Here is a 72,089-nt window from a genome sequence, read left to right as displayed (position 1 = left end):
CCTGATAAAAAGAGGATAACTAATGCGACACTGCAATACCAGGGTATAAAATATTTTGAACTGACAGGACCGATCAAATTGGGAGCAGATTGGCGCTAGATGCTAGGGACGATATAGAGACAAATAGAATAGAAGTTCACAAGAAACACATGGTTAGAGATTCCATGTGAGACGGGGAAGGGTATAGCAGTAGGGGTACACTATTGTCTGCTGACGAGGATGATGAAACATACTGGGAAATGCTAACAGAGTTTAGACAGGCTCATGATTTTGGCAATAGAATCATAACGGGAGATTTCAATTACCTCTGTATTGATTGAGTGGACGTCTCATCAGGGCATATGAGGCAAATAACATTTTTAGTTGCCACAAATGACTGCTTCAATGTGCAGCTGGTCCTGGAATTGATGGGAGGGGGAACTACTATAGATTTTGCTCTTAGTGAGTTAGAAGACCTGGTGTAAGGGGTAACATTATTGTGCCCACTTGGCAACAATGCAGGAGGACCTTGTGAGGCTGGAAGATTGGGTATCCAAATGGCAGATGAAATTTAATGTGGATAAGTGCAAGGTGATGCATACAGGGAAAAATAACCCATGCTGTAGTTACACAATGTTAGGTTCCATATTAGGAGCTACCACCCAGGAAAGAGATCTAGGCATCATAGTGGATAACACATTGAAATCGTCGGTACAGTGTGCTGCAGCAGTCAAAAAAGCAAACAGAATGTTGGGAATTATTAGGAAGGGAATGGTGAATAAAATGGAAAATGTCATAATGCCTCTGTATCGCTCCATGGTGAGACCGCACCTTGAATACTGTGTACAATTCTGGTCGCCGCATCTCAAAAAAGATATAATTGTGATGGAGAAGATACAGAGAAGGGCAACCAAAATGATAAAGGGGATGGAACAGCTCCCCTATAAGGAAAGACTAAAGAGGTTAGGACTTTTCAGGTTGGAGAAGAGATGGCTGAGGGGGGATATGATAGAGCAGCTCAACCCTTTGAACACAGCCTGAACTCCCCCAGTAAGGACCGTAACTTTAAAACAAGTGCGCAGCTGCTCACAAACGCGTGTTAATGGGCACAAGTCCACATACGCCAGAATTTGAAATAGTCCGCGCACTGTGTGTTATCTTAATTTTAAGTGGTTACACAAGCAAACATCTTCTGTAGGAATTTGTCGGCTTTAACTCGCACAGGTGATTTTAAAACATTCGTGCGTGAAGGAAATAGCCAGTTTGCCTACTTAGTCCCCCAGTTAGCCCAGTGTAGGCCTAAGTCATCCAGACCCCTCTGGTCGTTCAGCCTGCACTCCCCCCTGTTTACCCAGACCCCCTCGCCCAGTCAGTTTTACCCTAAAATGAGTTTTTTACAGACTTACAGTGCATGAAGAGCAGAAGTAAATATGCACGGTTAACAGCCTGACGCACTCTGCAGTCGCTGGATTTAAAATCGGTTAGTAAAACAAACCTAAAATAGGTTAGTAAAACAAATAGGTTAGTAAAACAAACCTAAAAAAAAAAAAAAAAAAATGCCCCCCTACACATGCTGCTGTCCTTTTCCATACCAACAGAGATACCCCTCATATATCTCCCCTTTCAAACCCTACCCTCCTATACACATTCAAAGGAGACTCACACCCATCTTGATTTCCCCCCTTACTCAACTTCTTGGCCTTTTTTTGATATCTATACTCCTCCTCAATGCCCAATCCCTCCAGAAGAAAACACATTTACTCAACGACCTCCTTACTGATCACAACCCCGAAATCTGCGCCATAACAGAAACATGGTTTAAGCTCCATGACACCCCCCTCATTAACCAGCTCCCTACCGAAACATACGACTTTTTCTCTATACCCCGGAAAAAGAAGAGAGGTGGGGGTCTACTCCTGGCTGTAAAGAAAGAATATAAACTCTCCTCCATAAAATGTAACCTCCCCAAACAATATGAAATTGGATTTCTCAGATCCAGCGTCCTCCAAATCTGTCTCATCTACACCCCCCCAGGACTGCTAGAAAATGACTCCTCCCCTCTCATCGAATTCTTTGCAGACTCTCTCTCCCCAGACCTTCCTACCATAATTCTTGGTGATTTTAATCTTCATGTCGATGCCACTCCTCTTTCCCCTGCCTGTGATGCTTTCCTCTCCTCCCTTGAAACCATGGGTTTTAAACAACTCATACACTCCCCTACTCATAAGGCCGGCCACACTCTAGACCTTATCTTCGTCAATAGCCCCCTCACTGTCATCAACTCACCATACTGCACCCCCATCCCATGGTCCGACCACTCTATCATCCAAACCACCCTGGCTGTCCAACAGTCCTCCCCCCCTGCCCCCACCCAGGCGCAATCCTTCAAATACCGTAAATCATGCTCCCTCGACACCCTCACTATGGCCTGCTCGGACGTTTCCAACCAACTTGATATTTCCTCAGCCGACAAGGCCTTCACCTCATGGCACGACATCACCCTCAACATAGCAAACAAGCTCTGCCCCATTACTACAAAAACCATTAAACCTGCCCATCCAAACAGGAAACCATGGTATTCCGCAGAGCTCAAGAACCTCAAAACTCGTCTCAGAACCTTAGAAAGGCAATGGCGCAAACACCCCTCTGCAGCATCCAAAACTGCCTATTACCAGCTTATGCACCAATACAGGAATACTACTCTCTCAACTAAACGTGAATACTATGCCAAAAAGATTCACAGTTTCCAATACAATCCCAAAGCACTCTTCACCATGATCTCAAATCTGACCAGCTCAAACCCCACTCAACCTCCTACTCCCACCACAAAAAAACATTGCAATGAACTTGCTCACTTCTTCCAAACCAAAGTGTCCTCTCTCACTGCACGCTTTGCAGCCAACCCTAACACCGTGAAACTGCCTTCTTTCAACCTTACCTCTACCATCTCATCTTTCGACCTATCCTCTTCCCTTGAAATTGAAAACATCTTAAAAAAATGAGACCCTCCTCTCACCCCTCTGAAACCATTCCTACTAAACTTCTCCTATCTATTCCCAAAGCTATTGCCAAACCTCTCTCATCCATCTGCAACTGTTCCCTGGAGCAAGGTATAGTCCCTACACTCCTAAAACAGGCAGTGGTGAAACCAATCCTTAAAAAACCCAGCCTTGACCCTTCTACTCTAGCTAACTTCAGACCTATCTCTAATCTCCCTTTCCTATCTAAAATCTTGGAAAAATTAGTCAACTCTCGCCTATCTGATCACCTAGAACAACACAACATCCTTCCTCCCACACAATACGGCTTCCGGAAAAACCTGAGCACTGAAAAACTGCTGCTATCCCTGACGGATACCATCACTAAAGGATTCGACACTGGGAACTCATTTCTCCTTGCTATGTTAGACATATCTGCAGCTTTTGATACTGTTAACCACATCATATTAATCAACATTCTCAGTAACATAGGAATCTCCGGCACTGCCCTCTCTTGGATCAAATCATACTTACAAGACCGTCATTATACAGTATCCACTGGCAACAATGAATCCGACCCAGTTAGCCTTAACCAAGGCGTCCCCCAGGGTTCCTCTCTCTCCTCTACTCTATTTAACATTTATATGCTCCCCCTCACCACCCTCCTTACTAATCTTGGCATCAAACACTTTATCTACGCAGATGATGTCCAAATCCTTTTCCCCTTCACTGACTCCCTCCAAACTGCTCTTCAAAAATGGGAATCCTGCCTGATGGTTATCAACCAGCTACTCACTGACATGCACCTTGCCATTAACCCGCAAAAAACTGAACTCCTCATCATCTCCAACAAACATTCCTCTCTCTCCATTCCCACTGCGTACTCCTCCACGCTCTTCCCCTCCCACACCCGTAGCCTGGGCGTCCTCATTGACAACCAGCTCTCTTTCAAACCCTTCATTAAATCTATCCTAACTGACTGCTACTTCAAACTTCAAACTATCAAAAAACTCCAGCCCCTCTTATTCTTCACTGACTTTCGCACAGTACTACAGTCTATTATCTTTTCCAAAATAGACTACTGTAATGCACTCTTCCTTGGTCTCCCTGCAACACATACTAAGCCTGTGCAACTCCTACAGAACGCCTCAGCACGCATCCTCACCAATTCCAGGAAACGTGACCACATTACTCCTACCCTTATCGAACTCCACTGGCTCCCAATACAGTCTCGCATCCTGTTCAAAGTTCTCTCCCTCATTCATAAAAGCATCACCAATGAAAATACTGACTGGATCAACCCCCCACTGCTTTCTCGCACATCCACTAGACCGACTCGCACTGCCCTCCCAAGGGACACTCCGTACCCCCTCTATCAAATCCACCAATCTTATTTCCACAATGAACAGAGCCTTTTCCCTGGCCGGCCCCACCCTGTGGAACTCTATGCCCCCAGACTTGCGCACTGAAACATCCACTCCCAAATTCAAAAAAAACCTAAAGACCTGGCTATTCTTACAGGCCTACCCCTCCCTCAGCAATCATCCTCCTGATAACCCCCTAAGCTGTGTATAATGCATTCCCTGTATCACCTTTTACAATGTGCTTCTGCTGTCTTTATCTCTCAATTACCTTCTCCCCTATGACCTCTTGATTTGATTACAATGCTTTCCACGTACTACCGTCACTATGTGCTCTTGTTAATTTTCCCTCATCTGCTTCCAATTGAGGAACCTTCGTTCCCTGTAAATAGTTACCCAGTTACTGTTTGTCGATGTTTATTTCTTGTATGCAAAGTTTACTGTTCTATGTAATGGCAGTGCCAAAAGTTCTGTATAATGACACTGTCAAAAAGTTTTAGTTATCTGTAAACCGATACGATGTGCAAACGGCTATCGGTATATAAAAACCTATAAATAAATAAATAAATAATAAATAAATGTTGGCCCTGTCCCAGAACGCCCCCAACATGCTCTCTCTCCTCCCCATTTTTCCTCCTGTTTGGTTGCTGGTGCATGTCCATATAAGCACATAACTGGGCCATTTTAAAATACAAGTTCTCCGCGCTGAGCCCAGATACTCGTGTGTATGAACCTTTTAAGGTGAGCAACTCTTTTAAAATTCACCCCAAAGCTGGATCCTCTGTAGCACAGCTTGTCCCAGGAAACACATCCTGAGCCTCCATAACACAGTCTGACCCAATCTAGCACATTCTGATCTCCCCAACACAATCCCATCCCCCCCAACATAGTTCATCCCTCATAACATAGCCCAACCTGTCCTGGTAGATCCCAAATCCCACTGACACAGCCTGATCCTCACAGTCCATTCCCTGCAATACTGCACAATCTAGCCTAGCACAGCCTGAAACTCAATAACTTGGCCCAATCTCCCCGAACGTAGCCCAACCTGTCTTTGTACAGCCTGAAACTCAGTAACATGGCCCAGTCCTCCCTAACATAGTCCAATGCCCTCCTTCACCCCCCCATCACAAGGCCCAACCTGTCTTCGTACAGCCTGAAACTCAGTAACATGGCCCAGTCCTCCCTAACATAGTCCAATGCCCTCCTTCACCCCCCATCACAAGGCCCAACCTGAAACTCAGTAACATGGCCCAGTCCTCCCTAACATAGTCCAACGCCCTCCTTCACCCCCCATCACAAGGCCCAACCTGAAACTCAGTAACATGGCCCAGTCCTCCCTAACATAGTCCAACGCCCTCCTTCACCCCCCCATCACAAGGCCCAACCTGTCTTTGTACAGCCTGAAACTCAGTAACATGGCCCAGTCCTCCCTAACATAGTCCAACGCCCTCCTTCACCCCCCATCACAAGGCCCAACCTGAAACTCAGTAACATGGCCCAGTCCTCCCTAACATAGTCCAATGCCCTCCTTCACCCCCCATCACAAGGCCCAACCTGAAACTCAGTAACATGGCCCAGTCCTCCCTAACATAGTCCAACGCCCTTCTCCCCCCCATCACAAGGCCCAACCTGAAACTCAGTAACATGGCCCAGTCCTCCCTAACATAGTCCAACGCCCTTCTCCCCCCCATCACAAGGCCCAACCTGAAACTCAGTAACATGGCCCAGTCCTCCCTAACATAGTCCAACGCCCTCCTTCCCCCCCATCACAAGGCCCAACCTGAAACTCAGTAACATGGCCCAGTCCTCCCTAACATAGTCCAACGCCCTCCTTCCCCCCCATCACAAGGCCCAACCTGAAACTCAGTAACATGGCCCAGTCCTCCCTAACATAGTCCAATGCCCTCCTTCACCCCCCATCACAAGGCCAACCTGAAACTCAGTAACATGGCCCAGTCCTCCCTAACACAGCCCACTATCCATGTTTTTGGCAATTTTTTTCTTTTGTAACACGTAAGGCATTGTTGAGCATGACCCCCATGGATCCCAGATCTTTTCTCTCCCCGTGCTCTACATCTTGAAGTGTTATTTTTTTTTTTAAATTACTTCATCAACATCAGTTGTGCGTAAAAAGTCACTGAGCATTCACCGTTGAAGAGATGGCATCTCTCCAACCGGCTCTTCTAAGAAGCTCTTATCAGTGCTCCCGTCTTCAGAAACGCAGGTGTTTGCCCATGTAAGAAGCTTTGATGATTGTCCTCTGACTGTCTAGATATGTGCACCTTCCGGAGCTACAGGCAGCCCTCCATTGATTCTCTCTCTCCCATACCCTGAACAGTTTGTAAGGCCCTGGCTGGGATCCCCCATCCAAGTCTCGTTTTGGGAAGAGAAGACAAATTGTGAGCGGATAGATTTAGCAGGATATCTACCTACAACATTTGGAGGGTAAAGGTGCCGGATAGCTGGCTAAAGAGAACCCAGGTAAATTTTCCAAGTTTTCAGTGTTAACACCCCCTCCATTTCAAAGGGGCTTCAGTGGCAAGGATAGGGAGGAACAGGGCCACAGATGGAGTAGGGCTCAGGAACAGACAGGAAATACCTTTTCACAGAAAGCTGCTGGATGCCCAGATAAGCACAAATACTCCAGTTTGGAAGGAGATTGAGGTTGAGTGGGGGGTGGATGTAGGACAGTCTAAAATGTTCCTTATCTTATTCACCCCTTTCCCCCACACCGTACACGACATTCAAGTACACAATAAAGCTTCCATTTCCAATCTCTAGAAAGACACCGCAGTATATGCCGGGACCCCCTAGGTTCACTAACTAAGCTTCAGTGCCCTTTAACAAAAGAGTGCAGTCACTGGCGCACTCCATTTCTAAGTGCACCCCCATGGAAGGTGCCAGGATGGCCTGTGCCAGGGTCATTGAGCGTTCTAGAGTTTTCCGTCAGAGGAGACGGAACCACTTTCTCTCTCTCCCCTGCACGGGAGCCGCAGCAGAGACACAGACAGCGTGCGACTGGTGGTGGGTCCTGAGAGAAGCTGTCTGCCAACAGGAAGGAATAGGCAAGTTATCGGGAGACAAGATCTGGAAGGGAAATATACATGGAAACTTTCTGTCCCCCGGTTGTGTCTCTTGGTCCTGCGAGAAAGGACTGGTGAGAGCTTAGAGGTTCCCCCAGCTGTTGGAGGATAGCTTATACCCTACTGGGGGGATTTTAGAAGCCCAAACCGGAAGATACGCGCAGAGGTCGGGCTGGCGGGACGTTAAAAGGCGCCCACGTATGCGCGCATTTTCTGCTATGCACCCAAAAATAGTTTTGAAAAAGGGGCGGGGCGTGGGTGTGAGGTGGGCACTGCACGGGCGTTCCTGGATTTATGGAGCAAGCCAGCACATATATACTTATTGCGCACACTCACACAGTGGGATCCCCTGTCGTGCAACTTTACTTCCACTCTGGATGGCGTGTAAGTAATAAAATAAAAAAATCTAGGCTAGTCAGCGGGTTTTAAGGGTGGGTGCTAACGGGGTAAAAGGGAGGCTTTTTACTAAGTGGGTTAGGAAGTCCTATCCTTTATCTGGGTAAACTGAGAATGAACTGGGGGAAACTGGTAATTGTTTTGGTGCACTTGTCTACCAAAATTGCCCCACTTACAGTAAAAATGCGCACACATGTACGCGCCTGTACCCTATTTAATACTTTGTGCGCCTATACGCTCTTATGTTACGAAATGGTGGCATCCACTGGCGTGAGCTTGCATACACATCTACAAGTAAAAATGCGCACACATGTACGCGCCTGTACCCTATTTAATACTTTGTGCGCCTATACGCTCTTATGTTACGAAATGGTGGCATTTACTGGCGTGAGCTTGCATACACATCTACAAGTAAAAATGCGCACACATGTATGCGCCTGTACCCTATTTAATACTTTGTGCGCCTATATTCTCGTATGTTACGAAATGGTGGCATCCACTGGCATGAGCTTGCATACACATCTACATCTGGAATGATGCCAGTCACCTGCCCACTGCCATCATTAGAGAAAAGATTTCACACCCTGATTCCTCCAATCTGCATGTGCCAGTGCCAGTCAGGGAGAAAGGAGAGCGTGCCCAACTAATCTGGCACCTGGAGAACGAAAGGCCTTGTGCGATTAGAAATCTTCATGACAGACCCATTCATGTCTTGGGCAAGGTGGCAGGAACAATCAGGAGGTGGACAAATATGGAGAGACATTCCTCAGGAGCCAGCTGACCTAGATTGGATGACTCTGGAACTAGATGGTTGACGATCGACCACGGTTTAAGATTCCATGGGATGCCTGGAGGCATCACACCCCTTGCTCAGAAAAAAAGCAGCACCGTAAGGCTCACAATTGGAATGATGGCAAGGAGGTGTACCTCAATTGCTCAGCATTGGGGCAGGATGGGGATATGATCCAAGTCATAGTAAGGGGTGATGGTGTTCAGCGAGAGAAGGGCTTAGATAAAAGAAATATCCCACCAATAGAATAGAAGATTCGGCTCTTATTCATTCATTTATAGGGGAAATGGTGCAAGATCTTTCTAGAAAGAACAAACCCAAGCAGTCATTTCTATACCTACATTCAAGGAACCCAACCTTATTAAACAAAGAAGATACAGTGGATACTGCTCCTCCCGTGTCATGGACTGACCTGATAAATACTCAAAAGCGCCTGACTCGGGCAGAACTGCATTCGGCTACACTTATTGAGTATTGCAGGGTTCGTCGCATTCCGCGAGGGCTCCGAGTTCAGAAAGAGCCTAGATTGCACGCGGACAATACAGCTTTTGTGAATCGATGGAACCAGATTTTAAATAAGTGTTCGCTGGACCTTATGGTCCTGATTATTGAGACGAATCGAGATTTGCTTGACTCACTGTGTGATGAAGTAACACAGAAACTTGATTCGATTAAAAATTCTTGTCCGATAGAAGTGTTTGACCAACAACTGGAGGAGTTCCAGGATAATTTGCAAAAATTCAGGTCGGACCTAAAAGCTGTTAAGTATAGCAAGTTCCAACGGGACACGACTGATTACAGCACAGGATACGTATACAAATGGATGGCACAAAAGCCTTCAAAAAAAGTCACTTTTGCAGACAGCTCCTCCTCCGGCGAATCATCCGGAGAAGAATCTCGGGCACCTCGGACACGGGGTCAGTCCCGCCGGGGCCGTACTGCTGTTGCCTCTACGGATCCTGGACACTCGGCTCGCTCTCACGGCTCAGACGACTCGGCATTGAATTCTGGACCATCTGCCTCTTCACGCTATTCTTCTATAGCGTCTACTTTTTTAGACTCGGGGCACCCGCAGCCGAAATCAGACACCCGACAACTTCGACCGCGAGGGATGGTGCCTTCTCAGAACAGTTCACAGACACGGGTAGTCCGACCACCACGGTCTCAGGCGGACCTCTGGCAATGAAGGAAGAAACTGTTTTTAACCTTTCTTCACGTCAGCTCTCTCCGCTGGAATTACAATTACTTCATAGGGGGCTCTCATTTGTCCCTACTAGTAGAGGAGATACTTTTGATCTTCTAGTTCATGTCCATAGATTTCTTCGGAGATTGAAACTTAAATTATTTTTTGAGGACTCCTTACCAACATTAGATATGTCTGTGGTTCATCCGAGATCAAAATGGACCCCTCCGGGGGTTGATGTATCTTTAGGGGCATTTGAGCGCCTAGTATGTAGAGATGTGAACCTGATTTGCTCACAAAAACCATACATTAGGTATAACCTGTCAAAAGATGAGGCCCGAGCCATTGGGGATTTATCTGAAGATCATTCCATTGTGATTAAACCAGCAGATAAGGGGGGTGGTATAGTGGTGTTAAATAGATTTGACTACGAAGCTGAAGTTCTGAGACAACTGGGAGACATGTCTTTTTACACCCCACTATCTGCGGACCCCACGGAGGCTTTGCTCCTGGAGATTAAATCCACAGTACAAATGGCTTTAGACGCACGTATTATCACAAACAAAGAGGCTAAATTTTTAGTAGCATCCCATCCAGTTATGCCACTGTTTTACACCCTTCCAAAGGTTCATAAATCCTTGACAAATCCTCCGGGTCGCCTGATAGTTTCTGGCATAGGCTCCTTATTAGAGCCGTTGTCCCAGTTTGTAGACGTTTTCCTAAAACCACTTGTACCTTGTATTAAGTCATATGTGAGGGATTCCTCTCACTTTATGTCTATGTTGGAACAGTTAGAGATTACCCAATCTACTTTGTTTCTTATTACCCTCGATGTGGTTTCTCTCTATTCCAACATACCACAATCTGAGGCACTGACAGTGATTGAGAGGGCATTGAACACTCGCCCAGTCCCACACCGGGTCACTACTGCTTTTTTGGTACAATTGGCAGAGATAGCGTTGACAAAATTTTTTTTTCAATTTAAGGATCAAATTTACCAACAAAATAAGGGGACCGCGATGGGGGTGACGATGGCTCCGAGTTTGGCGTGCCTGTACATGGACGACTATGAAACATCTAAGATTTATACGTCGGAATGGTCTTCTTTCATTAATACCTGGTTACGTTATATTGACGATATTTTCATTATATGGAAGGGCACTGATATACAGTTTTATGTATTTTTTGACTGGGTTAATTCCTTGAACCCCCATATTCAATTTAATTTCACTATTCATCCCACACATATCTCTTTTTTGGACGTCTCCATTTTTTGGATGGGGGACCATTTTCAGACCTCACTGTACCGTAAAGATACTGATCGGAACACGTTACTGGCATACAACAGCTGCCATCCTCGGGCTCTTCGTGAGAATATCCCGACGGGGCAATTTCTAAGATTGCGTCGCCTTTGCTCAAACCGTATGGACTTTCTCTCACAAGCTCAAATTCTATCGGCCCGGTTCAAGGAAAGGGGCTATCCTCCTCGGGTCATCAAAAAAGCGTTTAAACGGGCACTATACACGCACCGGGAATGGCTCTTTATATCCCCTACGGTCACTGAGGATACATCGTTGAACTGCATCCTTCCATTTTCTATAGTTGGGAGGACCGTAGTTAACATGATTAAGAGACATTGGGCAGCCCTTTCCCTTAACACTCTGATGCACGGATCACTTCGGTTCACGTTTAAGAGAGGGACTAACTTACGGGACCGACTGGTTCATACAGCAAGTCGCCCTAGTGATCCGAGATCTGATAGGAGGGGTCAGCATTCCCCTTGTGGACATTGCGCTATGTGCCGACATACAGAACCACTTAGGGAATTTGTACACCCCAAAACTGGACGGGTATTTAAGCTGTTTTCCAATACTGACTGTACAACTAGAGGGGTGGTTTACGTGGTTAAATGTCCTTGTCCTTTGTTATACGTGGGTAAAACCTCGCGCATGATAAAAACAAGGATTATAGAGCATTGCAGTAATATCAGATCCTCCAGGATTGACGAGCCTCTTGTATCACACTGGCTCCAGGCCGGCCATTCCATCGATGCTCTCTCCTTCCTGGTCCTGGAGGTGGTCGCATGTCCCCAACGAGGGGGTGACTTTTCCGGGATGCTAGGACGGAGAGAGCAGCGCTGGATTTTCACATTGGATTCAGTTTTCCCCAATGGCTTAAACAAGGAGATCGAATGGTACCAATTTTATTAATTGTCTATTAATTCGACATGTGTGTTGCTGTGCGCTCCGGCGTTTTTCAGTTTCTCGCGAGAGGTACTCCTTTCGCGCCTTTTTCCTTTTAAATGGTTGTCATTGCTATAGGGCGCTTGCGCTCCTGTGATCTCTGTAAAGGTATGTACTTGTCATGTTATATTTGTATATATATTTTTTGCAGCCCATTTTGTTCCATTCTTGATATGTATTGCTTTATTGTAGATCATAATATACTGCGGTCCCTCCTGATGCAGTTCACACGAAACACGGACCGTGTCGGGGGACAAGTCTTTAAAATATTCTCTGTTTACCTGAAGGAGTTGCCGTATTGAATGAACTATGAAAATTTAGCTATATAATAAATACACGTTTGAATTTTGAATGGAACTTCATTTTCTGTCCTGCACCTGTCTAGATGAATACTTGCTTATGTGCAAGGTTGGCTTCTGTTGATTGTTAGATTTCAATTACCCCAATATTGACTGGGTAAATGTAACATCAGGACTTGCTAGAGACATAAAGTTCCTGGATGTAATAAATGACTGCTTCATGGAGCAATTGGTTCAGGAACCAAATAGAGGGAGCTATTTTAGATTTAATTCTTAGTGGAACGCAGGATTTGGTGAGAGGGGTAACGATGGTGGGGCCACTTGGCAACAGTGATCATAACATGATCAAATTTAAACTAATAACTGGAAGGGGCACAATAAGTAAATCTGCAGCTCTAACACTAAATTTAAAAAAGGGAAACTTTGATAAAATGAGGAAAATAGTTTCCTCATTTTAACCTTTTAACCTCATAGTTTCCTCATTTTAACACTTTTAACCTTTGCAGCTGCAAAGGTTAAAAGTGTTCAACAGGCTTGGACATTGTTTAAAAATACAATCATAGAGGCGCAGTCCATATGTATTCCACCCATTAAGAAAGGTGGAAGGAAGGCAAAACGATTACCGTCATGGTTAAAAGGTGAGGTGAAAGAGGTTATTTTAGCCAAAAAAACATCCTTCAAAAACTGGAAGAAGGATCCATCTGAAGAAAATAGGATAAAACATAAGCATTGTCAAGTTAAGTGTAAAACATTGATAAGACAGGCGAAGAGAGAATTTGAAATGAAGTTGGCCATAGAGACAAAAACTCATAATAAAAACTTTAAAAAATATATCCAAAGCAAGAAACCTGTGAGGGAGTCGGTTGGACCATTAGATGACAGAGGGGTTAAAGGGGCTCTTAGGGAAGATAAGGCCATTGCAGAAAGACTAAATGAATTCTTTGCTTCAGTGTTTACTAATGAGGATGTTGGGGAGATACCAGTTCCAGAGATGGTTTTCAGGGGTGATGACTCAGACGAACTGAACGAAATCACTGTGAACCTGGAAGATGTAGTAGGCCAGATTGACAAACTAAAGAGTAGCAAATCACCTGGACTGGATAGTTTGCATCCTAGGGTACTGAAGGAACTAAAAAATGAAATTTCTGATCTATTAGTTAAAATTTGTAACTTATCATTAAAATCATCCATTGTACCTGAAGACTGGAGGGTGGCCAATGTAACCCCAATATTTAAAAAGGGCTCCAGGGGCGATCCAGGAAACTATAGACCAGTGAGCCTGACGTCAGTGCTGGGAAAAATAGTGGAAACTATTCTCAAGATCAAAATCGTAGAGCATATAGAAAGACATGGTTTAATGGGACACAGTCAACATGGATTTACCCAAGGGAAGTCTTGCCTATAGCAGAAGTAAAGTTATGCAATAGGGGACCCAGGCGTGCACTTGTGCTCATAAATAGGTTATGCGCAGAGAACATGCCTCTGTCCCGGCCTGCCCATGCCCCACTCAGACCACACTCACGCCCCATCTCTTTTGGCAAAAACGATTTTGTGTGCGTACCCGCGCGGGTTTTAAAATCCGCGCACCCTGGATTCACGAGCGTATCTCCCGGCATCGGCACGCATAGGGCTTTTAAAATCGACCAGTAAGAGGGGAAGGAGCTGACCACCGGATCATGAATGAGATGTTAAAACACAAAACCTAAAAAGTTCTATGTGGAAAAACACAAAAGCCACCATGGGAGGTACCAGAGATAGAAAAATGGATATCCTTCCTTATTTGCAAATAGAAACATAAAGTGTACTGCACCACAGGGGAAACTGGAATGAACTAGACCACCCCCACACACGTGGTTCTCCCCCCCCTACCATCATGGCAGGAAAGCCAACAGAAAGGTAACAGATTTAACCCCTTCCCCTTAGGAGAAATTAATAAAATCAACCCAACCCCATCTAGAAAGCAAATGGTTAGAAGCTGGGCAGGAGAAAAGGCTCAGAAGTTGAGTAGTGACCATCATATGATTCGGAGGGTCAAAAGAGAAGACCTTCAGCAAAGGTACTATCCTCTAGACCTACACCTCAGTCACTGGATACTTCACTTCCCATAATTTCTCAGTGATGGGGCATCAGAAAGCAGGGGCATTGCTACACCGAAGAGTTGCCGAGGCTGTAGGACACTGCTCTATTTCAACCACCATCTCCGTGATTACCAGTACCGCTATCCTGAGGAGATCGCCGCATGGCGCCAAGTCAGGACTGAAAAACAGAAGAGCCAGGCTTTAAATAAAAAAATACTCTTTAACTTGTAGAAAATTCCCAGTTATTCGCAATTACACAAAGTCATACCTAGGATCTTTTGAATTGTGCTGAATCTGAGATTGGGTGTTTATTATCATTATTATTATTAATATAGAGTTTGTATGTATACAAAGTACATCTCTTGGCACAACAATAGAAATTTGAGCTATGGGCTCTGAAACTAATACCCGGGTTCAACCATCTCAGGGGTTACAATTTGTACCCTTTGGATTTCTTTTCCTACCAGAAAAAGAGTCCTGTTTTGGAGATTATGCTGCTGTGGTTTATTAGTTGCATATCTGGAACTCAGTCACCTGCCCACTGGCATCATTAGAGAAAAGGATTTCACACCCTGATTCCTCCAATCTGCTTGTGCCAGTATCACTCAGATATTATTCCAAAGGGAGAAAGCAGAGTGTGCCCAATAAGTCTGGCACCTGAGGAAAGAAAGGCCTCATCACACTGCATAATAGACCCATTCATATCTTGAGCAAGGTGGCAGGAACAATCAGGAGGTAGACAAATATGGGGAGAAATTCTACAGGAACCAGCTATCATAGATTGGATGACTGGAACAAGATGGCTGACGGGTGTCACCTGCTTGTTAACAGAGCATGCCAAGATGATCAGAAACCGAGATGGCCCCCGTTTTTCAGAGAAAACGGTAGCAACAAGGTCTACCACAATTGCTCAGCATTGGACAGGATGGGGATAGGATCAAATTCATGGTGAGAGGTGATGGTGAGTCCAGCAAGAGGAGGGCTTAGGTAATAGAGAAATCCCACCAACAGAATAGAAGATTCAGCTCTTATTCATCATTTATAAAGGACATGGTGCAAGATCTTTCTAGAAAGAACACATCCCAGCAGTCATTTCTATGCTTTCAGCCCAGGAACCCAACTTTCCTTGTAGATTTCAAAATATCCAAAATAACAAAATCTATAGCTAACACTCTTTGCCCTCTGACAACCAAAATACAGACTTCAAATGCATCCAAAAGACAACCCTGGTTTAATGAGGAGCTGTGAAAACTCAAACAACTACTTCGGCAGAAAGAAAGAAAATGGCGCAAAGCCCCTTCACCGGCCTCACTCTCTGATTATAAACGCTCACTCCATCTACGCTGAAAACGCTCACTCCATCTACGCTGAAAACCAAAAGAGACTACTATGCCCTTAAGGTTCACCACCTCATCTTTGACTCAAAAGCTCTATTCACCTTCATTTCCAGTCTCACCAAACCTATCATTCCAGATATCCCACCCGAACTAGCTCAGACTAAAGCAGATGAACTGGCTCTTCATTTCAACAAAAAAATATCTGACCTCCTCAATCAGCTGATACCAAACAATGCCTCTCCAGATAACTCATATCTCCCCCAAAACAAAGACATTCAGTTCAACGCGTTCAAACTCATTACAATCACAGAAATACAATCGGTGCTGAAGAGAATGAAACCATCATCACATCCATTTGATCAAATCCCTTCCAAAATGCTTCTTCTCATCCCTGACACTATAGCAAAAACACTAGCAGACATCATAAACTGTTCCCTGTCACATGGTATCTACCCAGATGACCTAAAAACTGCCTCAATCAAACCACTCCTAAAAAAACCAAATCTAAATGCTTGTGATCCTAACAACTTCCGCCCCATTTCCAACCTCCCATTCATAGCCAAAATTATGGAAAAATTGGTAAACACTCAACTATCCAACTACTTAGAGGACCACAGTATTCTGTCTCCAAACCAATATGGCTTTCGCAAAGCCGCAAGCACCGAAACGCTACTCCTCTCACTCATGGACTTCCTCCTCTCTGGAATTGATAAAGGCCAAGCATTTTTACTAATCCTCCTTGACTTCTCGGCGGCCTTCGACACCGTCAACCATGTCCTTCTTCTAAAACAACTGGCAAACATTGGATTGACAGGTGCTACACTAAACTGGTTTAAAACATTTCTAGAAAACAGAGGATATAGAGTCAAAATTCACAATACAGAATCCCAATATCACCCTTCCAACCGAGGGGTGCCACAAGGTTCATCACTTTCACCTACACTCTTTAATGTCTACCTGCTTCCCCTATTTCAACTTCTCTCAAAACTAAGCCTGAAGCACTTCCTTTTCACAGACGACGTACAGATCGTGATCCCCATAAAAGAATCAATCTCAAAAACAATGGAATACTGGGATAGTTGCTTATTAGATATCAAACATCTCCTCACCAGCCTAAACCTCGTCCTCAAAGCTTCGAAAACGGAATACCTGCTCATATCACCGGAAAACAACAACACACATCCAAACCCACCAGCCCCCCTTCAAACAACCCACGTAAGAGACCTAGGAGCCTGCTTAGACAACCGGCTTAACCTCAAACCATTCATTAACCAGACCACCAAAGATTGCTTCCACAAATTACATATTCTGAAAAGAATTAAACCACTTTTCCACGCTCAGGACTTTAGAACAATCTTGCAAACAATAATCTTTTCCAAACTAGATTATTGCAACTCACTACTACTAGGCCTCTCAGCTTCTTACACCAAGCCTCTACAAATGGTTCAGAACACAGCAGCCAGAGTCCTTACAAACTCCAGGAAAATCAACCACATCTCACCTATCCTCAAAGACCTTCATTGGTTACCGATCCACTACAGAATCATGTACAAATCTATCAATATCATCCACAAGGCTATCAACCAACACACTCAACTCGACCTACAAATACCAATTAAAAAACACACATCCGCCAGACCCATCAGGGAATACTACAAAGAGTCACTCCAAATTCCAAATTCCACATGCCAAAACCCACCAACATAAATCATTGAGTCTCAGAGCCTTTTCTTCAGCAGGTCCAACACTATGGAGCTCTATCCCACCTGACTTGAGACAAGAACCATGCACTCTAACATTTAGGAAAAGACTAAAAACTTGGCTTTTCAAAAAAGCATTCCCAGGCCCTGATTAAAACCTCCATCCTTCAGCACAAATGTATTCAAAAATTGGATCAAAATAAGAATCCACCAACCACAAACTTATACTCAGCACAATATTATCATCACTCACAACTGTGTCATATTTATTCACTTGGTTATATTTATTTACTGCGTCATATCTATCCACAGTCATATTTACTCACGTTGTCTCATTTACTCACAACTATGTTACTTGATGCAACTGGCTGATATTTACTCACTTTGCTATACAATTATGTTACTTGATGCAACTGGCTGATTTGTAAATATCTCTTTGTACAATTTCTCCCCCCCCTTTCCTGATCCTAGTTAATTTTCCCTGTTTTATTGTAACTTTCTCACATCCTTATTATTGTTTTACTGTATTTAAAGTTTCAATTGGGAAACGTGTTTATTATGTTACGCTTTACCCTACACACATTGTTAGCTGTAAACCGGGTTGATGTGATATTAGTCATGAAACTCGGTATAACAAAAATAATACATAAATAAATAAATAAATAGATTTCCACAGCAAGTTACCTTTTAAATGCATTAAACAAAGTAAGAAGGGAGAAGCTCGAACAGATAATAGAACAAGCACAGACAGCCACTCCATCCCACAAAGGGGCAGCAGGAAATGGGGTAGAATCACTGTTGCTCCTTGTGACCTTGGGCAAGTCACAAAGTTAGATTGTAAACCCTGTGGGGATAGGGAAATACCTATAGCACCTGAATGTAATGCACACAAAAATCTAAATAATTCAATAAATACATCTGACAGCTCAGAGTCCCAAGTAGAATGGGGGGAGATGGTGAGTAGGGTTCCAGGGAAGGTAGGATTAGGAGCCCGATAGAGGGAATCTAAATGGGAGGATGACATACAGGGGGAAGGTAATTATGGCTAGAGAGATTGTTTGGGAGATAAAGATGGATATTAATCATAGTTTCACTCTGGTGCCCTGATGGTTGTCCTCAACAAGAATCCTGGCCTTTATTTTTGTTGATAAATCAGGATCCAACTCTGCTGCCACTTTTGCTCTGTGGACTATCATCACAGCCCTGTTGTCTTTTTTCCAACTTTTAATTACACTCCGTGGCCTATCACCTCTCTCTCTTCCCCAATAACTTCCTCTTTACAATCCATCTTCACTCATCCACTTTAGCTCTCTCCCTAGGTCTTCACCTCTCTATGAACTTGTGAAATTAACAACCTCATTTTCCATCCCATCCTGTTTTAGTTCTGTTCTTCCTCTGATCATGATATAAATCAGCCCAAGAAAAGCAGGTCATGTTGGTCGCCCCCATCTTCAGATAACTCAAAGATAACAAGAAAGAAAATGCAAATCCTTGTGACAAGTAAGGCATTGTTGACCATGACCCCACATATCCCATGATCTTTTCTCTTCACATGTTCTACTGTTCCTTCTATATCTTGAAGTGTTATATTTTTTCAGATTACTTCATCAACATCAGCTGTGCGTGAAAAGTCACTGAGCATTCTCCTTTGGAAGGGATGGCATCTCTCCAGCTGGCTCTTCTCTTGAGAAACATTGGACGGCATCGCTGCCTCCCACAGGAGATGACCGAGTATAATCCAATTACAGAGCAAAGTTGCTTCCCCATCCTGTAATAGGCCCATTGTAGTGCGGGGAAGCAGTCTGGCAGATAAATAGGTCCTCCTGCTCCTGACTTCCACCACACAGAGGTGGTGTTCCTCGTCCTGACGGTTTCTGCCCGTGGGAGCGCAGGAGACGAGATCCACCATGCTGAAGCTTCTTGTCCTCTCAGCCCTGCTGGCTTTGGCCGTTTTCAGGAATGGAGTAGAAGGTGAGCTCTCTCTCTCTTTCCTTCTTGCACTGTTTCCCTCTTTCTCTGTCGTTTCCCTTTTCTATTATCTCCCTTTCTGTTCAGTGTCACATTCTCTCTTGTTTCACTTGCTTTATTTCATTCTTTTCCCCTGTCTTTCTCACTCTATTTTCCCCCCTCGCATTTTCTCTTCATCTCCCAATTAAATTATGAACATAAAATGGAGGAGGTATGGTACCAAGGGACTACAGATTAGGGCATTAAAATGTTTCTCTTTTTCATTCCATCTCTCTCTCTCTCTCTCATACACTCTTTCCTGTTCTCTCCATCTAGCTGTTGTCCTTCCCTCTTCCCCCTCTTTAAGGGCTGGACATACTAAAGAGCTTTTCCAGTTTTGGGTGACTGGGAACATCTGGCCCTAGCTGCAGTAAATTTTGCATAAGTAAATCATATCCTCTGCTATTGTGTTGATAAGTAAATTGTACCCACCCCTCCTATAAAGCCCTAAATGGGACCAGGTTTAAGGTCTTTTAAGGAAAACAGCACCATGTGTTGTGCACTGATCATTGGCTTCAATAAGATAGCAGAAGGTAGCATTTTCCAAGGCACGAGAAGTGCAAAGACAAGGGGTCATCACAGGAACCTGGAGGGAGGGAAGCCAGCTGAAAAGGAAATCTGACAACACTCGTTCTCTTTGAGAGCAGGGTAGATGCCTGCAACAGACTTCTAATTGAGGAGGGAAGAGCCAAAACAATGACAAAAATTAAGGCAGGCATGGGGCAGACACAAAGAACTAGTCTAGTCTATCAGCAGAGGTGGCAGAGGCTCAGTATGGTGGAAGAATCGTACATGCTTGGGACAGAGACAGGAGACTATGGCAGGAACAAGGCTGAGAGGGTGATGTTGATTTAAGGAGGAGAATTTAATATGTTCTACTCAAAGTGGTATGGAACCCGCAGATGCTCCTTGTGACCTTGCATAAGTCCCTTCACCCTCCAAACTTGGACCATAAGCCTTCTAGGGACAGGGCAGTAACCTACAATGCCTGAATGTAATCAGCTTTGAAATATCAGAAAAGGCAAAATATAGATAATAAACACATACTATTAAAACCAGAGAGGAACCCATTTCAATCGCGTAGACGGTAAGGACCAGGTGGTCTTTTTTTGCCGTCATTTATTAAGTTATTTATAGAACTCAATATGAGAGTACTACTAATGTTTGCACTTATCTTGTTCCACCGCTCAGCGGCACAAATCGCGGCAAGGCTGTACATCTTCAGTACACCAATTACAGCGAATGTTTTTCATCGTTTTGAATGACCACAACCTCTATTTCACAAATTCTCACACCAGCATACTACCTCCCTGAAGTTCCCTGAGGAAGGAGTTGAACACTCCGAAACACTGTTGTGTTGGAGCATGCACTTCAGGATTTGAAAACAATTACCTGCTGCCTGGTGGAACAAGATAAGTGCAAACATTAGTAGTACTTACACAGTGTTTGCTCTGTCTATTTTCAGCAACCTATGATTAGACAAGCCCAGTGCTTCACGGGCTTGATTCCATAAGCCATTAGCAACTTGAGGCTACTTATGACAGTTGCTAGAAAATATCTCATATTGAATTCTATAAATAGCTGGATTTTGCATATTTTGAAAGTTTCTGATTTTCAGCTACCTTGAGTGGTTATAAATGTCATTTATTAAGTTACAGGGAACTTGGTGGTGGGGATAAGGAGGGAGAAGTCCATTAATTAAGACCCACATCAGCAGAACTACAAGTACAAATAGATGGAGCAAGCAGTTCTCGGTTCTGTCATCAGTGTGTACTTATTTTGGTTATTTATCTCTATCCCCCACATCCTATTATACACCCCTGAGACAGATCTTTGAGGGTTGAATCTTTGAGGGGTTGGAATGTTTTTTTCTGTTACGTGCCTATTGCAAGCATCTTATGTGGATTAGTTTTGCAAACAGCACATACATAATATCTGTTTTAATGCTTTGATTTTGTGTGATGCCAAAATTGCAGGGTTTATCTTATTGCTGTCCTCATTATTTAGTTATATATTTATATTCACATTTGTAAATAGTATAAACACAAATACATTTATATTTATTTACCTTACGTGAAGAGATTTCATTTGAGACCTCCCCCCCTTTGTTGGTTTCCTCTTCTGTAAGTACCATCCAATTTATTCCCTTTAGGTAGTTCCAATGAGGAACCTGAAGAGGATTCACCCAGCAACCAAAATGAAGACCTGGAGCAAAGCGATGGAGAAAGCCAAGGAAAAGACAATGGAAAAGGACAAGGTGGTGACCGAGAAAAACGCCAAACATGTAGTCAAGGACGTGACCGGTCAAAAGGGCAAAGAGGTAGCCAGAGAGGAAGACAAGGAGGCAGCCAAAGAGCTGGCCAGGGAAGTGACCAAGGAAGGAGCCAAAGAAAAAGCTATGGAGGCAGTCATGGAGGTGGCAGGGGAAAAGGTGGTCAAGGAGTTAGCTATGGAGGCCAAGGAAGAGGCCTAGGAGATGGCCATGGTGCTAACCATAACAGTGGCCAAGGAAGAGGCCACAGCGTTAGCCAAAAAGGTGACCAAGGAAGAAGCAAAGGAGTCCATCATGGAGCCCAAGATGGTGGACGAGGTTGTGGCAAAAGAGGCCATGGTGGTAACCATAACAGTGGCCAAGGAAGAAACCATAGTGTTGGCCAAGATGGTGGCCAAGAAAGAGCCCTAAATGTTAGCAATGGAAGCCAAGAAAAAGCCCTAAACATTAGCCTTGTAAGAGAAAAAGGAGGCCAAGGAAGAGACCTAAATGTTAACATTAGCAGCCTACAAAATGACCAAGGAATTGACGTAAACACTAGACTTGGAAACCAAGAAGGTGGCCAACCAAAGGTCCTAAATGTTAGCCATGAAAGCCAAAAAGGTGGCCAAGAAACAGCCCTAAACATTAGCCATGGAAGAGAAGAAGGGGGCCAAGGAAGAGACCTAAATGTTAACATTAGCAGCCTACAAAATGACCAAGGAATTGACGTAAACACTAGACTTGGAAACCACAAAGATGGCCAACCAAAGGTCCTAAATGTTAGCCATGAAAGCCAAAAAGGTGGCCAAGAAACAGACCTAAACATTAGCCTTGTAAGAGAAAAAGGAGGCCAAGGAAGAGACCTAAATGTTAACATTAGCAGCCTACAAAATGACCAAGGAATTGACGTAAACACTAGACTTGGAAACCACGAAGATGGCCAACCAAAGGTCCTAAATGTTAGCCATGAAAGCCAAAAAGGTGGCCAAGAAACAGACCTAAACATTAGCCTTGTAAGAGAAAAAGGAGGCCAAGGAAGAGACCTAAATGTTAACATTAGCAGCCTACAAAATGACCAAGGAATTGACCTAAACATTAGCCTTGGAAAATTAGAAAAGGGCCAAGGAAGAGATTTAAATGTTAATGTTAGCAGCCAAAAAAATGGCCATGGAAGTACCCTAAACACTATTCATGGAAATAAAGAAGATGGCAAAGAAATAAACCTAGGCATTAACCTTGGAAACAAAAATGGAAGCCACCCAAGACATGTAGGTGACCGAGGAAATGATCCTACTGTTAACCAAAGAGGCCATGGAAAAAACCAAGGAGGCCAAGACAGAGGCCCAAGATTTATCCGTGAAGACCAAGGACGAGGCCAAAGAGAAGGCCATGGAGGCCAAGGAGTTGGCCAAAGAGTCAGTCATGCAGGCCAAGATGGTTCCCAAGATAAAGGCCAAAGAGTTAGAAATGGAGAAAAAGAAGGCAGCCAGGGCAGTGGCCAAGCAGTCGCTTCTGGTTCCCAATGAGATCATAAGTCTTGTCAGATTCCCAGCAAACTCAGGTAAGCGTACACTGCTGATTATTTTACAAATAGGAATCCTACTCTAAAGCAAGAGCACAATGAGAAAGAAATCACGGGGGAGGGGGTGTCACATTTATTTTATCCTTGGTTAACTAAAGCCAGAGGTCAAAGTTGAACATCAATTTAACGGAAAGGGAATCCTTTTGGGCTGTGCGTAATTGAGGCACAGGGGTAGAAGCAGCAGTACCAGGTGAACCAGGTGGGAGGGACGAGGCCGTAGGAGGGAAAGATGTACCTGAGGAAACAGGTACATGAGCTGCTTGGGCTGCTTGGGCAGCAACAAACGGAAGTCCTGGAATCTAGTGCATTCTATTTCTGAATGGGAAAACCAGCGTCCATTTGTCACCAGCAATCATTTCTTAGTCTGTATCGGGACAGCACATGTGGGTACTCAAGAAATAGTGTGTCACTCTAGCCAATAGCTTGCTTCCAACACCCGGAGCAGAGCTGGGAAAGCCCCCCACCATTGTTCCTGAAGATGAATAGTGCAGAAAAAGTGGTCCTTTAGATTGTCACTGTAAAGTTTCCATAGTAAGACCACTCCAGTGTATTTGGGGTCACCAGATGGCTCCAGGTGATTAGTAAAGTTACTCAAAAAAGAGAGTAAAAAAAATATGTGAACTGCACTCACATGAATGTAAATCTCTAAAGCACCACATTTATATCTTACACATCCTTGGACCTTGGAATTAAAACAATGTGTAAGATATAAATGTGGATGCTTTAGAGATTTATATCCAGGCTGAGTCTCTTTGGGATTTTCCCCGGTGTATCTCTGGACTTGTTTCTCTAAGAAGAGTTGAAAACCACAAGTACAGAGCTGCGACGAGGCTAAAACCCCAGACCAGCTCAGTCTCACCCCTTATCACATGATATTGTTGGGTAAATCCTAGTCTTCAATAATGCTCATCACATGAGCTTAGATTTCAGCTCTGCAAATAATGGCAACTTTCTTCTCTCTGTAACCTCCTCATAATCCACTTTTTCCTTTATTTTGGGTTTTAGATGTTGAAGTGGCAAATGGACGCCAGTACACACTGAGCACTGTCCTCCCTGATCTCCCCTTCATCAGCAAAGAATTGCAATTGTCAGAAAATGATAAAATGCTTGATTAATGAACCATGTGAGTCACAGTCCCTTTCTAGCATGGAAGAGAACAAGGGAACCTAATTAAAACACTATGGGGAAGTGGGGAGGAGCTCATTGTTCAACTGCTGATAATCTCTCTACTTCAAACAGGAAATAGCTCCAAAATATTTAGGCAGTATAAGGTCAAAGGGTAAGGAACTCTACTATATTGTTAGTTAAAAGACCAGTAAGGTGTCATTGTTCCTTAACTAACCAATACCTGCATTTTAACAGACATAAGGCAACTCCCCGTTGCTTCTCCCTTCCCTACAAAGAAGAGCTTTCTGAATATGTAAGGCCCAATTTATGGAAGGGAGAGTTTTAACCCAATTCCTGGTTTTTGAACTTACAGGAATGGGACATCTGGAAGGTGGTGAAGATTAGGGTGCTGGTGTAGGCATTACTACACCAGTGTCGCCGGCACACTACTTTTTATTTCTCCTACAGTCTCTGTGCTTACTGGTGTTGGCGCCTTGAAGAGATCCATATCAGAATGGAAAGAGAAGAGCCAGACTCGACACTTGGCACATTCAATTTTAAAAAAAGTAAACTTTAATTTACAGAAGAATTCACAGTTATTTGCAGGTGCACAAAGTCCATCCTTAGAAGGGAATTGAGGTTGACTGAGGAGAGGAAAGCTGGACATATCATCCAGCAGTCCCTACTGTATATGTCAGATAGGTTAAAACATTACGTCTTATCTTAAATACTGGCAAAATTATCCAACTCTCCCACAGTACAAGACATTCAAGTACAAAACAATAAAAATCTGTCTCTTAATGTCTGAAAATACATAGATGTGTGACCTTTGATCACCCATTCCTTCCCAAATGGTGGTGAGAGATGCCTCAGGGTCATGCATCCCTTTAGCCTGGCCTCAGCGGATGACCATTGGATAAATTCTGTTATTCTTGCATGCAATTTCAGAAGCCCCAAAGCTTTATGCAAATCCTGGTGTCCACCATTTCTTGTCACACAGTTCGTGTGTAACATGGGAGAAGACAGGGAACTGAGAGAGTGAGGCAGGACTGTGGATTCACTTCTCCCCCACCTCCCTATTCCTTATCTCCTCACTTCTCGACTCCCTGTGGATGGGGCTAGATTCCCATGTGACAAGGTGCAGGGAACCCCTCTCCTCCCGAAAACTCAGCTTCATGTCTCGAGGATGGCCTTTTCCACAAGTTATCGCTATGGGCCATCGAGGGGCTGACACGATCAAAAAATAACCTAATGTCTTTGGTTTTGTGATTGTCTCACTGAAGGAGTGTGAACAAAGGCCTATCTTGTGTACATAAACAGACAATAGCAACCAAAAGAAGTTGATCGGTAAAAGAGATTCTTTATTGACGCAATGTGTGGTAACCAGTAAAGCCCGACTCTGGCCGCGTTTCGCTCATGTGACCGAGCTGCTTCAGGGGCTTAATAATCAGACAGTGACCGGGCTCAGGCAGAAGGTGCACTACTTCAGTACCAATGTGATCAGACCAGCATCGCAGCTGGTCTGATCACATTGGTACTGAAGTAGTGCACCTTCTGCCTGTACATTGGTACTGAAGTAGTGCATCAGACCAGCCTCCAATACAGGTATACGGACTGGAAGGTTGCTATGCTACTGCCCTCAACTTTGCAGCCTCAGAGCAGAGGAAACTGGAGCAGATGGAGAAGGAGGCTCAACAGAGTATTGAGTACAGTAGAGTAAGATGTTCTGTGGCACTTAGATCATAAAAACATTTCCGGTTTGACGGCGCACCGACCCGTGCACGACCACCGCCAAATAAATTCTCAAAATCCCATTGAGACAATGTGTCTGGAATGTGATCTTTGAAACACCACTGAGAAAGCCTGTCTGATTATTAAGCCCCTGAAGCAGCTCGGTCACATGAGCGAAACGTGGCCAGAGTCGGGTTTTACTGGTTACCACACATTGAATTAATATAGAATCCCTTTTGCCGATCATCTTCTTTTGGTTGTTACTTCGCATTGTTGCATCGGCTTCCGTTTTGTTTTCTGGGACCATTATCAGACAATATCCTGGAAACGAACCAGTAGATAGCACCCCAGTTAATGAGCCCTTACTGATGCTAAGCACATCGCTCACTCTGAAGGAGGCAGAGAGAGCAATCAGGATGCTCCAGCAATTAGTAATTCTTGGGGAGAAATTCCATAGGAACCAACTAGTATGGATAGGATGACTCAGGAGTTAAATGGCTGACACTGCTCGTTAAAGGTCCAGAGGATGCTTGGGGGAGCCACAGACTATGCCTAAGTGACCAGGGACAGGGATGGTTTTCAGTTTCCCAGAAAAAAGCAGCGGCAGAAAGTTCAGAACTGGTGCAGTGGTAGGGTGGTCTGGCTCAATTGCACAGCACTGGGGACATGGCGGGGGGAGAAGAGCACAGGGGTAGGAAGTGATAGTGATGTGCTCAACAAAAGGGGAGATTATATCTTATTCACTGTTTATAGGGAAAAAGGGAAAGTATCTTTCTACAGAGAATAATATACTCCAGGGGTCATTTCTGTACCTACTATTGCACATTGTTATACCAAAAACACAGCCTGCAAATACCTCTGCACCTTGAAGATTAAGCCACAATCCACATCAAACTACCATTAAAGTGCATTGAATGAGGGAAGAAGGGAAGAAGTTGGGGAACACATAAAACATCTGATGAGGCTATCGCAGACCTCAGCTACTTCATCCCACAAATGGACAGTAGGAAGAAGGGTGGGACATGACAGCTAGGAGGGTCTCAAGGAGGGTGGGAGAAACTGGTGCGAGGGGAGTGAATGGATAGAAAGATCCCAAGGTCTGTGGCAGCAGGAGCCAGGAAAAAGGGATCTGGATGGCAGGCGCTGGTAACACAGGAATGACAGACAATTGGAGGGGAGGGATCTTGACTAGAGGAGGCACAATGGTGATGATGAGGATGACAGGGGAAGGGAGAAAGCCTGTTTTTTTTTTTACACAGCAAGAAGCCTGACATATATATATCCAGATGCAATTTGTACAATAGCAAAATTTTGCTAAAAGCCACCACTACCCCACCCCATACATCTGAGGCAAGGTTGAGAAGGTGATGCTCTACAAATGCTCAGTTGGCCTCTGCACACTTCAGACCAACCTTACATTGACAGTACAAGGTTTGTTCTCAGACAAATTCCTCTGCAGTTAAAAGTACAAGATATTATGGATAAATCTCAAATGATAAAACCCCTCTCCCAAGTCTGATCATTGGTGGCATCATAATCTGTTCATACTGGAGCAAAGAATGTCCTGATGGATAAAGGATCTGTCTGTGTGAGGACTCTTCCAATGGATATGGGGGAGAGACAGCTTATCAACTGTCTAATGCCAGAGGAAGGAGTGTGCCACTGGGGGGAGGAGAATACAGTTGCATAATCTGTCCATGTTGGTGGAAGGAATGTTCCAAAAGGTTAAGGAAGAGAGAGGGAGAGTATGCTAGGAGGCTTCTGTGGCTATGGGATTTGTCCATAATACAGTCATTTTTGTAAAAAATGGATTCCCTTCACATGGATTACTGCTACCACACATTTTGGAATTCATGCCACTGGAAAGAATAATCCATTGAGTAAAGAGGTGGTGGGGAGAGATTACCACAGGCAAGAGTTTTCACATAACCTACATGGGCTGTTCCAGACTTTTTTGGTCAAGGATTATTCCATCAACAATGGAAAGGGTTGTGCCAGAGTAAGACATGTTCCATTGTGTGTGAAAGGTTAAAGATGTTGCTCAGGACACAAACATGACATCCCTTTCTCCTTGATGCCACTTGACTTCCATAATGTCTGGTAGACTTCTCCTCTACCCCCACAGACCAGCACAGTGGACCTTAAACTTGGTAGATTTTCTCTTCACCCTCCATGGCATAGTTGACTTTGCCTTGAAGATGGTTGATGGCTGTGTGCCTCAAGATCTTCCAGCCCCGGCTGGACCTGTTCAAGGAGGTGTTTCGAGAAAGCAGCGGCAGCGGTGGTGGCAAAATCTCAATGGGCTCAGATTCGTCTTTGCTATCCAGTTGGCATGGGCAGTCTGTCTTCTCTTCAAATTCAGGGGTCAGAAAGGCATCTACATACTTTTGGATCTTCTGTTTGGCATGATCTTTACGGTCTTCTACCCTGCCATAAATAAGAACATAAGAACATAAGAAATTGCCATGCTGGGTCAGACCAAGGGTCCATCAAGCTCAGCATCCTGTTTCCAACAGAGGCCAAAACCAGGCCACAAGAACCTGGCAATTACCCAAACACTAAGAAGATCCCATGCTATTGATGCAATTAATAGCAGTGGCTATTCCCTAAGTAAAATTGATTAATAGCCATTAATGGACTTCTCCAAGAACTTATCCAAACCTTTTTTGAACCCAGCTACACTAACTGCACTAACCACATCCTCTGGCAACAAATTCCAGAGCTTTATTGTGCGTTGAGTGAAAAAGAATTTTCTCCGATTAGTCTTAAATGTGCTACTTGCTAACTTCATGGAATGCCCCCTAGTCATTCTATTATTCGAAAGTGAAAATAACCGAGTCACATCTACTCGGAGGAACAGGAAAATTAATTGATTTAACAGTGGTAACACTGGCAAGAGAGACCCTCTCCTGCTTAGGGTTCAATTATCCAGTCATTTGGACACAACACAACCCATCACAAAGATCCGCATGTCACTCCTGTCTACAAAATTATGTCGATTCAAAATTAATAAAATAATCTCAGAAGATCCCAAATTTTTATGGAATATGCAGATAAAACGGTACATGTCTCTCATTCTCATACTTTGGTTCCAAGGACACAGTTGAGTCTGATCTCCTAGACTGGACAAGAATGGGGCATTCTTTCACTGTACATGTCTTTCTGAGCACACCTAGACCCACAGCTGCTGGACTTACCTGAGATACCACCTGTCACCTAAGCCATAGTCCTTCCCGCAAATCCCCAAGCGAGGCCACAGGCATCGTGGGAGTTTCCTCTCCAGCATGACCGTGGTTGCGACCACCTGTAAAATAAGGAAGAGTCATCTATTTGACTTTGTTTAGTGTCTCCAAATGGGTTTATTCTTTGCATACTGCAGCAGGAATGAATCTTACTCTCAAATCAAGATATGCTGAGTACAATCTCAATTTTTCAAAATTTACTGCTTGCTGCCAAAGAGAGCTTTCTTCTGGATCTCACAGGATGTAATATATCCAGTTAACATAGCAAGGTATGTTTGGAAGTTTTTAAAAATCTGGCCAGTGGTACAAAGGCAATTTAAACTGTTTCTATATCTTTCTACTATATTTTCTTCGTCTCTGATTGCATCTCTTTGAGGATCTTCTCGCTTTCCATACATTATACAAAATAGTTGTGTTTTTATCTTTTACCACTATGTCCAGCTTTTAGGCCTCAACCTTGTTATCTGATGGTGTGGAGATGTCACAGGTGACTCTAGTTCATTCAACTGTGATTATTTTGCATTAAGTACAAAGAGACAGAAGATCAATAAGTATCAGAGGATGCAAATTAACAGGGAGAGGACCATGGCGTCCAACCAGAGAAGCCCCAGCATTGTAAGAATATAAGTGCCATACTGGGTCAGACCAAGGCTTCATCAAGCTCAGCATCCTGTCTCCAACAGTGGCCAATCAGGAATCACTTGGAAGTTCCCAGCGAAAGCTAATGGGGAGATCATTGCTCATTTCCAGAAATGGTGATCTCCAAGTCTGCCTGGGTAATAACTGCTAATGGACTGGTTCACCAGAACTAGACCAATTCCTTTTATACCCATCTATGCTACTGGATTTGAATACATTAGCTGGCTGTATAAACCAAAAGATATCGCAAGAACTATGACATGACTCAATAATCTGCCATGGCCCATATTGGTCCCGGTGAATACGGCACAAATGCCCAGAGTTATTGTGGCAAATTGTGGCAGGTAGGCTGTGGCCTCTTACCTGGGCTCTCCAGAGCTCATCTCTCTCATGTGCCACTCGCCAGTGGGTGTCCCCCATCATAGCGATGAGTAAGTTAAGCATGAGGAGTGCAGCGATGATGGCAAAGGCAGAGTACAGAACGCTGTACATGAACGGCAGGTCCACACTATAGTTGGCCGGCCCATCGATGGACTGTGAGGAAGAGCTCAAAGTGCTGAAGAGTGACATGGGGTAGTTGTAGAATTGGCCCAGCTGGTTGTGGTCCGTGGTCTGGAAAATTACGTAAAAAGCTGGTGGAAGGAAGGAGATTGGGGAATGATTGGGTAGAAAATAAACAGGCCCACACTGTCTGTAGGGGTAAATCAAAATGCTAAACTACCTGCAGCAAAACCGAGTATCACAACAGCCATGAGCCAGCAGAACCGCAGAAGGTCCCCAAATATCATCTGTATGGGAAAACAGTTGCAATTAGACAAAGTCAAAAGACAGTGTGCGACTGTGATCCTGTCTCCTAGCTCCAAACCCAGTGTGCCATTCCTGGAGCTCGCGTCTCCCCATGTCCCGCTCCCAGGTTCTTCTCGTAGAAACATAAAAATATAATGGTAGAAAATGACTAGATGGCCTATCTAGTCTGTCTCTGCACCCAAACCCCAACCCATCCTTCTTCATCCCCTGGTGTTGTGGGTTCGAACCACACACACAGAGTTTATCCAACCTGCACGCTTACAGGACTGTACTCGGGAACCTACTCCTCATGCACACACACACACACACACACACACACACACACACACACACCTTGTTATTATATGCGGGGGCTTGAACCCAGGAGCTGATTCTCCAGACAAATACTCACGCATACCGAATCACTACATTACAGCTCCAAGTACTTTCTGATAGAATTATCTGAGCAATAACATGATAGAAAAGAGAATACATAAAATCAGATAATACAGAAGAGCTAATTGTAGATAATACAACTACTAAAGAGAATATATATATATACATACATACTCACATACACACACACACTTCAAAATGGCAAGAAATGAACATAATGTATAGATCTAGCGTAATATTTCAGCAAATTCAAGCAAGAATATTTATCATACTAGATAAAGTCGTATTTATATTTAAAAAAAAAAAAAAAGCAAACAAGAGCATGATTTTTGAAGAACACTTCTTCAAAATCATCAAAGAAACCAAAAAATTGAGATGCAGGGATCCAATAATCAAACAAACCTTACCTAATACTTATTACTTATTAAATTAACATCATTCTAAAAAAGGAAGAGATGGTATCAGAGAAAATGGTTGTCAGGATTTTAATCCACTGTTTCTTGCCCACAATGGGCTACAAAACAGTACCTAAAAAATAATCTTTTACAAATCTTTTTGAATAAAATTTTTTTATAACAATTTCAAAATTTCATTCTTCTTAAAAATATTCATGTATATATCAACTATGGCTACCAAAAAATAAAAATAAAAGTAATTAGTACCAATGTTTTGTTTTTGCCTCCAAAAATCCAAAAAATTAGCCGGTTCTATTTTCAAAAAATATATAATTACCCTGGTTGACCTCTATTTACATTATTTTGTGAAGAAATTACCAATTCATATCTATTTTCCAAAGTGCTGATGCGCTATTTAACTTGGGAAAAACGGCTTCCTAAACAGTTACGGGTTAATTAAAGCAAGGAGTTTCAAGGTTCACCAACTCCAATCCTTACTTAAAGGTAGCAATAGCTTGCCTGGTGATAAACCTGCTTGCTTAAATAAATGCATTCCCCAATCTAATTCAAGCAACACCGACTCACTTCACCGACTCAACATGGCCCTATTTCGGCATACAAAGAATGCGTTCTTCAGGAGTTCAGCAAAACATGCTCTAAAACAAAAAAATCTATTTTTAATGTATTCAAAACCAATACGAATAATAAGATATAGGACACACCCACCCACCATTATTCATAAGGACGCTCCACTCTAGAATGGCAAGTGCGTTCGAACCAGATAGCTAATGCTATCACCTACTATTTAAAGGGAACTAGGCATCCAACACATTGCTTTCCGGAAATGTCGTCCAACTAAATGCCAATTATACTATCTTCATGTAGCTATCACTTACTATTTAAACAGAACAAAAACACCCTATCACATTGATTTTTGAAAATGACATCCAATCTGATGTCACTTTCAGTATCCTCACATAAGAAATGATTATATACAAACACTAGTCATGAAAAACCAACCAATCTATCTCTTTATTCAAGCTCTTTGGTTCAGCAGTATCAAAATAATAAATCCATCTCTGCTCTTTTTGCAATAACAATCTATCAAGATTTCCTCAACGAGCAGACAGTTTAGGTTGCTCAATCACCGCAAAAGTCAGATCTGCAAAGACATGCCCTTCATTCTTACAGAGTTGCACCAATGGAGCCTCAACACACCCACAATTAATGGCACTCCGATATTCAATGATATGCACACGCAAGGCGCATCTTGTCTTTACAATGTATAAAAGGTTACAAGGGCCCAGATATAATAGATAACTCCCACAGAGGCACATATAGTTGAATATCTTAGAAACATTTTTTGTATTTGAAAAATGGTAAAATATCACCCGAAAGAGATTGCTGACAGACAGAACAATTATTACAAGGATAATGTCCAGACCTACTAGACATAGTATTTCCCAAACAGGGGCCATCATTTCGGAATTCAAAGAGAGTTTATGATTTTATCTCTAATATTCCGACCTCCACAAAATGCAAACATTGGGCCAGGTTAAAAAATTGTTTGGCACCTGATATAGCCAATTTGTACATGGGGCGATTTGAAGAGAAGTGGTTACCAGTGAACCCTTTTTCCCAGAAGATAATGGAAGTGTTTCATAGATAATATTTTAATCATCTGGGAAGAAGTAGAGGCTGATTTTTCTGCTTTTATGCATTGGTTGTGAACATGTAATCCAAATTTGAGTTACTTCTGCCTTCAGTATTACAGGCTTGCCCTATCTAGATATTTTTATTTCAATTCAAGAGTGGGGTTTCGATTTCACGATTTATCATAAGCCAACCGATAGGAATACTCTGCTTTGTTTTGATAGTTGTCATCCCAGACACCTACGTGAAAACTTGCTGATTGGACAGTGTTTTCATCTGAGACGGTTTTGTTCCAATAAAGATGAGTATAAAATCAAGGTGAAAGAGTTGATCAAAAAGTTCCAGGATAGTGGTTATCCTTCAAACATCTTGAGGAGGGTTTATAAAAGAGCTTGTTGGGTGAATCAGGATTTGGAATTGATGCCAACAAATAAAGAAGAGAATTCCAGAATTACACATGTTTTGCCTTATTCTCTGCTAGTTTTGCAAGTCCAGAGTATTAAAAAGCACTGGCACATTTTGAATTTGTATAAAATTTTTGAACCTGGCCCAATGTTTGCATTTTGTCAAGGTCGGAATATTATAGATAAAATCGTACACTCTGAATTCTGAAATGATAGCCCCTGTTTGGGAGATACTATGTCTAGTTGGTCTGGACATTATCCTTGTAATCATTGTTTTGTCTGTCAGTAATCTCTTTCGGGTGAGGTTTTACCATTTTCAAAGACAAAAATTTTTATCTGAAATATTCAACTATATCTGACTTTTATGGTGTTGAGCAATCTAAACTGTCTACTCATGGAGGATATCTTGATAGATTGGTTAGCAGTATCAAAATAATAAATCCATCTCTGCTCTTTTTGCAATAACAAAGGACTTGCTTAAAGAGATAGATTGGTAATTTTTTTTCATGACTAGTGTTTGTATATTGTCATTTCTTATGTAAGAATACTGTTGCATCCGTCGGTGCTAGACGGCTTCGCCCCGTTTGCCTCACCTTATTCATGGCTCCTCCCGCTTACCTAGGAAAGATGGCTACCGCAGCGTCTACAAGCCAACCTCTCCAGCATCCCCGGAACAGCTATGCTGCAGTCTCCCGCCATTGCTCCTCCCAGGTACCTACTAGGGTGCACGCGCACCCCACGTCTTTATACCACCCTTGGCGCGAACCTCGAGGGCGTTCACTCATGCTGACATCACGCCATCCGGGTATATTACCTTCACTAGGTTACTAGCTCATTGAGTTAGCAAGGACTCAAATTCGTTCTTGTCTACGCTGCTCTGCCGCTTTCGTGCTGCCGCTGGAAGCTCTCTCTCTGCCCTTCGGGGTAACTGCTAACCTGGGTACCCGCTCCTCAGGGGCCCTCTGCTTTATTTCAGGTGCCTTACAGGGAACAGGTACTCACTCCTCGAGGGCCTGCTCTCCCTGCCTCGGTGCCTGTACCTTCTACAAACATACCTAGTGGAATCGAATACCAGCAGCGAACACCTAGTGAGTACTCTAACTCTCAGTCTATCTCATCCACAGTATCTCCTCGCTGGGAAACCTGCTGCGGAACCTCCTTTCATCATCAAGGAGAGAAGGGCTCCCTCTGCTGAGGTCCCTGAGACTGCAACTACCAGACTGCCTCACTACTGCCACCTCTAAGAACATAAGAACATAAGAAAATGCCATACTGGGTCAGACCAAGGGTCCATCAAGCCCAGCATCCTGTTTCCAACAGTGGCCAATCCAGGCCATAAGAACCTGGCAAGTACCCAAAAACTAAGTCTATTCCATGTAACCATTGCTAATGGCAGTGGCTATTCTCTAAGTGAACTTAATAGCAGGTAATGGACTTCTCCTCCAAGAACTTATCCAATCCTTTTTTAAACACAGCTATACTACCTGCACGAACCACATTCTCTGGCAACAAATTCCATAGTTTAATTGTGCGTTGAGTAAAAAAGAACTTTCTCCGATTAGTTTTAAATGTGCCCCATGCTAACTTCATGGAGTGCCCCCTAGTCCTTCTACTATCCGAAAGAGTAAATAACCGATTCACATCTACCCGTTCTAGACCTCTCATGATTTTAAACACCTCTATCATATCCCCCCTCAGTCGTCTCTTCTCCAAGCTGAAAAGTCCTAATCTCTTTAGTCTTTCCTCATAGGGGAGTTGTTCCATTCCCCTTATCATTTTGGTAGCCCTTCTCTGTACCTTCTCCATCGCAATTATATCTTTTTTGAGATGCGGCGACCAGAATTGTACACAGTATTCAAGGTGCGGTCTCACCATGGAGCGATACAGAGGCATTATGACATTTTCCGTTTTATTCATCATTCCTTTTCTAATAATTCCCAACATTCTGTTTGCTTTTTTGACTGCCGCAGCACACTGAACCGACGATTTCAATGTGTTATCCACTATGACACCTAGATCTCTTTCTTGGGTTGTAGCACCTAATATGGAACCCAACATCGTGTAATTATAGCATGGGTTATTTTTCCCTATATGCATCACCTTGCACTTATCCACATTAAATTTCATCTGCCATTTAATGATGCCCAATTTTCCAGTCTCACAAGGTCTTCCTGCAATTTATCACAATCTGCTTGTGATTTAACTACTCTGCACAATTTTGTGTCATCTGCAAATTTGATTATCTCACTCATCGTATTTCTTTCCAGATCATTTATAAATATATTGAACAGTAAGGGTCCCAATACAGATCCCTGAGGCACTCCACTGTCCACTCCCTTCCACTGAGAAAATTGCCCATTTAATCCTACTCTCTGTTTCCTGTCTTTTAGCCAGTTTGCAATCCACGAAAGGACATCGCCACCTATCCCATGACTTTTTACTTTTCCTAGAAGCCTCTCATGAGGAACTTTGTCAAACGCCTTCTGAAAATCCAAGTATACTATATCTACCGGTTCACCTTTATCCACATGTTTATTAACTCCTTCAAAAAAGTGAAGCAGATTTGTGAGGCAAGACTTGCCCTGGGTAAAGCCATGCTGACTTTCTTCCATTAAACCATGTCTTTCTATATGTTCTGTGATTTTGATGTTTAGAACACTTTCCACTATTTTTCCTGGCACTGAAGTCAGGCTAACCGGTCTGTAGTTTCCCGGATCGCCCCTGGAGCCCTTTTTAAATATTGGGGTTACATTTGCTATCCTCCAGTCTTCAGGTACAATGGATGATTTTAATGATAAGTTACAAATTTTTACTAATAGGTCTGAAATTTCATTTTTTAGTTCCTTCAGAACTCTGGGGTGTATACCATCCAGTCCAGGTGATTTACTACTCTTCAGTTTGTCAATCAGGCCTACCACATCTTCTAGGTTCACAGTGATTTGATTCAGTCCATCTGAATCATTACCCATGAAAACCTTCTCCATTACGGGTACCTCCCCAACATCCTCTTCAGTAAACACCGAAGCAAAGAAATCATTTAATCTTTCCGCGATGGCCTTATCTTCTCTAAGTGCCCCTTTAACTCCTCGATCATCTAACGGTCCAACTGACTCCCTCACAGGCTTTCTGCTTCGGATATATTTAAAAAAGTTTTTACTGTGAGTTTTTGTCTCTACAGCCAACTTCTTTTCAAATTCTCTCTTAGCCTGTCTTATCAATGTCTTACATTTAACTTGCCAATGTTTATGCTTTATCCTATTTTCTTCTGTTGGATCCTTCTTCCAATTTTTGAATGAAGATCTTTTGGCTAAAATAGCTTCTTTCACCTCCCCTTTTAACCATGCCGGTAATCGTTTTGCCTTCTTTCCACCTTTCTTAATGTGTGGAATACATCTGGACTGTGCTTCTAGAATGGTATTTTTTAACAATGACCACGCCTCTTGGACATTTTTTACTTTTGTAGCTGCTCCTTTCAGTTTTTTTCTAACAATTTTTCTCATTTTATCAAAGTTTCCCTTTTGAAAGTTTAGCACGAGAGCCTTGGATTTGCACACTGTTCCTTTTCCAGTCATTAAGTCAAATTTGATCATATTATGATCACTATTGCCAAGTGGCCCCACCACCGTTATCTCTCTCACCAAGTCCTGTGCTCCACTGAGAATTAGATCTAAAATTGCTCCCTCTCTCGTCGGTTCCTGAACCAATTGCTCCATAAAGCTATCATTTATTCCATCCAGGAACGTTATCTCTCTAGCGTGACCCGATGATACATTTACCCAGTCTATATTGGGGTAATTGAAGTCTCCCATTATTACTGCACTACCAATTTGGTTGGCTTCCCTAATTTCTCTTAGCATTTCACTGTCCATCTCACCATCTTGACCAGGTGGATGGTAGTATACCCCTATCACTGTAGTCTTCCCTGATACACAAGGGATTTCTACGCATAAGATTCAATTTTGTATTTAGTCTCATGCAGGATGTTTATCCTGTTGGACTCTATGCCATCCCGGACATAAAGCGCCACACCTCCTCCCGACTGCTCCTCTCTGTCATTGCGATATAATTTGTACCCCGGTATAGCACTGTCCCATTGGTTATCCTCTTTCCACCATGTCTCTGAGATGCCAATTAAGTCTATGTCATCATTTACTGCTATACATTCTAATTCTCCCATCTTACTTCTTAGACTTCTGGCATTAGCATACAAACATTTCAAAGTTTGTTTTTTGATTGTATTTTTATTCTGCTTTTTAATTGATAGGGATAAGTTAGAATTTTTTAGCTCAGGTGAGTTTTTAGTTACAGGCATTTGGACTACTTTTCTAATTATTGGAACCTCACTGTCGGGATGCCCTAATTCTAATGCATCATTAGTATCCTTTAAAGATACATCTCTCCGAACCATGCGCTGCTGAGCGACTGTCGGCTTTCCCCTCTGGTGGCTCACTTCAAGCTGTTTAATAAAAATAGATATGAATTGGTGATTTATCCACAAAATAATATAGAACAAAGGTCAACCTGGGGTAATGATATATTTTTTGAAAATAGAACTGGCTAATTTTTTTGATTTTTGAAGGCAAAATGAAAACATCGGTACTGATTAGTTTTATTTTTTTGGTGTTCATAGCTGATAGATATATGAATATTTTTAATAAGAAGAATGAAAATTTGAAATTGTTATAAAAATCTTGTTATACAAATCTTTTTTAATAATTTTTTTTAAAAGGTTATTTTTGAGGAAGAACGATGTTATATGATTTGAATTAGAGTTGTTATAAAACTGATATTGTTTGAAGCCCATTGCGGACAGGAGACAGTGGATTAAAATCCTGACACTATTTTCTCTGATATCATCTCTTCCTTTTAAGAATGATGTTTATTTAATAAGTAATAAGTACTAGGTAAGATTTGTTTGACTATTGGATCCCTGCATCTCAATTTTTTGGTTTCTTTATTTCTTTATATTGTTTACAAAAAAAAAAAAGATTAAGTTATATAAACAACATTAAAATGTAACCATCAAAAGTGTTTAAAATATATTTTTTTTCCAACGAAAACAGTCCTTAAGTGCAATAATGGTCCAATGCAGGACTTAATAGTCTTAATATTGTTGATATCCATGTTAATAATGTTGCCAATTTATATTTGCAAATAGCGAGTAACAGCTCTTCATTAAACTTGATAGTTTAAATTCTTGAATGCCATGAAGGCACGGTAGTTTACTACTGTGAGTGTTCATTTCTTGCCATTTTGAAGAATAAGTATATATATATATATATATATATATAAAGAGAGAGAGACAAAATCCCTCATGGAAAAAAAGCACTGATGAGCTTATCTTAAAAAAATCTTTATTTATGTATTTCAAAAATTAAGATAAAAGTGCAACACCCGCTATACTGAGTAAACATCCCAAAAGGAACATAGATATAATACATAGATTGTTTATAATGTAATCATACATCCATATTCACAAAGAACATGAGTAAGGAATTGCATGAACACATTAAATAATATTTGATAGAGAAACACCAGCACTCAGACAGGTAACACTCGCACTCGTACCACCATGCAGCCACCTTGCATTAATGCATAATGTCTTGAATATAGAGAGAATATGAAACCCCCGACAAGGTCCTTGTTTCACCGCTGAGGGCTTCCTCAGGGAGAACGTTATATAATCTCATAACAGGTATGGCAGGAGCTGCTCCGCGACGTGTAGGATGCTGAGAGTCAGCTTTCTTCATGCTGTAAGGGCTCACAGTTATGCTTATGATGAAACTTTTCAAACAACACGAGGTTGTAATGATGGTGACACTATGCGGGATGCCGACCCCGCTGACATATGCTCGCTGCGGCATATGAATGAAAAAGAGTAGCCCACTCGAAGGCTAGTTTGGATTATAGGCCATGCTTCTTTTGTAAAAGACTGGTGGCTCACAGCGTGTGCATAATAGCTCTGATTCCGGTCCTTCAGTAGTTGTATTATCCGCAATTAACTCTTCTGGTTTTATTTATTCTATCATCTTATTGCTCAAATGAACCTCTCAGAAAGTACCTGGAACTGCAATGTGCGTGAGTGAGTATTTGCATGGGGAATCAGCTCCCGGGTTCAAGCCCCCCAATATAATTCCAGGGCGTGCATGTTAGATCTATAAACGAGTTTTCATTTCTTGCCATTTTGAAGTGTATTTTTACTAGAACACTTTATACTATATTTGCATTCCCCTACTATTGTTTCTCTCTCTCTCTCTCTATACATATATAGATCCAAATATATCAATGGTAAAGCTTACATTTCTGACTGATGTCAGATACAAAGAGCCAGGGAATCAGTCTGCTCTGCTACATATGGAGGTCTGGCGTGCATAGTCCTCTCTCTCTTCTAGCTTATCTGACTTTTCTATATTAAAATTGTCAGGACATAAGGCAGGCGTGATGCCCCCTCCCTCTCGGTGTTCTTGTCTGCTCAGTAAATCTGCCAATGCTCTTCTTAGCTCAGACCCTGGCACCGCCCTGTTATTTATTTTCACACCTTGGAATGGCCTTGGCACCAACTACGGTTTCCAGGTTCTCACCTGACACTTCTCATAAACATGATGTTAGCATAACATTTCTACATAGTCCTCGAGGCAATGCTCAGAAGCATTTCATTATAAGCAGCTTGTGAAACGTTTTATCAATACATCTCCCTCCTCTGCACCTGAATCAGGCTAAGTATGGCGCCATCACCCAGACAAATTCAAAAAGCCCCCTATTACATTCCACCCCCAGGACACAGATTATCACAAAATCAATAAACACAGTTTTTATCACTCAGCTGCAGGCTCTTTCCCCTTCCAAGTTCGATTCTTGACTCTGCCCCTCCCCCCCCTGTCTCCAAGCTCCTCCCCCCCCTTCCTCTCTGTACCTTTTGGATCATGATGGTGAAGGGTCCAAGCATCTGGAATCCACGGGTAAAGTACATAACATAGCACCAGCCCAGCACCATGGCCAGGGACATCGGGACGGCCTCCCCATCCGTATTCGTGAGACGCATGACCAGAGTGACCAGCACCATGCAGGCGTAAGAGATGCTAGAAAGACAAGAAATATGCATTGAAGGTGGTGAGGGGGCAGAAATGCACAAGGATCCTACAGCAGAAGGAAACTGTGACAGGGGGCTTCCTTTCTCTCACCTGCATAATGCTGACCTCCACATACCCTTTCACCTTCTGCAGGGCAGACTCTTCCTCCCCTTCTCCTACAGAGAGCTCTTCCTCCCTTCTTCCCCCCCCCCCCCCACCTCCACAGCCCCAGCACCGGATACCCCTGCTGTCCCCTTCCCTACCAATCCCCATGAACAGATGACGCCAACTTACATCATAATGTGGAATGGCCCCCCCAGCACTGTCTGCCCAAAGAAGCGCGTGGCTCCGACCCGCAGGATATCTGGAAGCTAAGAGGAGACTGGCGTTAGGAACAGAAGTGGAAGGGAGAAGTGGGGAGGGATAGGGAGCGTAGAGAAGGGACTTCTTACCTCCAGAAATAAGATAGCAATGGCCCCAATCACGCTCACCAGCTCCCCTGCCAGTCGGAGGTCATCCTCATAAGTGATGTACGCTTCCTACTAGAGAAAAGACGATGGCATGGTAACCAGCATGTCCAAACCTGACCTCTGTGCCTGCCTGCGATGCCACCGTTACCCTTCACTGGGGTTAGAATGAGCGCAGCGATCGATTGTCTCACCCATCCCTGTATTTATTTATTTATTTTATTTAAAAGTATTTATATACCACTTTATAAAATCGGTTTTGTCAAAGTGGTTTACATTGGATAAAAATAAAAAAATAAAAATTATAAAGAAACGATCAAAAATACATAAAATTAAAAATACATAAAATTAATTAATAGCTGGAACAAATTCTAGCTAGAAATAAATCAAATATTTACTGAAATAAATAAAATACAATAAAAATTGTTGCCGTAGGACTTGCTATTGTTATGGGACGGGAGGGGAAAGAGAGGGAAGGTGCAAAAGGTAAAAATAAGGTAGAGGGAGGAAAAATAGGGGAAAAGTAGGGAAGGAGTGGGGAGATATGAATGAGAGTGATAGGGGCTGTAAATGAGATGGTGGAAAAGACTTTATGTTTGGTCTTGAGTAGATGTTTTAAATGCTAGTTGAAACAGATGGGTTTTGTATCTCCCCCTCCTCTCCACCCAACCCCCCAGGACAAGGGAGAGAGAGAGAGCGCACCTGAAGTTTTTTTTTGCACATAGGTGGTGATGTCCCTGGAGTCATTGAGATTGGGCTCTTTGAGCTTCAGGGGCCGGTAGATGCAGCACATGGTGAAACAAGTGATATACAACAGGTAGAGAGCGGCTAGGCAATAGAAGTAGGGGCGGCCAAAGGTCTGCCACTTCAGACTGACCAGCTCCTTCACTGGGGTCAGGTCCAGGATGCGTCGGGCCTAGCAGGGGGAGGGAAAACACAAAAAAATGAAATGGGTAGGCGGTTAAGAAATGAAGAGTTAAGGAGGAGGGAGGGAAGAGGAGAAGAGATTATTAATAATAATCACTGCCCCAGAGCTGAGCCCTCTCCAGCACTACAGCCTCCTGGGTTCTACCCTCAGTGTCCTCAAATTGTCCTCCCCAGTGCTACGGCCTCATGAGTCTCATCCTCACTTCCAGAGCTGAGCTTCCCCCTGAGCTTTACATTCACTGCCCCCCGAAATGAGCTCTCCCCAGTGTTACAGTCTCATGGATCCCCCACTCACTGCCCCCCAAGCTCTTCTACTAGGAAAGCATCATCTTCTTTAGTCTTGTTGTAGATTTCCAGGCAGTCAAATTGCTGAGTGCTAATCCCTCACCGTACCTCTCTCTTCTTTGCAGAGACAACGAGTTCCAGGACCGAGAAGTCATCTTCCCAAGAATCGATTCCAGTGAGGTCATACAAGGTGGAGGTCAAGGGGCCGAATCTCCACTGTACGTGTTTTCTGTTCTGCAGCAAGTGTTGGAACATCTAGCGATAGGAAGGAAGGGATGGAAGGATAAATCAGGGATGTAAGAAGAGACGAGATGTTCTGGGGGCAGCAGGCATGAAGGGTTACAATTAGGGATGCAAAGAATCATTTTGCCCAGTTCTGAATATTTATCACATTGTGAATTTGAATTTGGGCAATATCAACATATATCAAAGATTGTTCTCTACAGCTGATATGGGAGGGAAAAAAGACAAATTGAACCAAATATGGTTCTCTCAGCTGCCTGTGCTCTCCCACAGCCTCTGACCAATAGAAACGTTCTCACAGCTGCCTTTGTATGACCTTGGTTGGAGAGTTGAGCATACATCGCTGCAAGGATCCCCAGCCTGGGAGAGGGGAGAAGACATTAAACACTCACCACTGTGTTCCCTTCCATGGCAGCCAGTTTGAAAGGAGTCAGAAAGTTGTTGTTCAGGATCATATCCAGTGGCAACCCCCCGTCCCCCTTGTCGTAAGCGAGAATGAGGTCATAGATCCGGCTAGAGAAGGTCTTACTAGGCTGGAGGGTCAGGATGTGAAGAATGGTGTTCCCTAAGGAGAGAGCAGTGAAGTGAGAAATCCATAGGCTTGGGAGGAAGGCCACCAGCGAAGAGAAGCAAGGGAGAAGGAACCACTATTCCTGCTGGGACAATATCTTCACTTGATACCACCCTATTGTCTTAAAACCACAATTTGAGGTGCCCTTACATGACACACTCTTCCCCCCACCCCCAACCCCCTGGCTCCCTTCCCTTACCTAGAGAATCCCGGACTCTGAGGTCGGCGCCACGCTCGATGAGCAACCGAACTATCTTCTCATTCCCCATGCAAGCTGCGAAGGACAGGATGTGCTCGCCTGCAGAGATACCGAGGGAAGAAATGTAAAATATAAAGAGACACAGCGGGGTGGGAAGGACATGCTTCTGCCACCCATGGTTCTCACCAAAGTAAATGAGATTGTCAGGACTGTATCTGAAGAAGGTACCGGTGGCTCGGGGAGAGGAAACGTCCGCCCCCCTGCTCACTAGCTCCTTCACTAGGTTTAGATTCTGATTCACTGCTGCGATGTGAAGCGCCGTCTGCCCTGTAACACAAGGACACAATGAGAGAGTTCAGAGCAGTGTCAGAGCGTGTGTTGGGTCTCTTCTTACACCACCAGTTCTGGGTCTTGGACTCTCTGCCGATTATGTTACCTTGTAGAGAACCAACATAAGACCTAATCCAAAGATGACGACTTGCATGAACTCTTGGCGACCAAGAATGGGTCCCTTCTCCAGGCGTTTAACCTTGAATGGATTGGCTTTTAAGATCACAGCTCACAGGCCACATCTTGGGGAAATTCTTATATTGATTCAATAAAAGGTATCACAACCCTGAAAGTTATCCACTTTTCTCTGTCCCAGTCCCCCATTCTCTCTCTGTTCAGTTGGGATTAGTGAAAGATCAATATTTCGAGGCTTTGCGTGGTTAACGTTTTGGAGTCACCCAGACAAAACCCAAGAACTGAACATTCCCCAGGGTTACATTACCCTCATAAAATTACAATGGATGAAAAAAGGAGGCAGTGATGGAGAGGGCACATTGCTAAATTTTGCCGGCATGTGCCGATATCCAGCGCTACCTGGTGTATGTTCACCGCGCAGGCTTGGTTGGAAAAACACCCACCCTTAAAGTTACCTGGGTCTATTCAGTGAAATAATTATCCAGGTAACATTCCTGACCTCACTGAGCTCTGGGGCAGGAAGCTTCCGTCTTGCCCCATTTTGTCATTTATTACATTTTCTCTCTACATTCGGTGCACATCTCTCTCCCACCCACATCCCTTCAAACAGCTTTTTCTGCTTTTGTCATCCTAGTAGCTGTCTTGTTACAGCCTGCCTGAGTCTTAACATTTGTAGGTAGCCATGCCTTTCTATCTCTATAATATTCATCCATTGTGCGTGTGTGCACTCCCTATACAGGGAATCTCCAATCCCAGCCCCACACATCATATTGACCCATTGGATATCTGTCTCACACACACACACTGCTCATTTTCCCCTCTGACTATGCCATTGATCCATCTGCCACTACCTTCCTCCCCACCCTCATCAAATCACCCACTGAATACTACTAACGCACACATCTGAGGTTTCATCTCTTCATCCTAAATGAAGAGAAACTTGAGTTCCTTGGCTCACTTTCACTTTTAATTTTACCTTCATAGAGCTCAAACGTCATGGGCTCATTGATGAGATCCGGAGCCACCTCAAGGAGAGCCTTGGCAACCTCAAGATTATCGTACAGAGCCGCCACATGCAGAGCTGTCTCACCCACGGCGCCTGGGGACCAGAGAAACACAGAGGACCTTGTTCATCCCAACCTCACTCACTGCACCTCGAGGAAAGAAGAGAGCCAAGCCAGACCCTAGTCAGGCACCCTTCTGAAAAGGGGTCAGAAAGAAGGGAGGGCAGTGACCCTGGAAACTCACCTCTCTCAAAGGGGTCGGTCGATGGACAGTTCAGGAGTTTTTTGATGGCTTGGACATTGTTCGTTTTGGCCGCCAGAAGCAGCGGCGATTCCCGTATCCTGAAATGAGACAGCAATCGTTATGGAGCCCAGAAGGAAATCTGGAAACATGGCCCCCCAACCCTTCAAATTATTGTCATGAACAAATCCACAGGTTAATTAATACTCGCATGTTTCTCAAATGGCCACAGGAGAGCAGCATTGTGAAAGAAATTCCCACACCTGCGATTCAGGCACGACCACAAGATGCCACCAGTGAGCCAACAGTGCAAGAGCTCTCTGGTACTGGAATATCGCATTGAGCAATGCACATCTTAAGCTAAGCATCAGAGGCTTGAGCCATTGTAGACAAGAGGATTTTGCAGGGACATTTTGGCCATGAAATGTTCACACTTTAGCACGATAAATCGAGGAGCTAAATGCTAGAAGGCTTTCATTTAACAATGCCAAGCGTTAAGAATAGCTGCAATGTTTATTTAAAAAACAATTGCAAAATATTCAGAAATGTATTCTGTTGTGACCTGAAGTTTTTGCTACACTCTTGTGACCTCTCTCACACCATCACAATGTCTTTCTCTCCCTCATGTTGTCTCTCCCCTCTGTTTCCTATGTCTCTTTTCACATTCAGAGATAAATTTCCAAAGGTTTGTGGGGCAGGTAGGGTTACAAATCTGGGAAGACCAGCTTTTGAGTACAGCAAGTTGGGTCATTATTAAACGAAGGACGGTGACTGCCAGCATCTTCCATTGGCCTGCTCAGTCAGCAAGGATGAATACAGGTGCCCAGTCCAAGACATGACTAGAGGAGGCCAGACCTCCCCAATCCCTGGTGGGCTGGGTCTGCTTCCATGCCCTCCCCACCCTCACCCACTATGTGCATGGACTGATACGAGGATTCGCACTTAGTACGTTGGCTTCTTGTACTGCGTTGGGATGGACTTGCAACATTAGCAGTGAGATTTATGGGATCTTACATCTGACATCCTGAAACTGGCCCCTCGTAACAGAGGAAGCCAATGCGCTGTCAAATGCTGCTCCTGCTGGCTGCGGCAGGGCCCCAGAGAAGAGCTGGGGGATATAGCCATAGGGTGGTAGTGGAGATGGTGTGTGTATGGCGGAGGGGGGGCACAAGAGGGGTATGGGAATTGGGGTATGGAGCAGGAGATCTACATCATATGGGGCAATGGGAGGGAGAGGGATCAACATGAGCTGGAGAGGAGGAGGAGATTAAGGATGGGAGGATCATCATTAGCAGTGTTTAGTTATGACAGGCTTTTCCAATTACAGATAGAGCCATTTTATACAGAGCGGCCCGATCGTTTGCACAAGCTTGCATAATAGGGGTACTACAGAGATGTGAGTTACAGATAGAACTGTTCCAGCTACCTGGCGCGACTATATAAAATCATTCCGGAAGGGGAAGACAGCAGAATCAGTCGAGTACACACAGATTCTGGTTGGAAATCAACAAACACAGTGCACTGGTTAAAAGGAAGGTTAATATAAAGGTTCCATAGGGTTAAACAAAGCATAAATACAAGGTTCCATTGGTCCGAGGAGGTAGCTAGTTTGAGTGGATTAGTGTTGTGCTGTGAAGTAAAGCTTTAGCAAGGTTCATGTTACTGGCTGGCATCAAAATCTCCCTCAGACAGCCATGTTTTAAGCAGTCCTTCAGGAGAGTATTTCTGGGGCAAGTCTGATGTGGACAGCTCCACAGAGTAGGGACTGAGCCTGTGAATGCTCTCTTCCTTGTGCTGAGGAGGCACAGTTTTGGGAGATGCAACTAATAATCAAGCCCCTACCAGGGAGAACATAAGAATATGCCATGCTGGGTCAGACCAAGGGTCCATCAAGCCCAGCATCCTGTTTCCACAGTGGCCAATCCAGGCCATAAGAACATGGCAAGTACCCAAAAAAGAGTGAGTGGATATGTATGGGGTTACAGAGTCATTGAGGTAGGTAGGTTCCAGGCCTTTGAGAATTTTGTAGGCAAGTGTTAGGAGTTTGAATCTGTGCAGTAGAGAGTGGGGGATCCAGTTTAGGGCTTTTAAAATAAGTGTTATGTGGTCAATTTGTTTGTATTCATGGTCAGGCAGGCAGGCTGGGGCATTTTGTATGAGTTGTAGGTGGCGGTCAAGAATGTTAGTGATTCCAGCATAGAGTGAGTTGCAGTGGTCTAGGCAGAAGGTTGCAGTTACAAAGGCAGTGTCATCCAGGAGGGGGCAGAGATGGTGGAGCTGCCAGAGGTAGAAAAAGGCTATTCTGGTCATTGCTTGGATCCGGGGTTTGATAGTTAGCTGGGAGTCCAAGATGAAGCCCAGTTTTCGGCTTCCATTGAGAATCACTTTTGGGTGAGGATGGCTGATTGGGTTCATGTTTCTCAATCCATAGCATCTTTCCTTTTTGGGTTTAGACTTAGCTTGTATGGGCATCGCTGGCTTGCCACTTTGTCCAGACAGTTGTTGAGGTTGGTGGATGGCAGAGTCTTGGTTTGTGCTGAGTAGGATCAGTAGACGGAGGTCATCAGCATAGGAGTAGCATGGGATGTGGCAGTTTCTGACGAGTTTGCTCAGGGGGGAGAATGAACAAGGTTCTGCAAAAGCTTTTCCCAGAGATATAGCTTGGGCTGCGATCATGGAAAAAGATGGTTAAACATGCAAGCGCAGGACCCACTATTCCTAGGTCATTCAGTCAAGCGATGAGGAAATTGTGATCTACTGGGTCAAATGGTGCCAATAGGTCTATGAGTATTAGTAAGGCTGACAGGTTCTGTCTAGACAGAGGGCAAAGTTATCTGCCAAGTGTATTTCTGTTCTGTGATGTTTTAAAAAACCAGATTGATTGGGGGGGGGGGGGGGGGGGGGCGGGTTCCAATGCGCTGGAGGTGATCAGATGTTCAGAGAATTCTAGTAGCACTGCCTTGATGACCTTACCCAAGAAAAGGAAGCTTGAGATGATTGGACAGGAGTTCTTTAGGTCACTTGGGCTGAGGTTAAAGTTTTTTCATTTTATTCAGTTTGGGAGGTGGGATTCTGCGAGTGATGTATTGGCGATGATCTAGATGCGATACATCAGTCTAGATTTGGCTTACTTGATGAGCCAGGCAGGTGGCTGTTCTGAGAGTGGAGACCAGGGAGTCGATATCTTCCTTTTGCAGTGGTGCTAAAGTTTGTCAGGGAGTGAGGTGATGTGGCTTTCTGTTGGTATCTTATCCAACATGGATCAGATGCATGCATTTTCTCTGAGAAGGATACAATCAGTTTATTTTGATAGGTCTCAGTAGTGAAGGAAGGAGGTAGGTGTGGTGCGGTTCAAGAATTTATTTATGGTTTGGAACAGTTCTCTGGGTGAGTTTTCCACTTGGTTGATTTTATTTGTATAGTGGTCTCTTTTTTCTTTTGTGTTGGTTTTGTGGTAGATTGTCTGATGTCTTCGGCTTTCAGCTCTGGTTGTCTGGGATTTAGTTTTCTGCCATTTTTTTTTCCAGTTTACTGCTGGTTCTTTCTAGTTCTTTTAGGTCAACTGAGAACCAAGAGATTGGTTTGGAGTTTTGGAATGCAGTCAGTTCACAATAGAACATAAATACAATGATATATACTATTGTGAGCCGCCTAAGGTTTTTGACATAGGCAGCACATAAATAAAGAATAAGATAATATAACATAACCGGTGGCTTTCCATGAAGAGGGAGTGAGGACCTAGGATGGCAGAAGAAAGCAACTGGAACCAGTGGAGAGGGTGAGTGACACAGAAAGAGCTTGAGTTGGTGAGGGTACGAGAGACAGAAAGAAAGGTGGGTTGGGATGAGGAGGAGGTGAGAGAGAGGGGGAAGAAGGGATAGGAAAGGGTGCGAGATAGGGAGATAGAACGCTGGTAGGTAGGATGGGGAGAGGTGAGAGGTAAGAGAGGGTGCTGGATGTGGAGACATAGCAAGGAAAGAGTGGTGAAGAGATGGTGAGTATAGGAGAGTTTGCTGGAGGCAGAGCCAGTTTGGGAATAATGGAGGGTAAGAGTCAGAGAGGAAGCAGAAGGGAGCAGATATCTGGCCATCGATAAGGGAGCAATGGAAGGGAGAATTAAAGAGGTCAAAGGCTGAAGTAGCAAAAACTGGAGAGAGAGAGAGCTTGGGTGAAATCTAAGTATGAGTGAACAGCGGTGGAGAAGTGATGAGATGAAAGGAAAAGATAAATGTCAGGGACAGATTTTGGGGAGAAAGTGACACGAACAGGAGGAGAGAGAAGAAATAAAAGTGGAAAGAAAATCCTGTAAGAGGAAGGCACTGAAAGTAGGTAAAGAGACCAGGAAGAGGCCTGATCCGGGCTCACAATACAAAATGTCAATTCTCAAAAATAAAGTCCAATATCTTCTTTGATATAGTGCCGTGCTAGGAGGCAAATCCCTGTCATTAATTTAAGCGACAGTGGTTCTAACTGAGATTGATGTGTGGGAACTGTTTGCTTCTTATATTTATAGATAATGGGGTAAAGCACTCCTTCTGTTCCTTTGCCTCCCTTATTTCCTCTATAATGCTGAGAAGTGCCAGATAAAAACATCTCTTTCTTTTTTTAAAACAGATTTCCAATTACTGTCAAGATTGTTTAACGATATAAGCACTTGTATTTCCTTAAGCAAAGTTAAAAGATTTTGTTTATTAAATTGTAAAAATTCAATAAAGAGAAAAAAAAAAAAAAAAAGTCCAACACAGAGAGACACTCAAATGTCCAATATACCAAGGCAATCCTCAATAAACATTTATAGATTACTTAAACAGAAACCACAGACCTGAGGTCTCGGTTTAAGTAATCTATAAATGTTTGAGGATTTACTATAATTAGTTACATAAAGTGAATTATACGTCAGAGACATAGGAGCCAAACTTCGGTGCTAAACTCAGTATAAATTTCCCCTCACACAGCGAAGGTATTTGCTCATTATTGGGGGAGTTGAAGCACGCACAGAGCTGACACCTAAGATCAGAAAGGTTAGAGACAAGTGAGAGAACCACTTTTCTCCAGAAGGGTTATAACCGGCCTGGTCCAGTGTAAGAAGGATGCAAGAACCTTCTGGAGAAGGGTACTAGTGCCCTTGCACTAGTACCCTTCTACCCACTAGTACCTTGCATGGCAAGGTAAACTTAATTCCTGGATACAACAGTAAAAAAAAAAAAAAGGCAAACCAGAACTGCTGAGATGTTGCCCTGCGAAATACATTTCTTAGCCACCACTAGGGCATGGAAGCGGGCCAGCTCCCCACCGCCATCTGGTGGAAGGTGAGAACACGTGCAACGAAAAAGGTCCTAGAGGACACGCAGAGGCAGAGACAGAGACATTTCTAGACTTTAGTGCACGTGGAGGAGTGTGGCTGCTGACGAGGCCCGCGGGCATCAACCTTGATTGACAGGAAGGAGCTGTATTCTTTTATTAGAGGTGCGCTGAACACGGGCCAGTTTAAGACAGAGAAGGATAAAACAATCTCCCTGAAGGGAATATGTCCTTGTGCCTGTTTTTAATCGGATGGTTTCAGCAGCTGTCCCCTAGTTCCTGTATTAGCCTTTAGCCAAGTCTCCTTCCTGCGGCTTAGCTGTGCGCTAATTGCTAAGGTGTGTTGCTTGTTAAGTTTTGGTTGGGACCCTGGGTGGAGTGCATTTATTTTATATTTTGTGCTTTTCTTAAATTTGTTACTCCTTTGTATTCTTATTTTTTACAAACCGGCCATGCTTCGGACACTGAAGAGCGCTCCTCAGCTCGTTGCAGCCTCTGGAAATTCGTATTTTGCTAACCTGTAAGGCCCGAGGGGATCACACTCATTCACGGCAAGAAAAAAAAATAAATAAAAGACAGCACCCAGAAGGAGTTGTGTTCCAAAACTAAAAGTAATGTTTTACTGAAGAAAGTCGAGCGTTTAGCAGTACTAAAATGATGTGAAAAACCATACAGCAATAGTTTTTTCTGATACCAACACGAGTCAAAAATAGGGAAGTTCAGCCACAGGCCTGCTGCCTATTACCTACAATTCCTGCACTATGTCAGATTTTCAAAGTCTCTTGACGGTTTCAGCTGCACGAGACGGACCTTCTCATCCAACATCCAACTTCTCATCCAGCTGCCAGACTCTACAACACATCTACACTAGCCACCGCCTCCAGCGCCAGCCCTGCACCACATTTACAAGCCAACAACAATCACTCTGTCCAATTTCAACCTTGTTTCATGATTACGTGTCAGTACCGATCACTACGACCAAGCCCATCCCTGCTCTGTGCCTACTTGCCAATCCCAGTCTCTATAGCTAAAGCCAACCCTGTAACTGGTGTGCACAAGCGAGCACCGATTATGAAAGCAGATTATCCTGATGCATGTCTGCACCAAACCTCTGACACTGAGACCAGCCCTGCATCATGTTTATCTGTCAGTGCCAATCACTAACACTGCCCACTGTCTGCATTCCAACACCAGTCACTGCCTCCAGAGTAAACCCTACACAGTTTGATGTGGGATGTAAAGTTAATTGGACAAAATGCTAACAGGAAACAGGAGCCTTTTAAAAAGTCTGTACAAGGTGTGAAAGTAGAAAATGTGCAATTATGGTCCCAGTGTTGTTGGGTGTGATGCAGGGAGAAGGGACTAGGGTAGGCTGAGGGATGTCCTCCATGCAGTGATGCTGAATAACTTGTTATCTCAACTTCAAGTTCAAGCAATATCGGGACTCGAGATCCCAGTGAACCAATCAGGATGCACCTTTCATCCACATCATTTAAGAACATGGCCCCCTCTGTGACGTAAGAGCAGCAAGATCGTGACCGTCAATACCCCGGCACAGAAGACGGCAGTCACCTCTCACCCTACTGCCGAGGGTCCTAGGTCACAGATCACAACAGAGGACTTCCCGCAGAGGACTTCATACAACTGCAGCATGAATCAGGAAGAGTGTTGCACACAAAACATACCCACCCACAGATATTACCTTTCAGGATGCTTGCACAAGAGTGTGATTGAATAGTTGGGATGTGAGAAGAGGGGAGGTCTTGAAACATATGAATCTCCCCAAACCCAACAGGATGGTTGTCTAAATGCACTGGTAGGGTAATACTCGCCTCACAGTGCCTGCCCCCAAGGAAATCCAGCTCAGCAGCAGAGGAAGAGTCTTCACTGGCTCAGCCCCAACCTTCTGGAATTCCCTACCACTGGACATCAGATGTGCTGCAGACCTCCTGGCCTTCGGCCCCTAGAAAGTTGTGTCATCCTTAATATGCCAGGCTCTCTCCCTGTGTGTATGATGCCTCTGCCAGCTTCTGCTCTGTCTGATTAAGTTATTCTGAAATCTGGAGTTTCCTTCCATGTAGTTGCTATTTATGCTCTTCTGTTTGGTTAAGTGTTCCTGGAATCTGGATTGTTCCAACTAGGTAGGCACTACTCTTGACTTGTTTATTTTACCCTTACTTTGTTCTTCTGTATCTCTTGCACTGCTCACTAGCTGAGCTTTTTGCTGTTACATCGACTGGTTATTCTGCAGCACACTCTGATCTCATTTGTTGGAAAAACATGTAATAAATAAACGATGATGATGGTGATGAAGTAATGTGCGTCCCTCCCAGGACAGTGGGAAGGAGGGGCAGGAGCTCTGTGGCTAAGAGAACAGGGGGTGGGAGAGTATCTTGAGGCTGGGGAGGTGGGTGAGGGGGAGAAACAGATGTTGCAGTCGCTTGCTCAAGAGAGAGTGAGCCCTTGGTCCACGGCACAACCTCAGGGTGAGGTTTCAAGGAAGGCAGCGTGGGAGGCGAACTTATCCAAACATGGGCTTGAGTTGGAACATAGCTTGGACTTGGAATGAGGTCTCAGACCTTTGCTGAACCTGCATGCACAGAGTGAGACCCAACAATGCAATGCTGGTCTCTAGGGTAGCTCTCCGGCCACATGATAGTCCTTTTGAACCTGCTGCTTGGGAACGGCTTGTGTGTCAGGATAGACGAAAGCTGAGAACAAGACATGGCATGACAAGAAACATGGATGAAGGCTCTGGACATGAGGATCATGAATGAAGGCTCTGGTTCAGGTTAGAGTTCAGCTTCCCAGGGCACTGCACCTCAGCGTACCCTACCAGCCCCCCCATGGGCTGGTTAGGGAGCATGCTGCACACCCTACACAGTCTGCCGCAGGTTGGTCACAGACCACGCTGGGAGCGAGACAGGCTCTGGATTGAGGCTCAGACGAGGACAGGAGCCAGAACATTCCTTGGATTAAGGAACAAGGCTTGGATTGAGGAACAAGGCTTGGATCCGCTGGCTGGACAAGCTCCATGAGACCTGGAACAAGGAACATGACTAGGATTTAAAGACTGGACTTGAAACTTGGAACACTAAAAACAAGGAAGGACTTCGAGGGCTTGATCCAGCGTAGATGGACTTGGTGACAGGCCTTGTGCCAGAAAATGCCCTACACAGCCTCCCATGAGCTTGTCATGGACCATGACACTGGCACGCCTGGAGGAAGGATGAGAGAGGATCTAGAAGGCAAACCTTGGAACAAAGACAGGAACATCAAGAACTTGATTGAAGAGTTGGACGAGGCGAAGACGCAAGACTTGTACAAGGAACCAGTGAGAGACCAGGAACATGGAACCTAGAACATGGAATTATGGAGGAGTTCCCACTAGGAACAAGGAATCTAGGAACATGAAGAACAAGAGACCAGAAACATCCAACGAAGAACATGAAGACCATCAAGACAGGAGCATGACCATGGAAGACCTTGCAGGATGAAGAGACCATGGACAACCATGAAGATCTGTGCAAAAGTCCTGAGGAACTGACAGAGAGCCCTTTTATAGGGCTGAAGACATGACATCATCGGAAAGGGCTGTGGGGATTTTCCCACCGCAGGACCTTTAAATCCACAGGAGAGGCGCTCTCATGCGTCTAAGCAGCAGCCTGGTGTCAGGCAGCCGCCTGGCTGTACAGAGAAGGCAGAGGTGTCGGCAGTGTCCTAGCTGCGCAGATGGCAAAGTCGGAAGGAAAGTGATGACAGCTCCCTGCCACAAGAAGGAAATGTTGTTGGCAGCGGCATCCGGGCCATGAAGATAAGTGGCGGCTTCCAGCCGAGACGATGGAAGCATTGGTGTTGGCGGCACTCGGGCTGTGAAGGGGTAGGCGTGGGTGGCACTCCATGTCACAGGGAAAGCACAGGGCCGGCGTTGGAGATTGGCAGCGCGGCGTCGGGTCGGTAAGTGGAGCCTGTGGCCAGGACAGGAGAGCACCTCGAGGCCGGGAGGGCAGGGGGCTTACACAACTTCCTAGCCCTTTATTTATTTATTTTAAAATCTTATATACCACAAAATCCAAAAATATAGATTTTCACTGCAGTTGCCTTACGCTCGTCAATTGCTCTGCAGGGGCACCCGCCCTCTTTCCCGCCCTGCTAATGAAGAGCTTGGATCCGAGCCCAGCAATTAAGAAAAAAGGCGTAAGCACGTAGATCCCTCGCTAATTAGCGGAAAAAAGATTCTCCAGTTCCTTCAAGTGGGAGCAGCCTCCAAAACATTTCTCAATCACGATTTATTTTATTTCATTTGTATTCCACCTTTCAGGCGCTTCCAAGCAGATCACATTCAGGCACTTAGGCATTTCTGCAGCTTACCCTAAGTAAAGCATTGCAAGAAAGATTTTTTATGAAACCTCCCCACTGTACATAAGAGACAGCTGCGTGTGCTTGAGGCAATTAACGTGAGCTAATTGGGAACAGCGTACGGGCCGGTGCAGTGTCGTGCACGTAAAAAACGTGCGCACATGAATCTCTCCCGGGCGCTCGATGCAATGCGCAAGCCAGCTGCCGTGCTAGAAGGGACGCGCGACGGATAATTTGCGCATCCCCGGCGCTCCGCATCGGGCGCCCGGGAGAAGGGGGCTGTGCGTCCGTAACAGCCTGGCCAGAGCTCCCTCCCCACCCCCCGGCAGGGCTGTTCCTGATTGGTCCTTTTCGCTGACGCGTGACGGTGAATGGACCAATCGGCAGTACGCGAAGCAGTGAGGAGATTCATATTAAGTGCCCTGGGAGTGCGACCGTTCAGTTTAGGAGGCTCCATTGTATCCCGCAGCAGCTCGCTTACCGGCACAGTACGCACACACGGCGTACACAGCCCGGATCGTGTGTATATTGTGGGTGTATACTGTGCGCCCCCCACCCCAATTTTTTATTTTTTTTTTTAAGGTCAAGACGTTTTTTTATTGCTTGGCGCTGCTTCCTGTGGTTCTTGCTACTTAGTATTGCGATGATACTAAAAGTAGGAGGAACCACAGAAAAGCAGTAGATTTTTGTTTATTTTGTTGAGCCCTTTGACCTGCGGGAAGACTTTACGCCGGGCAGGCGTAAAATTTGATGGGTTAAAAAGCGCGCCTCACGCACACGGGGATTTTTTGCTTCGCGAGGTAATAAGCTAATAGCCTCATCTGCATGGCATTTACACGTGATGAGCGCTATTAGCTGTGCACTAGTTTGGACGCGCGTTTTTTGATGCGCTGGTCCCCTTATTGCATCGGGGGTTATGGACGCACATCCAAAACGCGGGTCTTAAGCGCTTAACCTGTGCGCCAGGCCCCCAGCCATGCCCCCTCCCCCCCCCAGATCGAGGCACGGTCTTCAGGGGCAGGAGCGAGGGTGCCGGCTGACCCACAGCTCTCCTTTGCTCCTCACATATGGGGCAAAGGGAAGCTGGCTCAGCCTATGCCGTCTTGAATTTTGGCAAATGGGAGGTGGGGTGGAGAAGAGAGGAACCCACAGGAGGAAAGCCCCTTACTCTGTCAAAAATAAATGTGAGACTTGCACCCAGAACCCTGGGGTTCCTCAAGACTGTGGGTGCAGGATTTTCATAAACTCTAAAAAGAAAAAAGAAAACTATTTTTACATTAATATTTACTTGAAAACAGAAAGAAAAAAAAATCTGAATGGAATCGGAGCTACCCAGTTTTCTTCTGTAGAATGTGAGCTCGGGGGCAGGCTCAGCACAGACCTCATGCACATCGGGCGGGGGGACCAGGAACAATCTCCTTAACCTGGTGCAAGCTCCCCATCTTCTGTTCCCTTCTGGTCCTCTCTGTAATCGTTCGTTAGTGACACGGGAGACATGAGTGAATTTAACACTGCTGCAAAGAGCAGCAAAGGGACGGCCGGATTTAGAAACCGGCAGCTGTTACCATGTGCAGCAAACCTTGCCCATTGAATTAACGTGGGAAGGTCCTGATGTCAGACTCTCATTAGCTGTTTGTAGCTGAAATGCACGTTATGCAACAGCTTTCCTATTGCCTTTAGCAAAAAAACCAAAAACCAAAACAACCAACAAAAACCCCACACCTGATGTCATGCTGCAAGAGGACCCAGAGCACAGTGGTTTACACAACTTCAGCAATTATTCCTGTTGCAGCATCTTAATTAGTGGAAAAAATATTTCCTCTCTAAATGTGGTCATTTCTTAATAATCTAGATGCAAGGAGATGGCTGTGCACCCAGATGTTGGGCCTGTGGAGAGCTGGGCAAGGAATGGTGATGGTCAGGGGGGGGGAGGGAGCTTTGTGCCTACCCAAGAAGGGCTGAGCCAGATTTTGCAAGCTGAGACTGAGATTGCAAAGCTGCACTGAATCAAAAAACACGAAGACACCAACTCCACTTTTTTTTTGGCAGAGCGGGTGGGGTGGGGTGGGGGAAAAGCTTGCACTGTTTAAAAGTTGCATAAAGGTCAGAAATGCCTCTGGGATATTGCGCAGAAATGGGACAAGGGATCTTACTCTGCCCTCACATTCTCTGCTCAATGGAGCTCCGATCTCTCAGCCCCGTATCCCCATTCCTAATGGAGCTCAGCTCTCCCAATAATTGGGGAATAGGTGCAGAAAGGAAACAGAAGAGGCTCCGGCAACCATCAGGGCCGGGCGAGTTGTTGCGTGTATCAGATGTGGCATGGCATCAAAAGATGAAGATACGAGCCTGCGACCCCTGGTGGGTCACACAGAGGAGTGGTCTGTGTGTGTGGTACCCACACGCCAAAAAGGATAAAATTCAAGTGACTACAGAAAGTGTAGAGAAGGGGGGGGGGGGGGGTGGACACTGAATAAACTAAAGTGCTAGGGACAAGGCCGGTCAGACTAGGCTTCATCCCTTACATGCGATGGGGTTTTGCTACTGCCTCTGACTATTTTCCTTGCCCGTGTTGGGGTTTCGCATTTTTGGAGTCCTCCACATACTTTTGAGCATCCCCTTCATGGGACTGGTTGGGTGTGCCTATATATTCCTTGTGGAGCTGGCTCAGGAGAGGGCCTTGGGGTCCTCACTGAGACTCCTTAGGGTGAGGAAGAGAGAGGAGGAGGCTTCATGGCTCACCAGAGAAGGACCCCTGGATGGGATTGAGAGATTTTTCTACCTCTTTGACCAGCTTCTCTGGCAAGGACCAACTCACCCTTGCCGGAGGAGCTGCGACCAGCGAGTTGAAGTCTCCTTTCGATCCAGATTGGAGTTAAGAGGGTTGAGATTGTTTTCCCCTCTAGCACATGCAAAGACCCTGATACAGTAAGAGAAAGTTAAAGCAGATTCTATTTTTGTTGAACACTACTATTGTCTCCCTGCTGTGGTTTCTGGAGCCTTTTCCAACCAGACTGAACTCTTCTACTCTGAAATCTTACTGGTCAATAGGTAAGACTGTGGTGATATTGAATGTCTGTGTTGCCTATTCCCACCATCAAACTGAAGGGCCGAAAGTTCATACTTCCTCCCCGCCGATGAACCCAGCACCCCGGGAGCTACTGGAGTTAATATAAGGCACAGACAAGTAGAGGACTGGATCACTGATAGCATTCTGGGGTCCGTGAGGCCCCTCAACCCAGTCTACCCAATGGTAGTGGTGGTGGTGGTGATGGGGGGTGGGGGGGGGGGGAGGTTTACCTACAGAACAAATTAAAAGGGGCTATAAGAGGATCCTGCAGGCAGCTCAAGCAGAACACAGGGCTCCCCCTGGAGAGGAGGTGGGGAGAGTCCTTCTCCCTGTGCAGAGAAGCTTAGCAGTAAATGGTTTTGTGGGTTGGTGCCTCTACCGAGAGCGCTTTCTTCTTGCTCTTGCTGTCTAATCGATTCCGTATCCCCATTTGTCTTCTTTACTAGAAGCCATCGACCCTCAGCACTATGTAAATAATTGCTTATCCTACTGTTAAGTTACTCTTCTCCCCCCCTCCCCCGTTCTAGCACCCTTGTTTTATTGTAACTTTTTTGCTCCTCTTCACTTGTTAAATGTTCAAGCCATTTACACCCCCTGTTACCTGTAAACCAGCCTGATGTGATTGTATCATGAATGCCGCTATAGAAAAGCTCTAAATAAATAAATAAATAAATAAAGGAGCCTTCGGTACCTTCACTAGATCTGGGATCCTCCCAGTGGACAACACATTGAGGATGTCAGAGCAGAGCTTGGGAATAAACCATTTGCTCTGGCGCTCCCTTCCAGTCCTGAATTGGGATAGAGGAGCCCGAGGATTTCCGTTCAGAAGGGTCAGTAGTAGGGAGATGGAGAGGAAGCCAAGCTCCTAGGTCTCCGTGAAGCGTTGAATCTGGGAAGGTGTTGGAGGTACTCCATAGTTTACATGAGACTGTTCCCTGTGGTGGTGCTTCAGATACGAGGAGGGAGTCCATTGGGTAAGTGTGTGAGATAGGGCGGGGCTGACCCTGGGGAGGATGAGCCCCCCAGGATCTGGTTGGGCACGTTTCGGACCCTTCTCCTCACCAGCTTCTGCAGTTTGGGGTCGGGGGTCCACATCGCCATTGGCAGATCTCCCAGCCCCCGCTCTGAGCTAATCACGCCTGGGAACATCTTACACCAAGGAGAGGAAAACAAGGCCCCCGGGACAGGAGCCCAGGCAGCAGAGACACAGTCTGCTCTCCAGCGTGGCCCCAGGAACGTCACTTGAGCCAGGCCCAGCTGCTCCTGCCTCTACTCCCACAGGGAAAGCGGACGATCTGAGCCTCGGGAGGAGAGGGAGGGGGTACAAGCAGGCCCGGTTCAGCCCATACCCCAGTGCTTGTCCTAAGAAGACAAAGAGCAGGCAGCCCTGCAGGGTGATGATTTGAGCAGCGAGTCCCGTTCCGGGGCTGGATCTCCGAGGCCTTCCCGAGAGGAACCACTGCTCTCCATGCACTGCGCGCGAGCTGCATCAGCCACGAAGGAGACACGTTTAATCCCAGCCCCTTCCCCCCAGCAACTCAGTAACCCCAACGTCACTCGGCTCGGACTGAGGAGGTAAGATAGTTCCCCTCTCCTACCCCTCCTGCTCTAGCTCACACCTTTCCATCCTGTTGCACGCGGGCTACCGTCCTGCGGACCTGGATTACAAAGCAGGGGAGGTGTTCTTCTCTGCACCGACAAAAGGCTGTGGTCCCTTCCCTGCCCTCGTAATGTAAGATGCTACCCTCGCCACTGTCACCCGGGGTCCTCCCCAACGTCCTGTGGGTGGTGATTGCAGCTGCAGCTTGGCAAAGGGACAATGGGAAACCCAGAGATAAGAGGCAGGAAGCAACACGCTGAGCCTCAAAATCACTTCCTACATATCACTTGGTACCTTCTGTCTCACCGTATCACACGGTGCAGGGAATACAAATCATCCCCAGGCCTTTCTATCCATTCTGTCTCACCGTATCACACGGTGCAGGGAATACAAATCATCCCCAGGCCTTTCTATCCATTCTATCTCACCGTTTCACACAGTGCAGGGAATACAAATCATCCCCAGGCCTTTCTATCCATTCTATCTCACCGTTTCACACGGTGCAGGGAATACAAATCATCCCCAGGCCTTTCTATCCATTCTATCTCACCGTATCACACGGTGCAGGGAATACAAATCATCCCCAGGCCTTTCTATCCATTCTATCTCACCGTATCACACGGTGCAGGGAATACAAATCATCCCCAGGCCTTTCTATCCATTCTATATCACTGTATCACACAGTGCAGGGAATACAAATCATCCCCAGGCCTTTCTATCCATTCTATCTCACTGTATCACACGGTGCAGGGAATACAAATCATCCCCAGGCCTTTCTATCCATTCTGTCTCACCGTATCACACGATGCAGGGAATACAAATCATCCCCAGGCCTTTATATCCATTCTATCTCACCGTATCACACGGTGCAGGGAATACAAATCATCCCCAGGCCTTTCTATCCATTCTGTCTCACCGTATCACACGATGCAGGGAATATAAATCATCCCCAGGCCTTTGTACCCATTCTATCTCACTGTATCACATGGTGCAGGGAATACAAATCATCCCCAGGCCTTTCTACCCATTCTATCTCACTGTATCACATGGTGCAGTGAATATAAATCATCCCCAGGCCTTTCTACCCATTCTTTCTCTCTGTATCACACGGTGCAGGGAATACAAATCATCCCCAGGCCTTTCTATCCATTCTGTCTCACCGTATCACACGGTGCAGGAAATAAAAAATCATCCCCAGGCCTTTCTATCCATTCAGTCTCACCGTATCACACGGTGCAGGGAATACAAAACATCCCCAGGCCTTTCTACCCATTCTGTTTCACCGTATCACATGGTGCAGGGAATATAAAACATCCCCAGGCCTTTCTATCCATTCTGTCTCACCGTATCACATGGTGCAGGAAATACAAATCATCCCCAGGCCTTTCTATCTATTCCTTCTCCCCGTATCACACGGTGCAGGAAATACAAATCATCCCCAGGCCTTTCTATCCATTCTGTCTCACCGTATCACACGGTGCAGGGAATACAAATCATCCCCAGGCCTTTCTATCCATTCTGTCTCACCGTATCACACGGTGCAGGAAATACAAATCATCCCCAGGCCTTTCTATCCATTCTGTCTCACTGTATCACACGGTGCAGGGAATATAAAACATCCCCAGGCCTTTCTATCCATTCTGTCTCACCGTATCACATGGTGCAGGAAATACAAATCATCCCCAGGCCTTTCTATCTATTCCTTCTCCCCGTATCACACGGTGCAGGAAATACAAATCATCCCCAGGCCTTTCTATCCATTCTGTCTCACCGTATCACACGGTGCAGGGAATACAAATCATCCCCAGGCCTTTCTATCCATTCTGTCTCACCGTATCACACGGTGCAGAGAATAAATATCATCCCCAGGCCTTTCTATCCATTCTGTCTCACTGTATCACACAGTGCAGGGAATACAAAACATCCCCAGGCCTTTCTATCCATTCTGTCTCACTGTATCACACAGTGCAGGGAATACAAATCATCCCCAGGCCTTTCTATCCATTCTATCTCACCGTTTCACACGGTGCAGGGAATACAAATCATCCCCAGGCCTTTCTATCCATTCTATCTCACCGTATCACACGGTGCAGGGAATACAAATCATCCCCAGGCCTTTCTATCCATTCTATCTCACCGTATCACACGGTGCAGGGAATACAAATCATCCCCAGGCCTTTCTATCCATTCTATATCACTGTATCACACAGTGCAGGGAATACAAATCATCCCCAGGCCTTTCTATCCATTCTATCTCACTGTATCACACGGTGCAGGGAATACAAATCATCCCCAGGCCTTTCTATCCATTCTGTCTCACCGTATCACACGATGCAGGGAATACAAATCATCCCCAGGCCTTTATATCCATTCTATCTCACCGTATCACACGGTGCAGGGAATACAAATCATCCCCAGGCCTTTCTATCCATTCTGTCTCACCGTATCACACGATGCAGGGAATATAAATCATCCCCAGGCCTTTGTACCCATTCTATCTCACTGTATCACATGGTGCAGGGAATACAAATCATCCCCAGGCCTTTCTACCCATTCTATCTCACTGTATCACATGGTGCAGTGAATATAAATCATCCCCAGGCCTTTCTACCCATTCTTTCTCTCTGTATCACACGGTGCAGGGAATACAAATCATCCCCAGGCCTTTCTATCCATTCTGTCTCACCGTATCACACGGTGCAGGAAATACAAATCATCCCCAGGCCTTTCTATCCATTCAGTCTCACCGTATCACACGGTGCAGGGAATACAAAACATCCCCAGGCCTTTCTACCCATTCTGTTTCACCGTATCACATGGTGCAGGGAATATAAAACATCCCCAGGCCTTTCTATCCATTCTGTCTCACCGTATCACATGGTGCAGGAAATACAAATCATCCCCAGGCCTTTCTATCTATTCCTTCTCCCCGTATCACACGGTGCAGGAAATACAAATCATCCCCAGGCCTTTCTATCCATTCTGTCTCACCGTATCACACGGTGCAGAGAATAAATATCATCCCCAGGCCTTTCTATCCATTCTGTCTCACTGTATCACACGGTGCAGGGAATACAAAACATCCCCAGGCCTTTCTATCCATTCTGTCTCACTGTATCACACAGTGCAGGGAATACAAAACATCCCCAGGCCTTTCTATCCATTCTGTATCACCGTATCACATGGTGCAGGAAATACAAATCATCCCCAGGCCTTTCTATCTATTCCTTCTCCCCGTATCACACGGTGCAGGAAATACAAATCATCCCCAGGCCTTTCTATCCATTCTGTCTCACCGTATCACACGGTGCAGGGAATACAAATCATCCCCAGGCCTTTCTATCCATTCTGTCTCACCGTATCACACGGTGCAGGAAATACAAATCATCCCCAGGCCTTTCTATCCATTCTGTCTCACTGTATCACACGGTGCAGGGAATATAAAACATCCCCAGGCCTTTCTATCCATTCTGTCTCACCGTATCACATGGTGCAGGAAATACAAATCATCCCCAGGCCTTTCTATCTATTCCTTCTCCCCGTATCACACGGTGCAGGAAATACAAATCATCCCCAGGCCTTTCTATCCATTCTGTCTCACCGTATCACACGGTGCAGGGAATACAAATCATCCCCAGGCCTTTCTATCCATTCTGTCTCACCGTATCACACGGTGCAGAGAATAAATATCATCCCCAGGCCTTTCTATCCATTCTGTCTCACTGTATCACACAGTGCAGGGAATACAAAACATCCCCAGGCCTTTCTATCCATTCTGTCTCACTGTATCACACAGTGCAGGGAATACAAAACATCCCCAGGCCTTTCTATCCATTCTGTATCACCGTATCACACGATGCAGGGAATACAAATCATCCCCAGGCCTTTATATCCATTCTGTCTCACCATATCACACGGTGCAGGGAATACAAATCATCCCCAGACCTTTCTATCCATTCTGTCTCACCGTATCACACGGTGCAGGAAATACAAATCATCCCCAGGCCTTTCTATCCATTCTGTCTCACCATATCACATGGTGCAGGGAATACAAATCATCCCCAGGCCTTTCTATCCATTCTATCTCACCGTATCACACGGTGCAGGGAATACAAATCATCCCCAGGCCTTTCTATCCATTCTGTCTCACCATATCACACGGTGCAGGGAATACAAATCATCCCCAGGCCTTTCTATCCATTCTATCTCACCGTATCACACGGTGCAGGGAATACAAATCATCCCCAGGCCTTTCTATCCATTCTGTCTCACCATATCACACGGTGCAGGGAATACAAATCATCCCCAGGCCTTTCTATCCATTCTGTCTCACCATATCACACGGTGCAGGGAATACAAATCATCCCCAGGCCTTTCTATCCATTCTATCTCACCGTATCACTCGGTGCAGGGAATACAAATCATCCCCAGGCCTTTCTATCCATTCTGTCTCACCATATCACACGGTGCAGGGAATACAAATCATCCCCAGGCCTTTCTATCCATTCTGTCTCACCGTATTATACAGCGCAGGGTAATTAACAGTCTCAGGCATTTCTATCCCATCCATTCTACTGCATGTCTCAGTACAGGGAACATAAACCATCCTCACATGTTTCTCTTATGCAACGCACAGACGGATTATGCAATGCCTAACGTGCAGCGTGTTCTTTTATGTGTTTGTAATTACTGGGTGGACCCACCACTTTCTATTCAGCTGTTTTCACGGGGGTTACACACAGGTCGCATATAATCTCTGCCCTTAGTGCAGTACTGGAAAGCAGAACTCTGGCCAACGCTGGTGCTGTACTGGGATCCCCAACAGTTTCCTGAGGAACTCCCTCAGGCCCGGGGCAGGTTGGATGGTTTTACACGTTCCATGTAGACTCAGATTTTGTGATACCTGTTATCATCATGGAAGATAAACTAGGAATCATGCCTTTGGACTCCAGCATCCTCTCCCCTCACTGGGACCAGTACAGCACCAGACGTGGCCCACATTTAGATTCCACACTGGTCTGGTCTTCCACCCCTGTCCCCATGCAACGCATGCACGCCTGCTCCGATGCACCCCCAAAGCTCTCTCCATCTCCCCCCGTTTCTGCTCCAGGGAATTAGCCTGCCTTCTCCCAGCAGCCAGCGGTGCTGCACCAGAAAAGTATGTTCTGCAGGTCCGGCAGAAGGGATGAGGCAGAGGCGCTGTCGGGTGAGGAACCTGCAGGTCCAGGTCCCTACGTCAACGGGAACCAGAAGCCTCCTGAAGCAATCTTAAATGCTGATGGTCAGCACTCCTCCTCCCTCGGATGAGTCTCGCGTTGGCCTGATACGAGGTAATCACGGCCTGCGGGACCACCAAGGAATAGCCCAATGCAGCATAACTCCCCCCCCCCCCCCCCCAACTAGTCCTTAATCACCCTCCTTAAAATTCTCAGCAATCTTTCTGGCTTGAAAGGATGTTTGTACTTATTTATTTGCATATTAGCTAAACACACACCCACCCATTGCCTGAAAGGATCCTGTGCATTTATAGAAAGCAGTAGCTATTACCTTTGGTTGCCTCCCCTCTTGGATAAACCTTCCACACGTGGGAAGGCTCCTTACATCACCTCCTTAACGGAGGCGCTCCGCTTGTAGGGTTCTGTCCTTGCTTTACAGCCTCGTCCACCTTATGATGGGGGGGTGATGGAGACCAGGGCTCCGTCCCGTATCCCAGGCGTGCCCGCGGAAGGGCGTTCCCTTACATCTCGCAGGAATCGGAGTGACCCAGAAGGGGGCTGAGAGGCAGGGACGCCAGGAATCCTCCCGGTCACCTTGGGCAAGTGGCTTCGCCCTCCGGCGCCCCAGGCACTAACCTAAACGGTCGGCCCTCTCTGAGGCCTACCCGAGCCCAATTAAAACCTCTCTTGGAGTTCGCAGTCGGAAAGGCGAGGAACTAAATCCAGAATCCTAATCCATTCTAATCTGACCCCGTGCTGGGACGGCATTTTTGATGGCTGACGCCGAACAGGGCTAAGACTCCTCCACCCCTTGCTTCCCCGTGGGCAGTGGGGACCCCACCTAAGTTTACAGTGACTCATCATGGACCTAGGAGGCCGGGATCGCTCGGCCCAATTTAGCTAACCAGAGCCCTGTAGGGATTCCCCACTGTCAAATCCAATCCAAAGAAAGCACTGCATGAGTTTGTTTAAGAAAAAAATGCCCCGCCGCCACCCATGGCACATGCTTCCTTCCCAGCATAAAACGAGCGTTGTGGGTGCTAAATTCCAGCAAAACAAAATGTAACTGGAAAGAAACTGGGGCCAGCTAAGAGACAGGACATCTATCCGGTTCTTTAAATGGGAACCCCCATGGAATTCTCTGCCCGAGACCTTACGTCTTTCACCTCATAGAAAGAGATTTAAATGCAAAATGAAAACGCCTACGAATCAACATAATACACTCGAAAATTGAGAACCACAAAGGCAAGAAAGACAAAAGATAATAATCGACACATGAAAACAAAACCAAGAAGAAGTGTTAGTAATGATTAATTATTATCCATGATTATTGATAAATCAAACGGGAGAATGCAAGATTCTCAAACAGCCCACAGACGAAGATGTGAAAACTACCATTTTATCTGTAATCACCCATACTCCTTGCCTTATATACTAGATTAATTCCATATGTCCCTGAAACCCTCGTTAGATAGAGGGAAATTAATACCTAACTATGAAAACCAGCTTTGTGACCAATCTTTTCTGTTTTGTTTGATTGTTTGCTGAATTTATAACTATGAATGTCGCTTTGTAAACCATTGTGATCTACACATGGAATGACGGAAAAATAAAATGTCTGAATAAATAAATGAATATGTAATAGAAAATTCACAAGGCAGATATTAATACATGTATAGGAATACTACCTCTGTAACCAATCATTTTTGTTTGCTGAATTTATAACTATGAATGTCACTTTGTAAACCGTTGTGATCTACACATGGAATGACGGAAATATAAAATATCTAAATAAATAAATGAATATGTAATAGAAAATTCACAAGGCATGTTGAGTCATAACTATGAATGTCACTTTGTAAAATGGTGTGATCTATATATGGAACAACGTTATATAAAATAACTAAATAAAAACCCTAAGCCCTTTCACACTTTCCTATTCATAACGGAAGCAGAAGTTTCCTCCTGTTGGGGGGGCGTCTTTGCCCCATCTTCTTATTTTCCCCTATTACATCTCATTCTCACGCCGTACTGGAGCAGACATAGAATGTGTAGCGGAATATAAAATAAACAAATAAATAATGATTTAAAAAAATATATATAAAAATAAAAATATAAAAAGTGCATTATAAGTCAATCAAAATAAATATGTGAACTCATTCCCCCCCCAGGCTCCACTCAACCCTGGGAGGCCACTGTCGGACAATTGTGGCCAGTGTTGGAATCTACACTTCAGGAAGAATACAGAGAAAAAAGTGAAGCCCAGGGGATGAGAGGCCTGGATGAGAATGAGCCGAGAAGAGAGGATAGAGGAATTGGGGTTTGTCTAAAGGGAAGATGGAGAGCTGCTTGCATAACACCATAGGTATATGGAAGGGGTGGACTGGGGGCTTATGGGTCATTCTTCTCCTCTCCTGGAGAAAGTGCAAGATGTCAGGGACTTAAATCCCGGGAGGGAGAGAGTGACATCAGGCATTAAGAAGAACTAGCTAATGTTTATTTTTTTTACTTTTCATTATTTTATACTATTGTTGGGTTTTTGTATTCTTTGTTTGTACTAATTATTTTAATGTTCACTGTTTTGATTGTTTTATAAAATTAATTTATTAAATAAAATTGCCATACGGTGAGGGAGATCGAGTGAGAGAGTGAGTTAGCAGAGGAGGAATGTGGGATCTCCATCATTGCAGGGCTTTAGATCCAGATGCGACAAACATCTGTTGGGGAACTAGGACTCTGTCTGGAAACTAGAAATAAGCTACATCTCCTGAGGATCCTTCCAGCCCTCTCCTTATGCAACTCCAGATGACCCCCCCCCCCCTCAAGGTCGCTTCCTTCCAGCACCTTTCTAGGACTCTAGATGACCCCTCAAAGTCCCTTCCAGCCCTATCTCTCTGGAATTTTCTGTTCCCCTTTCGCCTTATAAGAGGCCCACCTCTTGGCCACTGCAACTTTAAAGCTCCCAGGAGCAGCAATTTCTGAAAGCAGGGGGCCAAGCAAGGTGAGACGTCTCAGGTTTAAGCACCAGGGGATCCTGTGAGGTACAGAACACCGCTGGCACCTTCCTTAACTTTCTACAAACAAAAAGGGGGGGCAATGACAGGGTTGTATCTCCCTTCATATTCAGCCCCGCATGAAGTGCAGGCGATTTCCAAAATAAAAGATTTTTGGATTAGGAGAGAGGGAGGTTTTCATCCACCCTTTCTCCTCCCCCTGCTTGTAGGCAAAGTGAAATTCTGGATAACAGCAAAAGAGACAGGGAACAGAGTCTCTCAGTCTGCAAAACTATTTAGCAGGGAATTTCAGGAGCCAAGAAAGAACCAGCTGAGGCCAGTGATCCTAATCAGCAGAAACAGCAGGAGACCAGAGAGAAGAAAAGGAGGGGGGAGATCCAGCCAGGGCAAGCAAGAAGGGAAAATGACAAAACCCTGCTCACCTGCGCTGCTGCAGCAGATTAATCTTGTCCACATCGGCACAATGGCTCCTCTGCATTCGCCCGCTCACCCCGTTCCAGATGTTGGAGGCCACAGCAAGGGGCCTCCTGGTGAAGAACACTCCCATGTCCCCGCAGCCTGCCACCACCCCCAAGGCAGCGAGACACAATAACGCCCCAGGTACAGCCAGCTCTGGGGTGGAAACCGCTCTGGCAGGACCTCTGCCTTCTGCCTCAGCTCTGCCACATGAGGTGTTGCATCCTCTGCCGCCACCAGCACCACAACTACCCACCTCCACCCCCAACCCTGGTCTCTGTCCCAACGGGCCACAGGCAAAGTCACAGGGCTGTCCAGACCTTGCCCCAGAGGGTCACTCCAGGGGCAGCTGCTGGGGCACTCTCACATCCTCCAGCTGTGTGCAGATGTTCTCTTCCCTCCTGTGGCAGGCAGGTAGCTGTCGCAGTCCTGAGGAAAGCTGGATTCCTTTCCCCAGTCCGGGTGTAGGGATTATCCACACATGTACATCTGGAGGTGTTTACCTGTGCCCAGCTGTGGATCAAAAATCAGAGCCTGTCCCTTCTTATAAGCTCCTCAAGCATGTCACCTGTCAGCAGTTCCAGGAACACAGGCTAAATATATGCCCGGTTTACAAACGCCCTAGTGGACACGGCCAGAGCAGAGTGAGAGGGATGGACAGCGCACCCTTCACCTCTCCGTCTCTGGAACACACCCTTCTTCCCAAACTTACCTTTGTCTTAAAGAGATAGCAGCCCAGCTGCAAACAAACAGAAGAGAGGCCAAAGCAGCCGGGCACTTCCAATCAATAGAATTGTACCAGAAAGACAAATATTCCCAAACTTACTCCCACCACCCCACCCCCACCTGCTGCTCAGAACGACCAGGAAACCTTATACCAAACTGGTGACCTGAAACCCAGAGAGAACCTTTCTAACAATCTGTATCCCAAAGCGCTTTATAGACACGGACACAGAGCTTTTCATACAAACTGTATCCCAAAGTGCTTTATAGACTCAGTCACTGAGCCTTTCATACAATCTGTATCCCAAAGTGCTTTATAGACACAGACACAGAGCCTTTCATACAAACTGTATCCCAAAGTGCTTTATAGACTCAGTCACTGAGCCTTTCATACAATCTGTATCCCAAAGTGCTTTATAGACACAGACACAGAGCCTTTCATATAAACTGTATCCCAAAGTGCTTTATAGACTCAGTCACTGAGCCTTTCATACAATCTGTATCCCAAAGTGCTTTATAGACTCAGTCACTGAGCCTTTCATACAATCTGTATCCCAAAGTGCTTTATAGACACAGACACAGAGCCTTTCATATAAACTGTATCCCAAAGCACTTTATAGACTCAGTCACTGAGCCTTTCATACAAACTGTATCCCAAAGTGCTTTATAGACACAGATACAGTGCCTTTCATACAAACTGCATCCCAAAGTGCTTTATAGAGAGAGACACAGAGCCTTTCATACAAACTGTATCCCAAAGCGCTTTATAGACTCAGTCACTGAGCCTTTCATACAAACTGTATCCCAAAGCACTTTATAGACACAGATACAGTGCCTTTCATACAAACTGCATCCCAAAGTGCTTTATAGATACGGACACAGTGCCTTTCATACAAACTGTATCCCAAAGCTTTTCATAGACACTTTTTGGATCCTCAACTTGTATGGAAAGCCTCTAACTGGTGATGGCTCCCCACCTTTTCTTTTGTCCCCACAGTCTCCATTCCACCCAATCCCAGCTGCTGAGGCCGAGGGTGAGTTAGTCCTACTTCCTCCCTGCTTTAGTGCTGAAAAATATGTAATGATAATTAGTACATATATTGAAAGAGAGAGCAAATTTTTATTATCACAGCAAATTTTTGATTACCAAACAAGTGTGTCATAAAATGCACTCATACACTCACACATTCACTCATTTAAAATCACAAATTGAAGCACAGTGGAGCAGTGCGGTCAGTTGGTTCAAGTTCTGATCCAAACGTTGCTGTATTTTCGGAGAAGACATTAAGAGCTGGTTGTAGTTACCAGGGTATGCTGGGCAATTCGTCTGAGAAATGATTTGTGAACCAGACATGCACGTTTTGGGATTCAGCCTGTGAGAATCTTATCAAGCTGGTGGAAAATATTATGAAGCAAGCCAACTTGTGAATAATGCGGAAGGTCCGTTGAAAACAATTTCTCAGAAGCAAGATAGATGGTCAACTTCCCCCTGATGAAGCAGGGCCTCTTGTTGGGGTTCATACTGTGTGATAAATGCAGCACTGCCTTCGCATGTCGATGAAACATGGTATAGGAGGCGATGTCCTTTCGTGGATTACAAACTGGTTAAAAGACAGGAAACAGAGAGTAGGACTAAATGGTCAATTTTCTCAGTGGAAAAGGGTAAACAGTGGAGTGCCTCAGGGATCTGTACTTGGACCGGTGCTTTTCAATATATATATCAATGATCTGGAAAGGAATACGATGAGTGACGTTATCAAATTTGCAGATGATACAAAATTATTCAGAGTAGTTAAATCACAAGCAGACTGTGATACATTACAGGAGGACCTTGCAAGACTGGAAGATTGGGCATCCAAATGGCAGATGAAATTTAATGTGGACAAGTGCAAGGTGTTGCATATAGGGAAAAATAACCCTAGCTGTAGTTACACGATGTTAGGTTCCATATTAGGAGCTACCACCCAAGAAAGAGATCTAGGCGTCATAGTAGATAATACATTGAAATCGTCAGCTCAGTGTGCTGCAGCAGTCAAAAAAGCAAATAAAATGTTAGGAATTATTAGGAAGGGAATGGTTAATAAAACGGAAAATGTCATAATGCCTCTATATCGCTCCATGGTGAGACCACACCTTGAATACTGTGTACAATTCTGGTCGCCGTATCTCAAAAAAGATATAGTTGCAATGGAGAAGGTACAGAGAAGGGCAACCAAAATGATAAAGGGGATGGAACAGCTCCCCTATGAGGAAAGGCTGAAGAGGTTAGGGCTGTTCAGCTTGGAGAAGAGATGGCTGAGGGGGGATATCATAGAGGTCTTTAAGATCATGAGAGGTCTTGAACGAGTAGATGTGACTCGGTTATTTACACTTTCGAATAATAGAAGGACTAGGGGGCATTCCATGAAGTTAGCAAGTAGCACATTTAAGACTAATCGGAGAAAATTCTTTTTCACTCAACGCACAATAAATCTCTGGAATTTGTTGCCAGAGGATGTGGTTAGTGCAGTTAGTGTAGCTGGGTTCAAAAAAGGTTTGGATAAGTTCTTGGAAGAGAAGTCCATTAACTGCTATTAATCAAGTTTACTTAGGGAATAGTCACTGCTATTAATTGCATCAGTAGCATGGGATCTTCTAGGTGTTTGGGTAATTGCCAGGTTCTTGTGGCCTGGTTTGGCCTCTGTTGGAAACAGGATGCTGGGCTTGATGGACCCTTGGTCTGACCCAGCATGGCAATTTCTTATGTTCTTATGTTCTTATGTTCTTATATAATGAAGAACACCACATGTAGAGATCTTTAAGGGTTCAAGTATTTGGATATATAGAAGCTACATGTATTTGGCGTAGTTACTCACATACACATAATGTGGTAATTAAGAATAACAGTTCAAGCACGTACAGAAGGTACAAGAGTCCTTAGAGTTGTAAGTGGCTTTATATAACCACAGGATGCATAAATACAACATGTTTTCAGTTGTATTTTGAACATTTTTTTAACAACTTGTAAGTGTTATATTAGTTATTCTGGTTTATTCCTTCACTATGCTTCAATTTGTGATTTTAAATGAGTGAATGTGTGAGTGTATGAGTGCATTTTATGACACACTTCTTTGGTAATCAAAAATTTGCTGTGATAATAAAAATTTGCTCTCTCTTTCAATATATGTATTGTTTACAATTGTGTTGAGGGAGTGGTAAAATCCACCCATTTAGTGTACCTTATATGATAATAATTAGAACAGAATAAAATTA

At 44.7% G+C, this 72,089-nt stretch overlaps 1 protein-coding gene across 1 annotated transcript; it reads right to left on the bottom strand.

The window, feature by feature from the left end:
* Positions 1-26,349: 26,349 nt before the first annotated feature.
* On the bottom strand, positions 26,350-68,614 carry LOC115078770 (transient receptor potential cation channel subfamily V member 6-like). The gene is made up of 15 exons (XM_029581787.1): positions 68,081-68,614; positions 45,102-45,199; positions 44,830-44,952; positions 43,575-43,715; positions 43,389-43,487; positions 43,011-43,183; positions 42,484-42,630; positions 41,864-42,079; positions 41,149-41,235; positions 40,991-41,067; positions 40,540-40,705; positions 30,714-30,780; positions 30,356-30,624; positions 29,309-29,415; positions 26,350-28,538 (listed from the first exon to the last, which is right to left on the bottom strand). Exons 1-15 carry the CDS (start codon positions 68,203-68,205, stop codon positions 28,253-28,255), a joined length of 2,181 nt encoding a protein of 726 aa, XP_029437647.1. The 5' UTR covers positions 68,206-68,614; the 3' UTR covers positions 26,350-28,252.
* Between the last annotated feature and the right edge of the window lie 3,475 nt (positions 68,615-72,089).

Source organism: Rhinatrema bivittatum, chromosome 16 (assembly GCF_901001135.1).
Source record: "Rhinatrema bivittatum chromosome 16, aRhiBiv1.1, whole genome shotgun sequence".
Taxonomy (NCBI): Eukaryota; Metazoa; Chordata; class Amphibia; order Gymnophiona; family Rhinatrematidae; genus Rhinatrema; species Rhinatrema bivittatum.
The sequence above is the reverse complement of the archived record's forward strand: the minus strand, read 5'-3'. Positions and strand labels throughout refer to the sequence as shown.

What these genes read in the sequence shown, in the direction of transcription:
- LOC115078770 (XM_029581787.1), bottom strand. Translation starts at nt 68,205, where the DNA reads ATGGGAGTGTTCTTCACCAGGAGGCCCCTTGCTGTGGCCTCCAACATC. An exon ending in GACGTTTGAGCTCTATGAAG is followed by an intron (nt 43,716 to 44,829) that starts GTAAAATTAAAA and finishes CTTGTGTTACAG; the next exon opens with GGCAGACGGCGCTTCACATC. An exon ending in CAGAGTCCGGGATTCTCTAG is followed by an intron (nt 43,184 to 43,388) that starts GTAAGGGAAGGG and finishes CTCTCTCCTTAG; the next exon opens with GGAACACCATTCTTCACATC.